General features: G+C 34.9%; 1 protein-coding gene across 1 annotated transcript; it reads left to right on the top strand.

Moving 5' to 3' along the window:
* Window positions 1–5,066: 5,066 nt before the first annotated feature.
* On the top strand, window positions 5,067–13,265 carry LOC149796039 (uncharacterized). Its single transcript, XM_089964166.1, has 3 exons — window positions 5,067–5,202; window positions 7,941–8,088; window positions 12,766–13,265. Exons 2-3 carry the CDS (start codon window positions 7,941–7,943, stop codon window positions 13,074–13,076), a joined length of 459 nt encoding a protein of 152 aa, XP_089820292.1. The 5' UTR covers window positions 5,067–5,202; the 3' UTR covers window positions 13,077–13,265.
* The last annotated feature ends 51,854 nt before the right edge of the window (window positions 13,266–65,119 follow it).

The following is a 65,119-nucleotide window of genomic DNA, read 5'->3' as shown; positions in this document are numbered from 1 at the left end:
GCATGATTGTAAGTATGCATGTATGTATCTGATATTGGGATATAAAGATTAAATAATACCATTTCATCACGTGGTACTTTGGCAGCTGTATACACTATATCTCACAAGCCATTAGTACACATAATACAGAATGTTTCCTTTGTGTACTTTATTTCTAGTGTATTTTAATTTTTGAAAATTCATCATTCATATATATATATATATATATATATATATATATATATATATATATATATATATATATATATATATATATATATATATATATATATCATCATCATCACCATCATCATCAGTCTCATGACCTAGTGTGGTCGTTGAGGCACTGTACTGCTGAACATCTGACCAGTTCCCGACACTTGTCTCGATCATGTGCCAATGCCTGTGTCTCCGCAAAACTTTTCCTGTCCATTCTGTGATGTTGTCAGTCCACTTTTTTCTCTGTCTACCTCTCCTTCTGCCACCTGGACGCTGCCCTGCAGGACTGTTGTGGATAGACTGTTGGCTCTAGTGACATGGCCATACCATTTCAGCTTTCTCTTTTTGACCGTGGTGAGGAGGTCCTCATATTGGCCTACTTCGCGCCTGATGGTGTTACGCACTTCTTCATTTGTGATGTGGTCCATGTAAGAGATGCCAAGGATGGTTCTGTAGCATCTCATTTCAAGTGATTGGATTCTTCGTTGTAATTCTGCTGTCAGGGTCCATGCCTCACATGAGTACAAAAAGACTGAGATGACTAGAGCTCGCAATAGTCTGATTTTAGTTTTCAGACAGATATTCTTGTCTCTCCAGATGGGTCTTAGCTTTGACATAGCTGCCATTGTTTGTGCTGCTCTTGACAAAATTTCTGCTCTTGATCCCTCTTCAGTGATTATAGAACCAAGATATCTGAACTGGCTCACTGTTTCCAGTTCATGTCCTCCGACTTCAATCTTGGCTGAGATTTGTTTGCCACTATTTGTCATCAGTTTTGTCTTCTCAGCACTTATCTCCATGTCAAATCTGGAAGATGTTTCATCCAGGTTCTTCACTAAAGTGGCTAGCTCGTCTTCACTGCCTGCCAGCCCATCAATGTCGTCTGCAAAGCGGAGGTTGGTGATGTTGCGCCCTCCAATGCTGACTGTCATACAGTGGTTTTCCAGGGCTTCGTTCATGATGCGCTCTAAGTAGAAGTTGAAAAGCGTGGGTGACAGGAGACAGCCTTGACGCACTCCCACTGTTGTCTGGAACCAGTCTCCCACAGCACCTTGGGCAATTACTGCACTGGTAGCATTGGCGTACAGCTGCTTGATGGTATTGGTTAACTTTTGACTCATGTTATACTTCTTCATTGTGGCCCACAATGCCTCATGCCACACTCTGTCAAAGGCCTTTTTGAAATCTATGAACACATGATGGATGTCTTGTTGGTGTTGTACTTTTCGCACAGAACCCTGAGATTGAATATTTGTTCTGTTGTGCTTCTTCCACTCCGGAACCCGGCCTGTTCTTCAGCGATTATTTCTTCACTGAATATATATATATATATATATATATATATATATATATATATATATATATATATATATATATATATATATATATATATATATATGTATATCGATTTTGCTGTATGTCATGTTTCCTAATCAAGTATAGCTTTTACCTGGTAACGGGCCGACTATACCATTAGGAATGCAGCATTTTGAATTCAAAGATTTGTTTCCCTTGCTTGTGCATTTGGGAACATGTATCACAGTTTTCTAGTCTAAATTAATTTGTAAATCGTTAAACATTTTCACCATTTTATACTAACTGTATAAGATTAAATTGTTATGTTTTAAAATTCCGTATTATATAAAGCTTTCGTACTTTATGAATATTTGGTTGCTATTATGTGAACACTGGTACCGACAAAACTATGGATGTTATAACTATCTTCGTTAGGATTCTATGGAGATCGGAAGGTAAAACTGAATCCTTAGTCAAACCCAACCTTTACACCAGTTCTATTTTTAAATATCATATAAGGTTACGGTAATGCCTAACCTCAAAATAGGTCAATGTGTCCATTTATTAATCTCGCGTTTAGCACCTTCCATATCGATCTTAGCTCATCTTTCACGTATCATTTATCTCCTCCCATCTATCTGAGCCAACCACCTACGTATCAGTTATTTCTTCCCATCTCTATCTGAGCCTACCTCTTACGTGTCATTTATCTCCTCCCATCTCTATCTGAGCCTACCTCTTACGTATCATTTATCTCCTCCCATCTCTATCTGAGCCTACCTCTTACGTATCATTTATCACCAGTGGTGTATTTGAAACGTTTAGAACATGGATGATTTTTCCATGGAAGAAAATGATAATTTATGAAGTCATTATTTCATTACTGCGATTAAGTTGATACATGCACACAGTGGTGAGCAAGACTGTTGTGTAATTGTAATTCATTCACGTACAACCTTCAACGTGCCATGAATATGCAATGTTCATATCAATAAAAATTGTCTAAATCTTGGTGCAAGTTCACATAAAAGTGAAAAAGAGATGGTACATTTACTTAGCCTTACAAATAACTTTAAAGAAAACTAAGGGAAAAGTGTAATGGTTTCCACTAAAGTCAGAAAGATGATTAACAGCTTCCTAAAAGGGAAGATGAAACATTAAATGCAGGTTTATGTATCTGGTGGCCTCCGATCTGGATGACTTCATCCTTACCCATTCCTGGTCAAACCCTTTTAAGGGTCTAGTGACCTCCGATCTGGATGACCTCATCCTAACCCATTTCTGGTCAACCCTTTTAAGGGTCTAGTGACCTCTGATCTGGATAATCTCACTCTTAACCATAATTGACGAAACAATTTTAAACATATGTTGACCTCTACTCTGATTGACCTCAACCTTACACATCCCTGATGAAACGCTTGCATGCATCTGTTGACGTCCGTTATGAGCGACGTCAACTTTAACGGTCCCTGATCAAACCCTTTTATGCATCTGTTGACGTCCGTTATGAGCTACGTCAACCTTACCATTCCCTGATCAAACCATTTTATGCATCTGTTGACGTCCGTTATGAGCTACGTCAACCTTACCATTCCCTGATCAAACCATTTTATGCATCTCTGGCAATTTGCAGTAAGTGATAAAGGTGCGAATTCTGTAGAAAACGAGACTTGTGACAGGTCGGATAATAAGGCCAGTGCCACAAATTCTAAAGACAACTGCGTTCTTTGATAAGAAATAAAACATTGTATCGCTTGTCCTTTTTTAAGTCTAATATGCTGTGACAAATTTTTTACTTCAGTTAGTAGCTATTATATTACCCTGAGTTGCAACGCAAGAAAAATGTCATTGATTAAAGAAAGCTGAAAGCAATCACCATCTTACTGTTCTGAATAATTGGGCCTTTACAATTACTGAATTTTGTCTAAAGAGATTGCTTCTTAAGAAATATATATAAAAATATAATATAATCTCCTTTTAATATTTTGTCCTCAAACAGTTTTCATGCTCATGTGACAAGTTATTGCTGAGGGATTGACTGTTACTATTTAAATTAAAGCACATCTTCCTCGTTCATATCCACATACACGATTATGATTGGTTACACCTGATTTTAAATGTATTTCTTGAGCCCGAGGATATCCGAACTTGCCAACTTTCAAGTTTAATATCCTGTTTCATGTCCTGTTTAGGAAGCAGTATTACTAGTATAGCGTAAGGCATTTAAAATTTAACATTAAAGGTAAAATGTTTCATGCAAGTGATCGTAGGAACTTGACAAAGCTATGTGAAAATATTAATAGAGAACATAAATACGATCGCTATTGGTCAACGTTTCTCTTATCTAGTCAGCACAAGTGAGTTACATCCCCTGAATAGTTCTCTTATTTTAATAACAGTACAACTAACCCTGGTTGGTACAGAAAAAGAGTCTAAATAAAAATCATTAAAAACACGCTTGTGTGAAGCCTGAAACAATTTTTAAAGCTGTTTTTTGAAGTGCAGAAACCAACAGAAAACTATCCTTCTGAAACAAATTAAATGCTACAATTATCCATATTACTTTCATAAAACTTATGAATTCTGATTGGATGAGATAGCTCAACATTAATAGAACATGTTTGGTTGTATAACAACGTATTGTGCTCCCAGGGGATAATTTTTAGACCACGGTATGACTTGCGTGGACCAATATTATTTTCAGTAAGACAACAATGTACTGTACTACACAAAAGTCCATAACTACATAGTCAATTCTTTGGGCTAACAAAACATACCAAATATGTCAACCTTGTGTCTAAATTGACTCCAATAATTACATATATATATATATATATATATATATATATATATATATATATATATATATATATATATATATATATATATATATATATATATATATATGTATGTATCTATGTATGTATGCATGTATGTACGTACGTACGTATATATATATATATATATATATATATATATATATATATATATATATATATATATATATATATATATCTATATATATATCTATATATATGTATATATGTATATATATATATATATATATATATATATATATATATATATATATATATATATATATATATATATATATATATGTATGTATATTCTACAACACATGTAATTAATGTGAGAAATAATAAGCCATTAACTGAAAAGGGGCAAAGGGGCATCTTTCGATTTTGATTCCAAAGTAGAAGAAAATATATAACGGGTTTGTTGCTAATCGTTTCTGTGAAGAGAGTCCTTCCGGAGATAAACATGCTGTCTAGTTTGTTATTGACCAGCTAATGTATTACATGAATCAGTATGTTGTATATTCGGCTCAGTGCACGGTTCACTGAATGTAAATTGTACCTCAATCATTCCACCTCTGAATTTAATTATTAGAAGATTAACTACGAACTATTAAACTTACACGCGGAATCTGCAATTTTTGCGGACATACGAATTGTTCCTCTGTGTAATGACGTGGTTCAATCAACCAGCCAATGTCAACATATTGCCTGATTATTTACGTGCAGAGGTTTGTCAATTTCCGTGTTCTTAACTTGAAATATCATACATGACTTCCCTGAGCAGTGCCCAGTATTGATTGCAAATTGAGAAGTGTTTGTCATAACAAATTTCAGTCTGTGAATTTCAGTTCTTAAATATTGCAGAGATAAAGCGAAGTTGCAACAGAGGGTGAGTATTCTATATTTTTCCATACAGATATTCATAGCATGGATGTGCAAACTTTTAGATATAAAAAATAAATGTTCAACGATAACTGTTCAATGTTGAACAAACCACAACATGTGATATTATGAAATTTGTATTCAGTGTAGTATTATTTTCTCTGTATAGAACTGAACTATTAAATTGATTACTTTATACAAATATAATTTTTAAAATTAGTTTCCTTTGATCACAATTCTTATCTAGGTAGTTCTTACTCTGTCTTGAATTAGCTTTGTCTTATTTAGCTTTTTCTGTGCAAATTCCTTTTTAATTATTTGGCTTGCTCTGAGTGAGTTTAAGTCTAGAGAAAGGTAAATCGAGCGCGCATTGTTCTCCAATACTATTAAACAGTTTCTATCTTTACCAATATAATACTTGCAAATTAATTCTATCTTATACTTTTTTAAAAACAAAATTATCCTTGCTAATTAACCCTACCTTACACTTTCTTATCAACATTACCCCTGCTAATTAATCACACCTTACACTTTCTTATCAACATTACCCCTGTTAATTAATTCCATCTTGTGCTTTCTTACCACCGTTATCCATGCGATATTAGTGTTAACTGACTTTAACTCCCATATCAATGATGTTAACTATCTAGTTTTGAATTTAATAATGTAACATTTTTTAAGAATATATTTGCTCGGTAATAATAAATCCAAAATCGCATCCATTGCAAAGTTGGCGAAAAAGTGTTGAAAAATATGGTCATATGTTTGAGCAATAAAAATATGACTACAATACATAGAAATAGCAGCAATATTCTAGTATTGTTCATATATCCTTTGTGATTGGCAGCGAATCGTAAAAAGCATCTAGAACAGTTTTGAGATTGCTACAGTGGGAGAGCATTGCCAGATTATTTCTCCATTTTTCGATGAATGTATATTGCATACAGAACATAATCCAATTATTCAAAGTTTCTTTGCATATGTGTTTCGGCCATTATAAGTATTATTATATTTTTAGAAAAACAGTATCCTAAACTAGACAAGATGGTAGTAATAAACAACTACAACACGTTTCTCACTTGATTCAATTTGTATTACTTTAATCATTGTAAACTCAAGGAGTACAAGTAACAGAAAGTGATTGTTGAATCATATACATTAAAGATGGAAGAGACTGGCAAAAACTGTAAACGCGAGGAAGGACAGGTCTGTACAGTGACAAACGTCGACTGTAATAATATATTTTTTATATTATTAAACCTAATATAAGTAGCCGTGTCAATGATAGTATTTTTGTTTTTGTTTTGTTTCATTGGGTATAATAAACAATGTATTGCCGTTGTTCGGGAAAATATGAAGATTTGTTCACCAACGACAAGTCATGTTCCACCAGGGATTTGCTTTTGTGCTTTGTGTCCTGCCTTTGGGTTAAAAAATATTCACATCTTCCATCTGAAAGGGCAATACATGCATTATCTCTGTTTTTGAAAAGCTACGTATACAATTTTGGCTAATTGTTTGTTGTTCTCTTATTATCAGATGTCAACCGTTCAATGCATGTATAGGCGGATGGCTCATTCGTTTTAATTATAATTACTGTAGGTAACAGTCATTAAAAACATTGTATATGCAGCAGGCAACGCTTTCTAGCTCAGGTTGTGATACAAAATTATGCAAGTTAACAATAACTGTAGTTACTTTTTCTCATATAGTTTGTGAGAAATCGCATTACGAGTTATTAATGGTACTACATTTAAAATATATCAATGCAAGGAACTGAAAACGAAAGTCTTTTTTCTTCCTTTTTACGCGGTATTCAGTAATTTTGCACCGTCATTTTCTCCGTTAACGCCTAAAATATGCATTCAACACACCCCTCCCCCCAAAACCAAGCCCTCGTAATGTAAATTATTGGCACCCTGAGAAGAATAGTTAGAAGTTGGTATGATCCTATATGGTTCGTACTCTGCAAACATCATTATTTTGATATCTTAATAAACGAAAATAGCTTTGGGGAAAAAGAAAAAATTATATACAAGTGAACAAGATGTTCGAAATAAATGAATGAAATAGTAAACGGCTAGTAATCTCTGCTGTTACTAATAATACTTAACCAACTTCTCTAAACAGCTCAGAACAATTTCTCTAAATTTAGTATACAATATTCTGGCAAAACTTCATCTCAGATTTTTACAAATCATGTCGACCCTCCACTCGGAATATTCGCTATTACTAAAAAATCGTGTAAAGGATGCAATATAAATTCACCATACTTGAAAGAAAACACCTTGAATATGAAGCCTTTTAGGTTTTTATTCATAATGAGGATTAATTATCAAATACGGCTGCAACTACTATATAACTAGAGCACATATAACAGAAAGCATTCTTGCATCAGCTCAGGTTTGTACAAACGATGCCGACCAAACACCCAACACAGCCGCTGTTAGTAAAACGGCAAGCCTTTAGACTTTTTCTTGTAAACCACTCAAAGGAAGCCGATCAAATTCTCTTCAAAGCCGCTTTATAAGGACGAATTTTGATGGCAACGTCTCTCATTAGCCTGTTATACAGCTGTCAGACATATGAATAATCTCAGGCCCAGCCTGGCCTCTTGCTTGCTGTTAATTTTAAGAATTCAACGAAGACAGCTGCAACAATGATTTGAACCTTTAGTTTAAAATATTAATATGTTTCCTAAATTCTGCATCACTTAGTTGTAGTGGATGTTATTTACTTTCGAAGATGAAGGGGATGTACATTGCTGCCTTGGCTGTCGTGTTATGCTGCCATGTTCTTCTTGTCCAGTCAAGCGAATCGCAAAGAAGACCGCAGCATGGGAATAATAAAGGGAAGAACTCTGCAAAAAAGAATAAACCATCTGCTAAAATGGGTAAGTAGCTGATGTTAATCTTTCCTGGTTGGTGGGAAAGACTTGTGTGATCGTTCTAGAGTAAATACATTAAAAATGCAGCAATATGATGACCTGATAAAAAAGAAGACGGTCCGAGTGCACATATTACCTTTTTATTTAGTTGTCGTGTAAAGAGGGGACACCGTGTACAGGTTAAACTCATAAAGGTATAGCTAAAGCTATACGTTTGTGATTTATTAATAATAAATAGCATTTCTTTCTCCATCAAGTTGAAAAGAAGCGCATTATTGTCCATATGAGATAGGCATTTTTTGCGTGCATGCCATTGGGCGATTAAGGCGGTATGTAAGACAAGAAAAAATGAATAATGAAATGAAGAAAGCGGAGTTAGGTCCAAAGATAAAGCTTGACACATTGTATTTGTTGCTAATGATTTTGGCTGTAAAGTGATTACATATGAACCTCGAATTACACTGGACAACAAATTTTTACAAAAGTCATGTTACTGAAATAAAATTAGTCAATTCTTATCAATTTTTATGTGCTGAACACGAATATGACAGTCAAATTGCAAAATTGGCTCTAGTTTTTTTGTAATCTGCAAGAAATTAATGTTTACATAACGAAATGCATTCCAATAGTAAAAGGTCAACTGTAATAGCCTACCTATAAAAAATCAAGTCATTGACTACATCTTAGATTTCTTCGCCTGTCTCTTGTACAGCTGTTCGGGAGCATCTCTGAGGAGTGTCCAGCAGTAGTCAGCCAGCATTGTAGTGGACCATTTTCCCTGGTATCTTTGTTCCATTGTTGCGATATCTTGATGAAAACGTTCGCCGTGTTCATCACTAACAATACCACAGTTGCTAGGAAAGAAATCCAAATGGGAATGAAGGAGGTGAATCTTTAGAGACATATTGCAGCCAAGTTTCTTATACTTCATCAACTTGTCTTCTACTAGTTCCTTATAGTTTTCTGCCCTAACATTTCCGAGGAAGTTTGTAGAAACTAGGCGAAAAGCATTCCATGCTTGTTTCGCGTCACCTTCCAGCAAGTTGTTGAACCGGTCATCTTTGAAAAGCTCTCGAATCTGAGGACCCACAAAAACTCCCTCTTTAATCTTTGCTTCGCTGAGTCGAGGGAATTTTTCATGCAGGTATCGGAATGCTGGCAAAGTCCGGTCAATGGCTTTCACGAAGTTCTTCATCAAACCTAGTTTGATGTGAAGGGGTGGTAGCAAGATTTTCTGAGCCTCAACCAGAGCTGGGTGTTGGATATTCTTCTCTCCAATAGCTACATTCTGCCTGTGAGTCCATTCCTTCCTCATGTAGTGCATTTCCCTTGCTCGGCTATCCCACTCGCATAAGAAACACATGTATTTTGTATATCCTTGCTGCAGTCCCATTAAAAGGGCAACTACCTTCAAATCACCACAGAGGTGCCAGCTGTACTTGTTATACTCAATGGAATTCAGCAGCTGCCTTAAGTTATCGTATGTCTCTTTCATGTGGACAGCATACGCTACTGGAATAGATGGAAGAATGTTTCCATTGTGCAAAAGCACAGCCTTGAGACTCAGTTTCGAAGAGTCCACAAATAGTCTCCATTCTTGTGGGTCATGAGTGATTTTTAAAGCATTCATGAGGCCCTCAATATCGGAACAGAATATCAGATTACTTTCCTTTCTGAAGAAAGGCTCCAATTGCTGGTGGCGCTTTCGATATGCAGTAATTGTGACATCTTCTTCTAGAAGATTCCATTGTTGGAGTCTTGATCCTAGCAATTCTGCCTTGTTCTTTGATAAGTCCAAATCACGAATCAGGTCATTTAGTTCTTCCTGTGTTATTCTGTGTGGGGTTGATGATGCACCACAGTGAAAATCTGGATCACTGCATGCTGATGGACCAGGAGAAGAACAGGTCGACTCACCTTTGTCTTCGTCAGATGAATCAAGAGAATATTCTGCTGGAGGTTCTGGAATAGGAAGTCCCTCACCATGTGGAACTGGTCTCAATGCAGACGGAATGTTTGGGTAGACTATTCTCGACTTCTTTCGCTTCGTTATTCCGCCGGAAAGAGGAGGAACCAAGCAGAAGTAACAGTCATTTAGGTGGTTGCTTGGCTCTCTCCACACCATTGGGACTGCAAACGGCATTGATGACCTTTTGCAATTCAACCACTGTGAAAGCTGTGTTGTACATGTAGCACAGCATATATGCGGAGCCCAAGGCTTGTCTTGGTCACCAACCTTGCATCCGAAGTAAAGATGATATGCCTTCTTCACTTGAGAATTGATACTTTTCTTCTGGTTGGCAAATGTCACTTCCCCACAAATATAGCAAAAATTGTCCGCGGTATTAACACACTTTCGAGGCATTACTGTTCTTTATTGTACGTAAATGGATAAAATAATAAGTTTTATGTAACAGTAGCTTGAACTGTCTCGCACAACGTCTAAAATATTTTAAATGCTGAACCTATCTGATTGGGCTTTATATAGTACACTGCTTACGTCAGCTTCAGCAGCCGCCTGGCATTAGTATAATAGGCCTACACATGTATAGTACACTGCTGACGTCAACTTACTTCAGCAGCCGCATGGCATTAGTATTGCATTGCATCAGAAAATGATGCAATCAACTGTGGATGATGTGAGCATGATGGTATTATGCAATGTTACATCATTATTCCGGATGTTGCTGCAGTCCTACTGGAGAAATTTACACAGTGAAACATAGAAAATGAGGTATATGAATATCTTCAAAACGAGAGCCAATACAAATTTTTCACGGTTATATTCGTGTTCGGCACACCAAAATACTACAGATTAGGGCCTTTTCAAGTCAGTAATGATTTCACTGTTGACCAGTGTTATAGCTTGAGCAATAGTCCTATCTGTGTACGTAACACTGAGGATATTTCAACCATATTCAATTAAAATACTAAACTTAAAGGATCGCTCCGTTGGCCGAGTGGTTAGAGCGTCAGTCTCAGATGAAGGGTTCAAAACCCGCGCGAATCATTCCAAATCCTGATAAAAATGGTACTAACAAATGATACCTGATTAATATCTTTTCATACATTTTTCGTTTAATAAAGTGAATTATAAATAATCATAAACATCCAACTAAAACTTATGTGGTTTCAGTTTCTTTAAATCTGTTTAAAAGGGAGTTAAGCAGCTTCGCTATATTTGGCTTTTTATGTTAGATGCCAGTGTATGATTTTGATTAATTTTGCGTTGTTTTTGGATTCACTGAACTAAGTATCCTGATACGGAATGGTGCATTTTATTTTGTGATGACTAATATTCTTTGACAGTAGTTAAACGAAAGGCAGAATAAGCACTATAATGACCCTTGGCTTCTGGTGAATACCATGAAATATGCTCTCTTTTTTCTTCTTCAAATTCCTTGGGTACTTTAATATGTTACACACTGGATATTACCCTGCGTTTATATATATATATATATATATATATATATATATATATATATATATATATATATATATATATATATATATATATATGGTATCTAGCTAATCAAGCTAATACCATTTCCAATGACTATGTTTTGTGATGATTTTTCTTTGTTGACCAAGAGACTATGAATCTTATAGTGCAACAGGTTGAGGAGGCTAAGGGGAATGGGCAAGTTGAGTCCCTTATAGGGGACATGCTCATGTGTGTGTTTATGTTTTCAGAAAGTGATAAAACCCTCTTCTTAGTAATCGAATCTTAGAATTGGCATTTTATATTCCAGTATTGATTTGTGTATTACATGTTTCATCAAGTAAAAATACGTTGGGATGTAGGTGACTATAAAGGAAGTAAAACTACGCTGGGATGTAGGTGACTATAAAGAAAGTAAAGCTACGCTGGGATGTAGGTGACTATAAAGAAAGTAAAGCTACGCTGGGATGTAGGTGACTGTAAAGAAAGTAAAGCTACGTTGGGATGTAGGTGACTATATAGAAAGTAAAGCTACGCTGGGATGTAAGTGACTATATAGAAAGTAAAGCGACGCTGGGATGTAGGTGACTATAAAGAAAGTAAAGCTACGCTGCTATGTTGGTGACTATAAAGAAAGTAAAGCGACGTTGGGATGTAGGTGATTATAAAGAAAGTAAAGCTACGCTGGGATGTAGGTGACTATAACGAAATTAAAACTACGCTGAGATGTAAGTGACTATAAAGAAATTGAAACTACGATTTGATGTAGATGACTATAACGAAAGTAAAAATATGTTGGGACTTGTCAGTGCCAACTAGTAGCAAATGTATTTTTGAAGGGAGAGACAGCAACTATATTAAACAAGTTAATAGCAGATATTTGTGAAAATCAGAGTTTAATATTTGCGCTGCGGCTGTTTAATTTATGCTCTCTTTACCTACTGTTATATGGGCATTAACGATCTGAAGATCGTAAAGTGGGCGTGGCTACCTCTGAATCTGACTTGAATTTCAAAGCAACGCATGAAAATCATCCCATATGAACGCATGCAATAAAGATGAAATAAAAATAGATAACACTGAATATTAATAGAAAAAGGATCCCATTTTATCGCGGTATAACGTTGGCTTGTTTTCACGACAACATTGGATATGTCAAAGGGAAACCTGACATTATGAATTCTCTCCATGCTCCACATAGATTATTATTATTATTATTATTATTATTATTATTATTATAGATGTAGCGGGTGACTCTGTTGCTGCGTCTCCGGATGTACCAACGCATGCCACCGACAACACAGATGTCAATCCTTTTGTAATGTCTGGGTTATTTGAAGATCAGGGAAGTGTAGGAGACCCTTCTGCTGTTATGCAATCACCATTGCTTAAACCAGGTAAAGGGAAAGGCAGCAAGACCAAAGGAGGCAAGAATAAGGGCGGAAATTTGAAACCTATGAAAGCGAACGAAAAAGGTGGAGCAAACTCGAAAAACAAAGGGCAAAAAGGGGCAAGAAAACCAAACAAAACTGGGAAAGGAAAAAGCAACTAAAACACGTGTTGGAACACCCGTCAAATAGGATCAACAATCATGGATAATTAGTTATGAAATCTCTTCATTTACTGAACGGAAGAAACTTGGGCAAAATACAAATTTAAATATTATGAAAAATGCGGCTGATATAAGCTAACATGTCGCCATTTATAAAATCAATAAACCCGATGGGCTAAAAGAGTTGAATTTCTATTTTCCATGTATTTATGATTCCATCATAATCCTTTTAAAAAGTTGAAACTAGTTTCTCATCCCCCCTCCAATAATCCTCAAAACAACAAAATCTGAATTTGCTATTTCTTGTGAAGTAATGTACTACCTGATGGCATATGCACATGTCAATCATATATATATATATATATATATATATATATATATATATATATATATATATATATATATATATATGCATTTAAAGATAACATGGATTTGAACGTGTTGGTATAAAACAATTTTATATATCAAATCTTTTGGTATATCCAATTGTGATCCGCCCATGGCGCATTAATATGCATATACTCGTCTATCGCTTCTAAGCTGTCTAGATCAGTGTTGAATTTCCACTTATTATATGCTCATTGTTTTTGTTTTTCTCCGTTAACTTTACAATGTCAGAATCGTGCAGTATTTTTCCATAGCGCACGGCTTCATTCTGCACCACATGCTTGTCTAAAAATATTATCGTGTGTTAGGAACTACTTTTGATTGTAAGCAGACCATGTACTTGATGTAGCAGGAGACGGTCTTTTTTTACTCATTAATTTGTTTGTCGACGAACTAACAAGCTGTTTGGTCAATTTGAAAGGAGAGATGATTAAATTGACGATGAGTATGAGTTCAATGAGTAACAAAAAAGAGACTTTCAACTATGCAAACGAATGAACGTGATTTCTACGGTGTTCACAAGAAAGGTGAGACATGTAGTATTGAAAATTCCATTCTGATCATTTAAACAATTATTTAGGAGAAACGTTCATAACCGTTTGCAAATCGAATGCCTGAGAGTATGACCCATACTCTCGAGAGTCTATGAAGATATAATAGAGTACTCTCAAGGGTCTATGAAGATAACATAGAGTACTCTCGATGGTCTATGAAGATATCATAGAGTACTCTCAAGGGTCTATGAACATAGCATAGAGTACTCTCGATGGTCTATGAACATAGCATATAAAAGCATATTAAGCCCAATGGCTATACCATCTCATTCAGAGACGTCTCATTTTAAAACTCAGCCAAAACATACCATTAAAAAAAAATCTAACCGATGAAAGCGGGTTTGGAAGAAAACAAAGAGCCATAGAGCCACCAAGCCAAGACGTCGAATAAGTCTTTTATTCCGCAGGCTTAATGGGCTGTCACGCTGCAGCTGCTTGAAATTTGCCCCCTGTTACATATTTTGAGATAATGTCTGGATTCTTAGTAGGGATAACAGTCATACAGGCCATACAAATAGATGGGGTCCTTCCAACAAAGAGCATGCAAGCGAGAACACATTAAGTATGTAATCTATAACTGGAACAAAAAATGACAATAAATATACATACCGTGACTGGATCTTGAATTTCCTCAAAATGTACATTCTTAGTTATTTTTATTAATCAGAATTACATGGGTTCCAAAAAGTGCTCCACAGCGCTCAATTGTGCTGCTATTTAGACTACATTTCCATCACAAATCCAAAACAAATTGAGTTTTCTATCTCATAACAAACAAACATTTAATCCTGCGTCTTCTTGAGTGTTCCAATTATTGGAATTTCCCATTTTGCCCCTTATGATTCAAAACTATCACTGATGGAACAGAAACACGTGTGCAGTTTTATCAAATCCAGTAACTCCAGTGACTTCTCTACAGAATTGGTCCATCTAATAAATCCCAAAACAAGATCCCTTCATTTCAGACCAAATTACAAATCTGTTTGAAGATGCATTCATTCACAATATTACAAAAACTTTTAATTTTAAGTAGAAGAAGATTTATTATTAAAATGAATGACGGAACGCGCGGCGATACGTTAACAAGTCAAAAGGTCGCTGGGCGTTGCAATGTGCGCATTAATGATGTTACTGTGTATTGCAGCTCACGGTTGTGATTTTACTTTGGAATCCAGCATAAATTCAATTACTTTGTTCCTTCTGTTGTGTTCTTTTCAATGACACTCTTTTAATATATATATATATATATATATATATATATATATATATATATATATATATATATATATATATATATATATATATATATAAACTGATCTTCGTCAGGGGTCAACAAGCAAATTACATGTACACAACAAGCACTTAACAGATAATGGCCGAAACATTATAAACTCTAATACGTCAGTATCACTAGGGACAATTTACAACAAGAGCTATAACAATACAAACTGGTGTAAATAGATGAGCGGGTTCATGCGTCTATCATATAGCGAAACGGTATGTTGTTTATTACACACACACACGTACTTACACACACACACACACACACACACACACGCGTAAACACAAGCGCGCGTGTGCTTATGTGTGTAATAACCAAAATTTTCAGTTTTAAGCTATCAGATATATTAATTTGTAGCAATACAATTCTCGAGTATATTCAATCAGGCAAAACTTACTCGAAGACTTATAGAAACGTAAAATCTTCACATTTAAATTTTTAAGAGATAACATATGAAAGTAATGAATTCACAAAACATATATACGACATAATATTTTTTGAAATGACTAAGTTGATTTGAAGATACATTTTCATTTTTCATTATTCGAGCCCACCTTTTATATGACACCAAAAGATGATTTGTTGTCCGGCAAGAAGAGAAATTATCGGAAGGCTGACTTATCTAATCAGAATTAAATATTTACAAAATTTGATCCAATATTGTACCGAACCATTAGAACGGACACACTAACACACAGCACCTGAAACTTACCAATGCCAACATTATCAACCATCGAGTCTCCTAATTGCTCATTGTTGCGACCGCAACAACAAAAAATTGACATCAGAAAAAAACCCAGCACCTTGCTTACATATAATGTAAACTGTTGCATTACTTGCACCAAAACTTTTAAGACGTTGATCTTTTGCCACGATCCTCGCTCATAGAAATCATAATGGCGTTTGCATCAGACAGATAGTATGTCCTCGACTGTTTGATTATTGATCTGATTTCGCACCGTCTTAAGTGCGCTCCAGCCATTATTTGTCAAAGCTACATTTGTATTTGCTGCAAATCAGTGAATCAACAGTCTTTTGCAAATATCCCCTAACTTCACGAAAACTTTATGAAGCAGCAAGTAAATGTCCACATCTGTCTTATCAATAATTCTTGTAATAGCTTTACTTGATGAGAGTCCTTGTCCAAGTACTCCACATATTCGTATTCTTTAGTAGACTCATCGGTACGACATATACGTATTCTTTAGTAGACTCATCGGTACGACATATACGTATTCTTTAGTAGATTCATCGATACGACATATTCGTATTCTTTAGTAGACTCATCGATACGACATATTCGTCATCTTTACCAGACTCTTTGATACGACATATTCGTATTCTTTAGTAGACTGATCGATACGACATATTTGTATTCTTTAGTAGACTGATCATACGAGACTCATCAAAGAGCTTGAAATATCGGGGGTATATCTTAAAAACAGTAATACATCATCACTATATTGCACAAAAATTGTTTTTAGACCAGAGTCCATAATGACATTTGACAAGTTGGGCAATGTTTTAGTTTAGACAGTAATCTTACATCAATCTGATTCATAATTCCTTGACTGAGCTTCGACAAAATAATTTGGCTTCAGTTGTCATTACACGCTCAACTTCTTTAGTAAACAATGCCTCTAACAGCCTCTTTGACTTCTGTTGGCGAAGGCAACATTTTCTCATGCATCCTTTTACCAACCTGTAGTTGATGCTTTACCCTTTGCAAAACACGAGGTCAGAGGGTCAAGTTTCTTGCTTTGCCTGGCAACACTGCATCTATCCTACTAAAAATTGATCCCATAAGTCCTCCTATGATTTTCTTGTGCTAAATTAGTGTTAGCTTTATTATACTTACAGGTTACTGCATTTGTATGGGAAAATATAAAAGGAGTGTTTTCGGATGGATACTGTACTACCTTTTTGATTGCAGTATATCCAACCGACATAACGAGTTCATACTTTCCCATACAAATGCAATGTTTAGGTTCGAATAAACAGTAACATAAAAAAGAGTGAAAACAACAAGCTTTGAAAAATATAATAAGTTATTTTTCTGGAACAATTCTGTAAAAATGAAGAAATATGAACTTACGGTTTTAAGAATCAAATCCAGACATAATCCAAGAATAATCCACGAATAAAATTCCCAACCAAGAATCCAACATGGAAGACGATGACGTATACTGTAACCTGTAGTGTGTTGAAGTCTGCAGTTCCTTGTAGAAACAATAAAGAGCTGTCTTTTATTCAAGAATTTCGTATGAGCACACGTATTTTCCAGGAACAAAGGATTCTTCCCTTTGAATCCAAATAATTTGAAATAACTCCAAACGACAGATCAGACACATTCCAGTGTAAAGAAAAAAACCCAACTAAGAATATTTCTCCTAAACAAAGGTTTATCGTATTCTAAAGCAGAGTTTCGAAACTCTCCAAGTTGCGAAGTCGAAAGGGGGTCATGTAATCATGTTTATATAACGTACTCCCAACGTCACCTGACGAAAACCAATCATTTTACTCTAAGAAATAAAAAAAAAACCAATTGTTTACATCTTAAATCACGTAGTCCCATCATAACATCGACAACAACCAATCATTTTAAAATTAAAATAACAATATAACTTTTTTACGTTGCAGCTACTAATTTTGAATCAAGGTCAGGATCTAGTTTAGTGTTTATTATACCCGACAAATGTATTGCTTTCAATACATGACCGTGACCTTGACCTCTTAGAAATAAGAGCATTTGGAATAGGTCTGTCTTGATTCTGATGCCTATTTTTCAATTTGTAGCAATCAGAAAAACGTGTCCTTTTTTCTTGCAATAGGTACATGTAGGAAGAGACAAGGATCTTGAATCAAGCTTATCTGAAGTATGATATTTAGACGTTGTGCCAGTTTGAGTTTTTGAAGGGCTTGTATTAGGCGTAAAGAATTTTCTGCCAGAAGACTGTTGAGTAGAAGTCTTATTTACAAATGGTACGCGATGAGTTAAAGAATACTCATCAGCATCACGAGCAATATTTTCCAAGGTTTCAATCTGACGCTCGTCAAGATAAGACTTAATGTCACTATGGACACAGTTTTTGAAATCTCCAAGAAATACAAGCTGTGTGAGACTTTCATAATCTCGTTCAACTTTCTTGGCTAAGCACCATCAAACAAACAACTGCTCTTTTTCTCTAGCAAATTCGACATGAGTTTGTTCAGCTTCTTTTCTATAGTTTCTAAATTTTTGCCGATAAGCTTCATGGATTAACTCATGACCACTTAGGATGCATTCTTTAACCACATCATAGTTACAACTTTGGCGAACTGACAGTGAATTGTAAATATCACTAGCCTTACCAGTGAGTACACATTATAATAGCTGAGTCCAATGCTCCATTGGTCACTTCAAGTTTTCAGCAACTTTTTCAAAACCAGTAAAGTATTTTTCTACCTTTTTTGCTCTGAAAGGAGACACTAATCTAATATTCTTTGAAAGATCAAAACTTCAATTTGGATTTGAAATATGAATGTGCTTTTCACTTGTCAGTTCCGTTTCTTTCATTCTACATTGATATTCCCTCTATCATTTCTCTTTCTTCAACTGTAAATGCATTTGCTCTTTGTGTAACTGTAATAGTTCTTTTTGTAACTGCGTTTGTCTTTCTTTCTCTCTTTCCTGTTTCTCTCTCCTCTTTCTCATATTGTAACTGCATTTGATTTTCTTGTAACTGCATTTGCCTTCCTTTATCTTTTTCTTCTGCTTGCAAATGATTTGTTTTTCTTCTGTCTGAAGCTCCAACTTCCTCAACTCCAATTCCATCTTATATTTTAATTCTAATTCCTTTACTTTTATGTCAGAGTCTGATACAGGTTTACTGATCGAAACCATAGCACTTTTATCCAAAACATTCTTTTCGACCAAATACTGAACCAAAATATTTCTTATTTCCTGTTTTTTTTTAAGGAAGCCTTTACCTCAGAAAGATCGTATTTTCTGGCAAGTTGAATTAATTCATCTTTTTTTTTAAAAGATCTAATTGTTCCTAGGTAGGAGTTGAAAAAGGATTTCACTTTTGATGACATTTTAGAAGAAGCTTGCCGATTTCACTAAAAATTTCAAACATTAGGGAATTTCAAATTTAAAAAATATTCAAAATTATATCGGACGAGCCCCCAATGCTTATGTTACGTGTTTAGGCTTAAAAAAAACACAGTAACACAAGAAAGAGTGAATACAGCAAGCTTTGAAAAATTACAATAATTTATTTTCCTGAAAAGATTCTGTAAAAATGAAAAAATATGAACTTATGGGTTTTAAGAACCAACTCCAAAAATATTCCAAGAATAATAATCTCCAGCGAATAAATTTACATTAGAATAGCATGTAATGAAAAATAAAAAAAAAATTAAAACTGACTAACAAACAAATAAATCGAAATAAATATATATTAAATCAGAAATAATTAAATCAAATATACACAACAAAGGAATATAAACTACATCAAACTAATGAAGCATGACGCCCTGCTGAATGCATCTGCGGACATGCGCAACGAAGAAATGTTGAGTAAAGCAAATGAACTTGAGTTGAACAGGTTTCTGAATTAATCAACTAAAAACAGTCTCTGATTATGTAAATAGCAGACTGGTACTAAATTCAAGGTCAAAAGGATGAGTAAGATTTCACTCCCACGTTACGTTCTAGTAAGGATAGCTCTATCCATATATGGAGTGCTTATCCATTCCTCTATCGCTACAGTTACATAGCACTATCACTTTGATTTAAATTTGCTGCAGACATCGAATTGAAATCATCCTATAATGGAGCGTTTGTTATTAATTGGTTACTTACTTCACGTCATGTGCCATTGGCTGAAATAGTGCAGATTACTTGTATCTGTAGTACTTTCTGCTATTTACTGTATTATTTCTCCATCTTCACAGACGATTTTTCCACAAAAAAAAAAACATTCATTTTTCTGGGATATGGGTGTTAGTTTCGATACTGCTTACACGTAATCGTCGTCCACAATAACAACCGCAGTTTGTCGATGATGTATACCTTTTTTAAAAACTACAAAATGTCGTCGACGCTTTTCAAAATCTGAAAGCTTGACTTCAATTACCTATGCATATCAAAACATTTGACAGTATTTTATCGGCCAGAACATTTTGTTTTTACAAGGAATACAATTTTCATTTTTGCTTGTTAATTTTGGTATAAATTGTTTGCTTTATTGTATTTGTAAAAAAATGAAAACGTGTAACCTCTTCCTTCAATATTTTGGACAATTGTTAACATTCTTTTTACAATGTGGAAATTTGGGGTGAACATTTCTTTTTAATCTTCACAAAATTACGTTTTATTTAAAAATGCTATTATTTCTTTTAGCCTCGACCATATTTTTTAATTTTTCAGATTTTTCTAGTTACCGCTAAAAACCATGAGTCTCGGAACTTTAGTATTTGCTTTCAGTATTGTATTTGTTTCAAAAAAAATTTCTAGATACTTTAAATTTTCCGCTAAAGCCCAAAATAACTGCAGAATTTTAGTATACTTTTCTTCCGGATCCCCAGTATACGCTAAGTCCGTAGGAGTTTCAAACTTTAAGTGCTACTTCTTGTCTAGGCCAAAATCTTTTACATTATTCTATCTCCACTAACGTACGTGACAGTTTCTTAATTTTAATACTAAATTTAGTATAAGCCACAAAAAATCTAATGTTCTCGATTTTGTCAGTCTTGACAGTTTCGGAATTTCAGTACAACTCCTATTTGCGTCCATTTTAACATTATTATAAGCTGGTACCCTCGATTATAACTACGTATCACATCAATACAATGCATGTAAATTTGCTAAGACTGCCACGGAGATGGCATATGTGCCACTAGAGGTCAACAACTTCTAACAATGTAACAGTGTAGCTCAGTTACTATTCAACAACATCTAACAGTGTTGTTACCATTTACCATCACTGCTAAATTCCCGTCTGACATTCAAATGTCGCCTAACTTTAACCAATGGACGTTTCCAGTGGATCCTCATGTGCAGTCTAATGTAAACCTACGGCGTAACGTTAAGATCCCGTATGACATGCAAAAGGCGCATATAAACATTTTGGCGCTGCATTAGTGGTATACATGTTTTTCAAACGGTTTCTATTTTAAACAAGTGGCTTATTTCTTCTGCTTATTTCCTACCAAAGATGGAGTGTAAATTCACAAAAAGGAGAACAGTCTGATCGAGCAACTAATTCAGTTAACGTTTTACACAAGTAACATGTCTTAAACATACAAAAGAACAGACGCTTTTATTGCTAAAAACCTAGGAGAATAGGCTGAAAGAGTGATATGTCAGGTTGGGAAGTACGTCCCGGCAAATAATCAAATTTATTACCTTGTTTATATATATATATATATATATATATATATATATATATATATATATATATATATATATATATATATATATATATATATATATATATATATATATATATATATTCATTCTTGTTTAGTCTTATTTCCTTATCCGGTGAAGTACATATTGGGTTGAAATGCCCAGAGCAATGAAAGCTACCTGGAAAACATATTTAGAGATCAACGCCATTTTGAATTAAATAAAACGTTCAGCATTTCTTAAGCACGAGAGCAAAAGAAGAAAAATAAAATGTAAGTATTTAGTTTATTCATAATTTTTTTAATTTTGAGTGCATCTGTTAACGTTCATCAATATCCAACAAATGAATTATATTTAACTTTAATATGTTTCTTGTCTGCTTTAGAGGGTCACGTGACACCAGAGAGGATACTTATTTGCCTTATTGATTCTTGAACATAGCTGATCTCATTCCTAAGCATATTTGTTACAAAATACACGTTAGAAAATTATTTGTCTATTATCATTTACTTGTAAAAAGTAAGTTCGCTTACAAACAAAAGTATAGCATTAGTGACTTAAGACTTGGTCAAAAAGGTATCATATCTATACTATTATATATTGACACAATCTTACTTTTCGTTTTTGTGTATAAATAGTGTATCGATAGCATAATATTCACTATGGAGTACTATTGAAGGCAATAACATTTCGACACAGAATACACTGGACAACAAATTTTTACAAAAGTCATGTTACTGAAATAAAATTAGTCAATTCTTATCAATTTTTATGTGCTGAACACGAATATGACAGTCAAATTGCAAAATTGGCTCTAGTTTTTTTGTAATCTGCAAGAAATTAATGTTTACATAACGAAATGCATTCCAATAGTAAAAGGTCAACTGTAATAGCCTACCTATAAAAAATCAAGTCATTGACTACATCTTAGATTTCTTCGCCTGTCTCTTGTACAGCTGTTCGGGAGCATCTCTGAGGAGTGTCCAGCAGTAGTCAGCCAGCATTGTAGTGGACCATTTTCCCTGGTATCTTTGTTCCACTGTTGCGATATCTTGATGAAAACGTTCGCCGTGTTCATCACTAACAATACCACAGTTGCTAGGAAAGAAATCCAAATGGGAATGAAGGAAGTGAATCTTTAGAGACATATTGCAGCCAAGTTTCTTATACTTCATCAACATGTCTTCTACTAGTTCCTTATAGTTTTCTGCCCTAACATTTCCGAGGAAGTTTGTAGAAACTAGGCGAAAAGCATTCCATGCTTGTTTCGCGTCACCTTCCAGCAAGTTGTTGAACCGGTCATCTTTGAAAAGCTCTCGAATCTGAGGACCCACAAAAACTCCCTCTTTAATCTTTGCTTCGCTGAGTCGAGGGAATTTTTCATGCAGGTATCGGAATGCTGGCAAAGTCCGGTCAATGGCTTTCACGAAGTTCTTCATCAAACCTAGTTTGATGTGAAGGGGTGGTAGCAAGATTTTCTGAGCCTCAACCAGAGCTGGGTGTTGGATATTATTCTCTCCAATGGCTACATTCTGCCTGTGAGTCCATTCCTTCCTCATGTAGTGCATTTCCCTTGCTCGGCTATCCCACTCGCATAAGAAACACATGTATTTTGTATATCCTTGCTGCAGTCCCATTAAAAGGGCAACTACCTTCAAATCACCACAGAGGTGCCTGCTGTACTTGTTATACTCAATGGAATTCAGTAGCTGCCTTAAGTTATCGTATGTCTCTTTCATGTGGACAGCATACGCTACTGGAATAGATGGAAGAATGTTTCCATTGTGCAAAAGCACAGCCTTGAGACTCAGTTTCGAAGAGTCCACAAATAGTCTCCATTCTTGTGGGTCATGAGTGATTTTTAAAACATTCATGAGGCCCTCAATATCGGAACAGAATATCAGATTACTTTCCTTTCTGAAGAAAGGTTCCAATTGCTGGTGGCGCTTTCGATATGCAGTAATTGTGACATCTTCTTCTAGAAGATTCCATTGTTGGAGTCTTGATCCTAGCAATTCTGCCTTGTTCTTTGATAAGTCCAAATCACGAATCAGGTCATTTAGTTCTTCCTGTGTTATTCTGTGTGGGGTTGATGATGCACCACAGTGAAAATCTGGATCACTGCATGCTGATGGACCAGGAGAAGAACAGGTCGACTCACCTTTGTCTTCGTCAGATGAATCAAGAGAATATTCTGCTGGAGGTTCTGGAATAGGAAGTCCCTCACCATGTGGAACTGGTCTCAATGCAGACGGAATGTTTGGGTAGACTATTCTCGACTTCTTTCGCTTCGTTATTCCGCCGGAAAGAGGAGGAACCAAGCAGAAGTAACAGTCATTTAGGTGGTTGCTTGGCTCTCTCCACACCATTGGGACTGCAAACGGCATTGATGACCTTTTGCAATTCAACCACTGTGAAAGCTGTGTTGTACATGTAGCACAGAATATATGCGGAGCCCAAGGCTTGTCTTGGTCACCAACCTTGCATCCGAAGTAAAGATGATATGCCTTCTTCACTTGAGAATTGATACTTTTCTTCTGGTTGGCAAATGTCACTTCCCCACAAATATAGCAAAAATTGTCCGCGGTGTTAACACACTTTCGAGGCATTACTGTTCTTTATTGTACGTAAATGGATAAAATAATAAGTTTTATGTAACAGTAGCTTGAACTGTCTCGCACAACGTCTAAAATATTTTAAATGCTGAACCTATCTGATTGGGCTTTATATAGTACACTGCTTACGTCAGCTTCAGCAGCCGCCTGGCATTAGTATAATAGGCCTACACATGTATAGTACACTGCTGACGTCAACTTACTTCAGCAGCCGCATGGCATTAGTATTGCATTGCATCAGAAAATGATGCAATCAACTGTGGATGATGTGAGCATGATGGTATTATGCAATGTTACATCATTATTCCGGATGTTGCTGCAGTCCTACTGGAGAAATTTACACAGTGAAACATAGAAAATGAGGTATATGAATATCTTCAAAACGAGAGCCAATACAAATTTTTCACGGTTATATTCGTGTTCGGCACACCAAAATACTACAGATTAGGGCCTTTTCAAGTCAGTAATGATTTCACTGTTGACCAGTGATATCACAACTTCTGTTAATACCTTGGATCTTTGTAAATATATAGGCATGCGCTGCATAAATTGGCTGATTTATTTGACATCGAATGCCCTCTCTCTCCCTCTCTCTCTCTCTCTCTGTCTCTCTCTCGTTAGAACGAATGAAAAATAAAGTTTACATTTCTCCGTTTTACTTCTTAGGAAGAAGAAAAACTGTTTTGCAGTAACTATGACCATGCTCCTTGTGTGCCACTGTCCGATGGTTCAAACGACTACCAATTCAGACCACGACGAACCAGGTAGTTATACAATGAAAATGTGTCAGGCAATTGCAAGCACATGCCAAAGTTTTACCTTAAAATACGCCTCTTTAGCTACTCTTCTAGTTTTTAAATAGTTTACTATTATCAGATATAAGAAAATATGGCTGTAACATGCAATTCGTATTGCACCTGTCATTTAAATTTAACGATGATCTTAATGTTGATACGTGTAGAATAAACACTGCTGTACCTGAACGAACTTAGGAAAGTTCTGTCACTCAGGCCTTATAAACAACAACCATCCCTAGACATCTCACTATTTAAATAGCAATTAACGTTGTGAATTTCACTCATGATTGCAACTACAAAATATTCTTGGAATTATATAACAGCAGAAAGAAGAATAAGTAATAACAGTGAATATATACATATTAAACAGTTATTCTAATTAACAAACAGTTACTCTAAGTAATAAACAGTTACTCTAATTAATAAACAGTTACCGTAAGGCACGACCCAGACAATCAAGAAACAACAAAAGAGGAATGGTTAGATATAACCGTTTTGGATGCTGTATTTACATAAAAGTTTATTTTAAAAGAACTAAAAATATAAAATAATATAGTTCAAATTTATGCATTTAAAACAATAATGATTTTGAAGACATACGAGTAAAAATATCCTCTCTCATCAGCTAATATACAAGAAAACACTATGAAACTTTTTCCAGACGAAACTTTCTAATATGATAATATTTTCGGATTTAGGCAATCCAAATAACTGCTGAGGCTTGTGATGTGATGTGATGTGATGTGATGTGATTTGGATTTTTAACGTAGCTTTAACAATTTTCCAGTCATATCGCTACGATGTCTGCAATGTGGCAGTTTATAGTGATGTCTAGCACTGGGGCATCATGCCGCAGACATGTAGCATGATGTCCCACCCAGTCACATTATCCTGACACCGGGCCGACCAGTCCTAACACTAACTCTCTTAATGCTGAGCGCCAAGCGAAGCAGCTGTTAGTACCATTTTTGTAAGTCTTTGGTATGACTCGGCCGGGGATCGAACCCACGACCTCCCGCATCCGAGGCGGACGCTCTAACCACTAGGCCACCGGAGCGGTTTGCTGAGGCTTGTCTTTTAATATTATTGCAAGTCTCAAAATCATAAAACTTTTCTTTCAACGGTGAATAATTAGAGAAATATAAACAGGAAGTGTTGGACTTTACAGGGTTGATAGTGGTAAATGAAACATCTAGTTTTCAGATATTTGCGATTGAATGAAGTAAAGTCATTGATGATCTTATAAAGGTAGTAAGCAAACATGTTATGTAGGTAACGGTCAGCATGAAGTAAGGTCATTGATGATCTTACAAAGGTAGTAAGCAAACATGGTATGTAGGTACCGGTCAGAATGAAGTAAAGTCATCGATGACCTTATAAAGGTAGTAAGCAAACATGGTATGTAGGTACCGGTCAGAATGAAGTAAAGTCATCGATGATCTTATAAAGGTAGTAAGCAAACATGTTATGTAGGTACCGGTCAGCATGAAGTAAAGTCATTGATGATCTTATAAAGGTAGTAAGCAAACATGGTATGTAGGTACCGGTCAGCATGAAGTAAAGTCATTGATGATCTTATAAAGGTAGTAAGCAAACATGTTATGTAGGTACCGGTCAGAATGAAGTAAAGTCATCGATGATCTTACAAAGGTAGTAAGCAAACATGGTATGTAGGTACCGGTCAGAATGAAGTAAAGTCATCGATGACCTTATAAAGGTAGTAAGCAAACATGGTATGTAGGTACCGGTCAGAATGAAGTAAAGTCATCGATGACCTTATAAAGTTAGTAAGCAAACATGGTATGTAGGTACCGGTCAGAATGAAGTAAAGTCATCGATGATCTTATAAAGGTAGTAAGCAAACATGGTATGTAGGTACCGGTCAGCATGAAGTAAAGTCATTGATGATCTTACAAAGGTAGTAAGCAAACATGGTATGTAGGTACCGGTCAGCATGAAGTAAAGTCATTGATGATCTTATAAAGGTAGTAAGCAAGCATGTTATGTAGGTACCGGTCCAGAATTAAGTAAAGTCATTAATGATCTTATAAAGGTAGTAAGCAAACATGGTATGTAGGTACCGGTCAGCATGAAGTAAAGTCATTGATGATCTTATAAAGGTAGTAAGCAAACATGTTATGTAGGTACCGGTCAGAATGAAGTAAAGTCATTGATGATCTTATAAAGGTAGTAAGCAAACATGGTATGTAGGTACCGGTCAGAATGAAGTAAAGTCATCGATGACCTTATAAAGGTAGTAAGCAAACATGCTATGTAGGTACCGGTCAGAATGAAGTAAAGTCATTGATGATCTTATAAAGGTAGTAAGCAAACATGGTATGTAGGTACCGGTCAGCATGAAGTAAAGTCATCGATGATCTTATAAAGGTAGTAAGCAAACATGGTATGTAGGTACCGGTCAGCATGAAGTAAAGTCATTGATGATCTTACAAAGGTAGTAAGCAAACATGTCATGTAGGTACCGGTCAGCATGAAGTAAGGTCATTGATGATCTTATAAAGGTAGTAAGCAAACATGGTATGTAGGTACCGGTCAGCATGAAGTAAAGTCATTGATGATCTTATAAAGGTAGTAAGCAAACATGGTATGTAGGTACCGGTCAGCATGAAGTAAAGTCATTGATGATCTTACAAAGGTAGTAAGCAAACATGCTATGTAGGTACCGGTCAGAATGAAGTAAAGTCATTGATGATCTTATAAAGGTAGTAAGCAAGCATGTTATGTAGGTACCGGTCCAGAATTAAGTAAAGTCATTAATGATCTTATAAAGGTAGTAAGCAAACATGGTATGTAGGTACCGGTCAGCATGAAGTAAAGTCATTGATGATCTTATAAAGGTAGTAAGCAAACATGTTATGTAGGTACCGGTCAGCATGAAGTAAAGTCATTGATGATCTTATAAAGGTAGTAAGCAAACATGGTATGTAGGTACCGGTCAGAATGAAGTAAAGTCATCGATGACCTTATAAAGGTAGTAAGCAAACATGCTATGTAGGTACCGGTCAGAATGAAGTAAAGTCATCGATGACCTTATAAAGGTAGTAAGCAAACATGCTATGTAGGTACCGATCAGAATGAAGTAAAGTCATTCATGATCTTATAAAGGTAGTAAGCAAACATGGTATGTAGGTACCGGTCAGCATGAAGTAAAGTCATTGATGACCTTATAAAGGTAGTAAGCAAACATGGTATGTAGGTACCGGTCAGCATGAAGTAAAGTCATTGATGATCTTATAAAGGTAGTAAGCAAACATGGTATGTAGGTACCGGTCAGCATGAAGTAAAGTCATTGATGATCTTATAAAGGTAGTAAGCAAACATGGTATGTAGGTACCGGTCAGCATGAAGTAAAGTCATTGATGATCTTATAAAGGTAGTAAGCAAACATGGTATGTAGGTACCGGTCAGAATGAAGTAAAGTCATCGATGATCTTATAAAGGTAGTAAGCAAACATGGTATGTAGGTACCGGTCAGCATGAAGTAAGGTCATTGATGATCTTATAAAGGTAGTAAGCAAACATGGTATGTAGGTACCGGTCAGCATGAAGTAAGGTCATTGATGATCTTATAAAGGTAGTAAGCAAACATGGTATGTAGGTACCGGTCAGAATGAAGTAAAGTCATCGATGATCTTATAAAGGTAGTAAGCAAACATGGTATGTAGGTACCGGTCAGCATGAAGTAAAGTCATTGATGATCTTATAAAGGTAGTAAGCAAACATGGTATGTAGGTACCGGTCAGAATGAAGTAAAGTCATCGATGATCTTATAAAGGTAGTAAGCAAACATGGTATGTAGGTACCGGTCAGAATGAAGTAAAGTCATCGATGATCTTATAAAGGTAGTAAGCAAACATGGTATGTAGGTACCGGTCAGCATGAAGTAAAGTCATTGATGATCTTATAAAGGTAGTAAGCAAACATGGTATGTAGGTACCGGTCAGCATGAAGTAAAGTCATTGATGATCTTATAAAGGTAGTAAGCAAACATGGTATGTAGGTACCGGTCAGAATGAAGTAAAGTCATCGATGATCTTATAAAGGTAGTAAGCAAACATGGTATGTAGGTACCGGTCAGCATGAAGTAAAGTCATTGATGATCTTATAAAGGTAGTAAGCAAACATGGTATGTAGGTACCGGTCAGCATGAAGTAAAGTCATTGATGATCTTACAAAGGTAGTAAGCAAACACGGTATGTAGGTACCGGTCAGAATGAAGTAAAGTCATTGATGATCTTATAAAGGTAGTAAGCAAACATGGTATGTAGGTACCGGTCAGCATGAAGTAAGGTCATTGATGATCTTATAAAGGTAGTAAGCAAACATGGTATGTAGGTACCGGTCAGAATGAAGTAAAGTCATCGATGATCTTATAAAGGTAGTAAGCAAACATGGTATGTAGGTACCGGTCAGCATGAAGTAAAGTCATTGATGATCTTATAAAGGTAGTAAGCAAACATGGTATGTAGGTACCGGTCAGAATGAAGTAAAGTCATCGATGATCTTATAAAGGTAGTAAGCAAACATGGTATGTAGGTACCGGTCAGAATGAAGTAAAGTCATCGATGATCTTATAAAGGTAGTAAGCAAACATGGTATGTAGGTACCGGTCAGCATGAAGTAAAGTCATTGATGATCTTATAAAGGTAGTAAGCAAACATGGTATGTAGGTACCGGTCAGCATGAAGTAAAGTCATTGATGATCTTATAAAGGTAGTAAGCAAACATGGTATGTAGGTACCGGTCAGAATGAAGTAAAGTCATCGATGATCTTATAAAGGTAGTAAGCAAACATGGTATGTAGGTACCGGTCAGCATGAAGTAAAGTCATTGATGATCTTATAAAGGTAGTAAGCAAACATGGTATGTAGGTACCGGTCAGCATGAAGTAAAGTCATTGATGATCTTACAAAGGTAGTAAGCAAACACGGTATGTAGGTACCGGTCAGAATGAAGTAAAGTCATTGATGATCTTATAAAGGTAGTAAGCAAACATGGTATGTAGGTACCGGTCAGCATGAAGTAAGGTCATTGATGATCTTATAAAGGTAGTAAGCAAACATGGTATGTAGGTACCGGTCAGAATGAAGTAAAGTCATCGATGATCTTATAAAGGTAGTAAGCAAACATGGTATGTAGGTACCGGTCAGCATGAAGTAAAGTCATTGATGATCTTATAAAGGTAGTAAGCAAACATGGTATGTAGGTACCGGTCAGAATGAAGTAAAGTCATCGATGATCTTATAAAGGTAGTAAGCAAACATGGTATGTAGGTACCGGCCAGAATGAAGTAAAGTCATCGATGATCTTATAAAGGTAGTAAGCAAACATGGTATGTAGGTACCGGTCAGCATGAAGTAAAGTCATTGATGATCTTATAAAGGTAGTAAGCAAACATGGTATGTAGGTACCGGTCAGCATGAAGTAAAGTCATTGATGATCTTATAAAGGTAGTAAGCAAACATGGTATGTAGGTACCGGTCAGAATGAAGTAAAGTCATCGATGATCTTATAAAGGTAGTAAGCAAACATGGTATGTAGGTACCGGTCAGCATGAAGTAAAGTCATTGATGATCTTATAAAGGTAGTAAGCAAACATGGTATGTAGGTACCGGTCAGCATGAAGTAAAGTCATTGATGATCTTACAAAGGTAGTAAGCAAACATGGTATGTAGGTACCGGTCAGCATGAAGTAAAGTCATTGATGATCTTATAAAGGTAGTAAGCAAACATGTTATGTAGGTACCGGTCCAGAATGAAGTAAAGTCACTGATGATCTTACAAAGGTAGTAAGCAAACATGTTATGTAGGTACCGGTCAGCATGAAGTAAAGTCATCGATGATCTTATAAAGGTAGTAAGCAAACATGGTATGTAGGTACCGGTCAGCATGAAGTAAAGTCATTGATGATCTTATAAAGGTAGTAAGCAAACATGGTATGTAGGTACCGGTCAGAATGAAGTAAAGTCATCGATGATCTTATAAAGGTAGTAAGCAAACATGGTATGTAGGTACCGGTCAGAATGAAGTAAAGTCATCGATGATCTTATAAAGGTAGTAAGCAAACATGGTATGTAGGTACCGGTCAGCATGAAGTAAAGTCATTGATGATCTTATAAAGGTAGTAAGCAAACATGGTATGTAGGTACCGGTCAGCATGAAGTAAAGTCACTGATGATCTTATAAAGGTAGTAAGCAAACATGGTATGTAGGTACCGGTCAGAATGAAGTAAAGTCATCGATGATCTTATAAAGGTAGTAAGCAAACATGGTATGTAGGTACCGGTCAGCATGAAGTAAAGTCATTGATGATCTTATAAAGGTAGTAAGCAAACATGGTATGTAGGTACCGGTCAGCATGAAGTAAAGTCATTGATGATCTTACAAAGGTAGTAAGCAAACATGGTATATAGGTACCGGTCAGCATGAAGTAAAGTCATTGATGATCTTATAAAGGTAGTAAGCAAACATGTTATGTAGGTACCGGTCCAGAATGAAGTAAAGTCACTGATGATCTTACAAAGGTAGTAAGCAAACATGTTATGTAGGTACCGGTCAGCATGAAGTAAAGTCATTAATGATCTTATAAAGGTAGTAAGCAAACATGGTATGTAGGTACCGGTCCAGCATATGCTCGTCATGAAACACACACACACACACACACACACGCACGCACGCACGCACACACACACACACACACACACGCATACATTTTTTTATATGAAGAAATCACGTATCTGATTTTTCAATTGAAATGGAGCTTCTAGGTTGTTGTTGTTGTTGTTGTTGTTGTGGGGTTTAACGCCATTTTTCAGCACGATAGGCTATACATGGCGGCCAGTATTAATGGTGGAGGAAGAACCCGGAAAACCCCGGAAAGAACCACCGACCCACGAGAAGCTACTGGCAAGCTTTCTCACATGCCCACATTGGCTGAATCTTAGACTCGAACCGCCGCAGACAGAGGTGAGATGGCAGTGATCCGTAACGAAGAACGCTTTAGACCACTCGGCCACTCGGGGCCCCCGCTTCTAGGTTGAATATATATATATATATATATATATATATATATATATATATATATATATATATATATATATATATATATATATATATATATATATATATATATATATATAACCAGAAGAACTGAAATTTAATGTATAACACTCTAACTACACGGACAAGAATGCTCTTTTACCAGACGTAACAAGTAAAGGCATTTTTCCTGCATAGCAAATTGTCTGGAAACATAACTATTTTTGAAGAAATTTATTGAATTGACATCAATACAATCTAACAGGTTAGAGAGTTTGAAATCGTTCCAAGCAAATATCGAATTTGTGTCACGAGTGCTAAATTTCATCTTGCATGTCGAGCTCTATATTTCAAGTCCTGATATTCGATCTTGTTCCAATGTTTTAGGAGTCGAACGCATAGCTGAGTGTGATAGGGTGCTAGTGGATTAAACATAAGAGATAAACACCTTAACTCCCGGTACGGGTTTTACTCCACCTTGCAATATATATCTGGATATATGTAGATATTACCTACCCATCTCTCATCATCTCTCATTTTAGCTGACGTCCTGTCTAGCGGAGTCATTGATTTCAGCAAGATAAAAACCGTGGCTCAATTACAAGAGGTAATAAGTGACCCAGAAAATTATGGAGTAGACGGAGACGCAATAAAAACCTCGCCGATGCATTTACATGAAAATGGACAACTAATTGTTGATGAAATGCTCAATTTATTGAAGGACATTGAAGAAAAGAGAGAACCATCGGAGACAAATATGATGAGGATCTCGAACCTGACTGAAAAGGGGACCTCTAAATATGATTCAGAGGGTAGTGGAAGACAAGTCACAGTTGCTGGGGAAGCAATCATTCCTTTTGTGGCTAATAATTCACCACTGGCTTCATTGGTCGATAAGAAAGGCAAAAACAATCCGCAAAAGAAAAACCGAAATTATAAGATCGCCCCCATGGCTGATGATAAAGAAGGAGATGAACAATTTGAATTAAAAAAGTCATTTTTTTACAATAATGAAGACGATGCGAATTCTGAACCAGTGTACACCGAAATAGAAAAAATAAAGGAGGGTGTAAAAAGTCCAGTAAAGAGAGGAAGAAATAGACAGAGGTTACCCCAGGAACAGGACAATTTAAGGCCAGGTTTTAATGTATCAGACGGAGACAGACATCATCCTAGAAGATCGGACACGAGTACAAAACGTGACAGATCCAATACAGTATTTGACACGCATCCGGATAAGAACCATATCCTGCCTGTAAAGGTTCTATTCGGGGTTGGTGGTTTCATTCGCGGACTTTTGGATTTCTGAATAAAGTATAACGGTTTAATGATAAATACTGGTCACAAAAGCTTGAATTTATTTAAAAAGACAATAACGTTGAAACAACAAGAACTTGGGAATATACATGTACATGAGGTAGACATACAAATTATTTTAAGTCTAGCATGGTTTAGTATCCATAAAAGAGTTGACGTTGTGGCCATGCTTTTTCTTACTAATCTGTCCTGCCTACTTTGTGTGAGTCTTGATTTTTTATTCGTGGAAGATGTTTTGGTTTTTGAAATAATTTAAATAGTTTATTGATAAAACAAGGGTTTTCTAAGCTGGAATTTAGTAAAAGGAGAGAAAATTTGACTTTGAAATATTATTTTATTTTATAAAGTTTCTTATCTCACGAGGATGCCTTTACTTTCTTGCTTTTAGTTTTCACACCAGGTTTAAGAGGAGTTCTAGTTCAGTAGCTGTACACAACGTTTATCTTTCCTCCATATTCAATAGTTTGTAATTTCGCTTAAACTTTCCATACTAAATATTTATCAAACTTGTTGGGGAATAACAAATGTTTTTATTTTGATTATCAAACCAGTTTTTCAAAATTGTGTTTGAACAAAGAACATTTTGCTTTCGATCCTTAAACCAACCGGCTCACATATGCGAAAATTGCAAATGTTGTCTTCTGATTTCTTTGTGTGAAATCATACAGATAACTCTTGAATCAAATAATATAGATAACACTTCCACCTTGTATCAAATCAAATAATCATTCCAACTTCAATCAAACTATGCAGATAATCCTTACACCGTGCATCAAATCCTTTGAATGTATAGCAAATCATGAAGATAATCCAAGTATCAAATCATACAGGTAAAGCTTCCACCTTGAATTAAATCAAACAGATAATCATTCCAACTTCAATCAAACTATGCAGATAATCCTTACACCGTGCATCAAATCCTTTGAATGTATAGCAAATCATACAGATAATCCTTGTAACAAATCATACAGATAATCCTTGTAACAAATCATACAGATAATCCTTGTAACAAATCATACAGATAATCCTTGTAGCAAATCATACAGATAATCCTTCCATCAGATATTAAATTATATTGATAATCCTTTCACTTTATCTCAAACCATATAGTTAATCCTTTTATCAAATCATACAGATAATCCTTGTATCAAAATCATATAGATAATCCTTCCAATTATTAAAATAAGTGTCAAATAAAGATTTCAAATGAAATTAAAAACCCGTCGACCATACCCACGAACATACACACACATACATACACACACGTACGTACGTACATACACACACACACACACACATACGTACGTACGTACATACATACATACATACATACACACACACACACACATACATACATACATACATACATACACACACACACACACATACATACATACATACATACATACATACATACATACATACATACATACATACATACATACATACATACATACATATACAATTTAAATGAATACTAAACCTGTATCTCTGTTTCCGGCATGATTCATTTTACATATACATTTTTTACTTGTTTTCTGACTAAAGGAGGAAGCCAGCCAGATCAAATGCCTTGAGCAGGAAAAGCTGTGTCGTGTAAGTTTTAACCTGTTTACATTTATCGTTTTCCTTTCAATAAATGTTTCACATTTCCGTGTTTTTTCAGGACAGAAGTAAAGTGACCAGAATAGTAGTTTTTAGGATTTCGTTAAAAATGATTACATACAAAACGTTAACTTAAAAACTGACATTGTACAAAGGTCACTAGTAAATAGCAACAAACGGAATTAATGTTTTGCATAATTAACAAAAATTATACAAATATACAAATAAAGGTATATACATAGCATGGTGAGGGGACGCATATTACTGTTTTCTTGTATGTGTGATTCATTATAATTGTGCAATAGAGGGAACATAATTAAAAACTTCTTGGAATTAAGTTCTTTTTTCTCCAGCATGAAAAACTTATCTGTTTTTGTCCACATTTATAATTTTGCTTATGTTTCAAATTGTCTTAAAAAATTAAAGCAATTCACTTATTACGTACACGGTATCTTGTGCGTTAAGTTTGAAAAACCAAACTATTGAAGACGTTTTAATTTAAACAGAAAATGGCTTTGTTTCCATTCATCCCAACGGGGACGTTAGTGAATTGCACCATTTTGAAGAGCTCGCACAGAAAGCGTTAAGTTTTCACTCAAATTCATTGAGTGCATTGCTATATTTTTTATTTTTTTTTTTATTTTTTTTTTCCAGAATGAAAAGACAATATATTGCTTTGAACTTAACCGTGCTGCTGTGGTGTCACCTTCCATTGGTCTTCTCAGAGGTGCCCAACAGTAATCGACTAACAAATTTGTCGTCAGATCAAAAATATCAGAGAATTATGCAAATACAATAGAAACATAAACATGCTTGTTTTTTTAATTGTGAAAGCCTTTCGCGTCTGTATTTCAAACTTCAGTGTAGTCATTAATTATTCATTTTAAAATGTATCTGCCAATGAGATATTAGTGGGTTTGATACAAGTTGCAGCTTCTTTCTCAAGATCCGTTTAGATACAAATATATTGATAAACATTTGAGTTTAAATTCAATAAGCGTGACCGATCTGAATAGCAAACTCAATATCAACAATACGCATGCGTACGGCATATGAAATATGCATTCTTTGGTTAGAAGGCAAAAAAATTAATAAAGATAATTTTTATAACCTGTTTCGTTTCAGTTTTTTTCGCACTGCATTTTAATGAAAGGAAACCTGTTTACTTATATTTGCTGTACGTCAAATTTTTACCGTACAGCTGTTATTCTGATTCAATATTGTGTGAGTGTTAAGTTGTAAAATTCTACAGCTTTTTTAATCGGAATATCGTTTTAGAAACCAAAATGAAAAATGACGATGATAATGAATGTAGTTTGCTACTTTTCCTCTCGTATGATTAAATCCTAACTATCATTGTACATACTTTGACATTAGAACTTCGTAATTACCTGATTTGCTACACTGAAATGATTTCATTTTCGTTAACTTGAGTAAATCATTCATTTTCTGCAGGCAGTCATAAATTAAAATGGTAAAGAGCGAATGATGTTGAACAATACAAAGTTTTACTGCATTATTCAACCTCGTAATAGCATCTCCAATCGCTTAACGTGTTACCAACGTACTACCTAGCATGATGGATACCACGTACTACATGGCCTTACATACAATATGATAGTTTGTGGGAACATAAACTGATAATAATATTGACCAAAAGGTACAAAACATATAATATCCTTGATAGCTCAAAAATTATTTAATGGTCTTAGCTTACATTTGGAGAACTAATTAATAAATAAAACAGTAAATTTATAAACGTGCAATTAGTAAAGATTTTATTATGCAAATGACAGCTTAGCTTAAACCAAATATTGGAATTTCAAAGTAAATTGAGTTTTATACTTTGTGTAACGACGTACAGTTTTGTTTTCTTATTTGTTTGTCTGAAACCGATGAACTTTTCATAGTTTGTATATACAAATAACGATATGCCTTCTAAAACTCATCCTTACAGGCGTCTTACATTTCAGCTTCACCGGAATGTGTTCTTTCTGCTGCAAGACCTATTGACAGCACGACATGGGGAATCAAAGCCCAGAGGAAAACATCCAGTGACAGCCGTTTAAGTCGGGATGTGAAGGGAGATCATTTTTAAAAAAGGCGAGGCGAGATTCCGCATCTTAATCATGAGATGCCGATTGTGACAATGCCCTCAATCAACGACGAAGAACAAGGACGGGTAGATGTTTCAAAAGATTCGTCCTTTCTTAAGACTGATGTAGATCACATAAGTGTAGACGAGACTAGTATTGTGACGGAGAAGGAGGAAATACCCAACGATGAAGTAACATTACAGAAGACAAATAGCAATCCACCCTCAAATTATTAGTACAGGACTGCACAAGACAAACGCTAATACATTTATTAAGACAAGAACGGAAAAACCAAAAGAAAATGGAAATTCATTTCAGAATTGGAACACGATATCATCCAATGATATTGGAAAACCAGCCCCAAAACCGAACATGGGGCAGGTGAAAAGGAATCCAGGATCCAAGCCCAACGCGGGTCCACAAAGGGCAAATAGAAATCAAAGCCCTAAGCCCATCACAACGACACAAAATGCAAATAGAAACCCAGGCCCAAACGCAAGATCGGGATATTATAACCCCACATTAGGAACGAGGATCTACTTCTACCTGTGAAATCTACTTCTACCTGTGAAGATGTTCAAACATATCGGTAATTGTTTCGGTGGACTTCTTGTTTTGTGAAGAACAGTTAAGTTCCTACCAAAATAAATAAAATGAATTTGCTTGAATTAAATAATTATAGCCTTGATGATAAAACGTGTTCCATCAAATTAGCAAACCTAAACTGGATTCATTTGCAAAGAAGAATTCTGCATTTACTTTTCTGTGTTTTGAGTGTTTTGGGTACTTTATTACCACTTAATTCACGGATAAAGTAAACATCTATCTATTTATCTATATATCTGTCTGTCTGTCGGTCTATCTATCTATCTATCTGTCGGTCTATCTATCTATCTATCTATCTATCGGTCTGTCGGTCTGTCTATTAATCTGTCTGTCGGTCTGTCGGTCTATCTCTCTATCTATCTATCTATCTATCTATCTATCTATCTATCTATCTATCTATCGGTTTGTCGGTCTGTCGGTCTATCTATCTATCTATATATCTATCTATCTGTCGGTCTATCTGTCTATCTATCTGTCTACCTATCTATCTATCTATCGGTCTGTCTGTCGGTCTGTCGGTCTATCTATCTATCCTGAAACTTGCTGTAATGGAAGCTTCTATATCAAGAGTACCTGCATAATAAAAACATATAAAACCCATTTTTTCAAATTTCTTGTAGTTTGTTTAACTTTTAAACAAAATGCACCTTTCTGAAGAGGACATAATTACGAAGTCTTTTGAGATCCCTGATAGCTTCACTGCGCTTCCTTCTACATAATAACTTGATAGCAAAACGAAATATTCAACAAATTAGTCCTTTACCTATATCACTCGCTGTCATTCACTAATCTTTTACAAACACGATTCTCAAAGTTAATATTTTTTCGTATGTATGTATGTATGTATGTATGTGTATGCATGTATGTATGTATGTGTGTGTGTGTGTTTGTGTGTTTTTGTGTGTGTGTATGCATGTATGCATGTATGGACTGACTAACTAACAGACTGACGGACTTTATTTTTTCGTCAGCAGAAATTACATCATGTTAATCAAATTCATGATAACAAATGATCAAGAAACAAGTCAGAGAATCAAAATGACAAACCAAAAAAGAGTAGTAGCGAATTACTGAATGTTTTCTTTTTGCTGTGTTTTCTTTGTACTGAATGTTTTCTTATTACTGTAAGTTTTCTTATTACTGTGTGTTTTCATTTTACTGAATGTTTTCTTTTTACTGCGTGTTTTCTTTTTACTGAATGTTTTCTTTTTACTGTGTGTTTTACTGAATGTTTTTTTATTTACCGTGTGTTTTCTTTTTAATGAATGTTTTCTTTTTATTGAATGTTTTCTTTTTACTGCATACTTGATTTCTTATCGCTGTATTTTTTATTTCTATATGTTTTCTTATTACAGTGTGTTTTCTTCATACTGTCTAAGTCTTTTCTTATTATTGTAGAAGTGTTTGTTATTACTGTATGTGTTTTATTATTATTGTGTTTTCTTATTACTGTATGGTATTTGTCTTATTACTATATAAGAGTCTTCTTAGTAAGACGGTATATTCACATATGTGAAACTTAGGCATGTTTTAAATTTTCATTCAGTCATCATTAACCGTGCTCTTAATTAGCGATGACAATCTGTATAGCAGATTCCGTACACGCGTGAATTGAGTCAGACGATCATTTGAGAGTTTTGAATTATATCCACTGTTCTATAATAACTTTGAAAGACAATCACCAGCAAAGGGTTAGTTACTCGCCATTAGGACTGACTGTAGGGTTCTTTCTCTCTGACGCGCGGAGGTTTATTTTTGTTGTTGTTTGGTTTTGGTATTTAATGGTACATAAGCACATGAGAGGTTATATTAGGCTTAGATAACTGGAGCAAAGTATCTTGCCTAGAAACATGGCAGCGGCTGAATCGGCATGGGTTAGGCAAGAATACGATCTGAATTTCACCACTTCTGGTCTCGTGTCAGACACAATTTCTCAGTCAGTTAATCTTGACTGTGTCTCTAAGTACTGCATATATACTGCACATTTCTATTTTATTCGACTGATGTTCTCCGGCTTCAACATATTCACATCACAATTTGGCACCACCTGTAAATTATTTTTTTTTTGGACCTATGTATTTTTGTAAATTTCTTTGTTGTACAATAGGTACTTATGTACTTACGGTACGTACTGCATTCCAATAAAAACAATGAGCTCATCGCTGTGGTTGGAAATACTATGGAGGCACAACTGATACATAGTTTTTTTTTATTATTTTAGTTTAATTGTACTGATCATTTTTAAAAAGTCGTACTTTATATACAAATATAATAGTTAGGCACATAACAAATACACCAAGTTGAAATGTATAATTTTGTTGCATATTGCTGTCATCCGCAGTAGGTGCTTAACAGAAAATAAAAGGAAAAGATCCATTGATATAAAGAGTAATTGGCATAGAACGTATGCACGGACAATGTCGCTCAGCTGATGCACATATTCCATAACTGATACGGACACATTTTCACTGTTTCACCCCAATGAGCAGTTCCTTTATTCAAACAATGGTTAGATTTCAAAGAGGAATGGGGTGGGGGAGAGAAGGAAATGCTACAGAATGTGATCATTCATATATAAATGATATGGATGGATCCCAAAAAGGCACGGGGTGAGTGGAGACGCTTATTCATATAAAGAATGATATGATTGGTCAGCATTATCTTTAAGGATAAATATCAAAAGTCCACAAGACGTTGTTGAGACTGAATATCGCAACGAATTTCAATATAAACGAGAGAGAGAGAGAGAGAGAGAGAGAGAGAGGACGTAACTCTATCAGATTGTTTGGAATTTGTTCGAGTAACAGCCCTTAAGACAGTATTATTATCCCAATATATGACAGAAAATCAATTATAACTTGGTTTTTATTCCCTAGTTTCTTCTTTCTGGTTATATGGAAGAACTAAGGTGCAGTCAATATTACAAAAAAGAGACACAGACTATATACTACCTCATGAAGATAGAAATAACCAAATGAAAGATTTTTAGGAATTCAATTTGATGCATACACTTTCTCAAGTGAACGCATTACTCATTTTTGTAAAAATGTGTCAACAAATTATATCAATTGTACAGGCAGACAAAACTGCTTACCTTTTTGATGTACACTGGTATTATGTGTCTTAGTAAAAAATATAAAAAAATAAAATAAAATTTTACTAATATTTCCCAAGCACTTGACAGATATAATTTTACAGAGACTACAACAGAGAAAACTACTGTCTTTACGAATGAAAGGTTACTCGATCATGTTAGTTTTAATACTTTCTTATGTCACTTGTTAAGGCTCGAATAAACAGTAACACAAGAAAAAGTGAAACAACAAGCCTTTAAAAATACAGTAATTTATTTCCCTGAAAAAGTCTGTAAAACTGAAAAAAATGAAGATAAAAAAATGAACTTACGGTTTTGTAGAATCAAATCCAGAAATGGTCCAAATATAATCCGAGAATATAATTTTAGTAGTCCTAATAACAATATGTTCTACTGATTTCACGTTCGGATCCTGACGAAGAATCCAAGATGGAAGACGATGACGTATGCTACAATCTGTAGTGTTGAAGTCTGCAGTTCCTTGTAGAAATAAGAATTATCACTCCGGTTTCTGATAGCTGAATACACTTTTATAAAAAAAACTGTCCTTGTTCCACAATATTACATGAACACACGTATTTTGAAAAAATAACAGAATTAATCATTTTGAATCCAAGTAATTTGAAATAACTCCAAACCAAATAATTTGAAATAACTCCAAACAGCACAACATACACTAGTTTAACAGCCCAACTTCTACTGATTAATTCTCAAAAACATGGGTTATATGGGCGTTCTAAAACATAAACACGGATCACGTGATCATCTTCTATAAGTTTATAAAAGCAAATAATTGTTACAGACCACGTTTACCCAGTGCGACCCTGACAAAAACCAATCGTTTTACTCTAAACATTAAAAATATATATTTTTTTATGTATCTTAAAGACAAGGTCCCATTATACGTTGGAAATAACCAATCATTTTAGAATAAAATAGAACTTGTTTAGGTAGGTTGCTACAAATTCTGAAACAAGGTCAGGATTTAGATCAACAACTGATGTTTATAAAGTCAAGGTCAAGCTATTTTTAAAAATGTATCATCTCTAGTGAATAATGTACATTACAATATCATGTAATGAATTTTTTTTGACAAACAATTAAATTGAAATAAATATATATCAAATTAGATATAATTAAATCAGATATACATAACAACTCCCTCTTTCATATGATGCTATTGATATATTATCACTAAAACTGATACTAAGGAATTGGCGGGTCTAGTTGGAACTCACCCCAAAACTCTTAAAGTGTTGAACATATCAGCCTCTGTGTCGTGGTAAGATTTAATTAACTGTAGTATGACTTTAGGTATATTTCCAGAGTCACTGAGATTAGCAAAAGTATTCATAGTTCATTAAAGAATAGCCCATCGAACAACTGACTTATATCGGTTCTGTTCTTTCATAAAGTAATGAAAAACACAACAAACATCTTTTTGGATATCTTAACAAGTATCAAACTCCTCCACAAATCAGAATCAGATTTCCGACCAAAACATTCATGTCAAGCCGCATTGATTTGTATATTAGGTTTTATCTCCAATGATTGTACGTTACCTATATCTGTATTTTGAAACATACCTTAGTCCACAATCAAGTTAATTGTGCACATGAACAGTGACAGTTATTTTTCAGAATACATAATATTTCTCTATACGCATATATTATTCAGATCATTATCAATGGAAGTAAGCAGGTTTACTTCTATATGAATGTTGGATATTAGTTTTTTACTTGGAAATTCTTAAACTTGTTGACACTTTTAATGCTTGAGAGAGGAGACTGACCTAAATCCTGGCACACTTATTGTATCTTACCTTTCTATATCATGTTGTTTACATAAAAATTAATCATTCTTGACCTAACATCCTTGAATCAATCTTTTTTTTGTGTGTTTTAATTTGGGTGGAATTATTTATTCAAATTATTATTAACTGGAACTACAGATTGTTCAATAATATCATTGAAATAGAACATAAATTTGGAATTTAGTGAATTCAGACAAGGACATTTTGTATTATATTATTGTGATACATCAGCAGACTTTAGCACATCACCATATTCCAGGCCATTATCACATTAATACATCTGAGAATAGTGGTACATTAACACATTCAAAATTAGAATGTATTTAGAATACAACTGGAATTCAATTGGAAATTCATACATTTGGGCTTGTGACAGAACTTTTAGGACAAATTTGGGATTTAATTCGCAAGATTGTAAACTCCTTTTAAATTTTCATCATTTATTCTGGAGAAGTAACTTATTTGTTGAATTTTACAAAACTTGATGGCTCTCGCTCTTTTTTGTTACTTCAATTAAGACCATAGAATCGTACTAGGTGTAAATACGCATACGATTCAAGTCATATTTTAAGGGGTGTTCCTCAATAGGACACACGGTACTAATTATATGGAAGAACTGTGAACCGGTGTAGAAATGGGTGAACAAATAATAGAGTATTTACAGGTTTGGTGGTCCATAATTGGTTAATAATGAAAATTAAAATTTTAGTAAAATTATCTTTTGAGAGCTCATCTTATCTGTACATTAAAAACATAGAGACAAAATTCTATTGATGCAATTTTAGTATTATTATAGGCTTGACTTAGGAGTACTCAATAATGAAAGTAGCACCTGATTCATTTGGTACAGAATCAATAACACGTGTTTCATGCACATTTAGATTACAAAAATGCCGCGGGTCATATGGTGTTCTCCACACATAAGCTTGCACCAAGGATAGTTGTGCATGGAGCCATGGAAGTCTGATCATCAGCACCCAGAAATTTTAAGTTATTGAATTTTGAATATGATGGTGTTTCCATGTATTTACTATGGGAGTTGAATTAGTACCGTGACTCCTCAAGGCTCTGTATTAAGGCATCTTCCTTTTCAAATATTTATCAACTACTTAGCGTTATATCCCGTGCACTCTAGCACTGTTCTTTTCAATAACGATTCTACACGGTATACATCTGGTATATCTCTTGACTCCATTGCAAATAATCTTCAAATTGAGAACAACAAAATGCAAGTTTGGTGTCAACAAAACAAAATACATGTTAATGCAGCAGGAACAATCCGAACAAGACCGTACCCATGCAATAATATGAATTTACTTCTAGCTCAAAGTGTCTAAGATATGACTAGTGTTAAAATTAAAATCTGCTTGGTATATACATTGATCAACACCTCAGCTAAATTGTACAAACTGATCATAAATTTGCAATGGTCGTCAAAAGAATAACTCTCTTACAATTAGACCGCTTAGGTGGCCTAACGGGCGTTCGCCTCGAATGCGGGATGTCGCGGGTTCGAACCCTGGCCGAGTCATGCCAAAGATTTATAAAAATGGTACTAGCAGCTGCCTCGCTTGGCGCTCAGCATTAAGAGGTTAGTTGTTATGACTGGTCGGCCTGGTGTCAGGATAATGAGACTGGGTAGGACATGACGCTACATGTCTGCGGCATGATGCCCTTGAACAGATATCACTGTAAACTGCCACACTGCACACATTGCAGTAATACAGCTTGAATATTGTCAAAAATCCAAGTCACACAGAAAGACACACTCTTAAAATTATAGTCAATATTTTCTACCTTCCCCTATGCTTACCGGGGCCCCGAGTGGCCGAGTGGTCTAAAGCGCTCACCGTTACGGATCACTGCCATCTCACCTCTGTCTGCGTGGGTTCGAGTCTCGGATTCGGCCAATGTGGATATGTGAGAAAGCTTGCCAGTAGCTTCTCGAGGGTCGGTGGTTCTTTCCGGGGATTTCCCGGTTTCTTCCTCCACCATTAATACTGGCCGCCATGTATAGCCTATTGTGTGCTGAAAAATGGCGTTAAACCCTACAACAACAACAACAACTATGCTTACCATTTTTGTCGGAATATATGCTAACCACTAACAGACTATGGCTGTACCATATAAGGAATATATGCTACCACTGACAGACTATAGCTGTACCATATAAGGAATATATGCTACCACTGACAGACTATAGCTGTACCATATAAGGAATATATGCTACCACTGACAGACTATAGCTGTACCATATAAGGAATATATGCTACCACTGACAGACTATAGCTGCACCATATAAGGAATATATGCTACCACTGACAGAGCTGCACCATATAAGTAATATATACTACCACTGACAGACTATAGCTGCACCATATAAGGAATATATGCTACCACTGACGGAATATGTCTGTACCATATAAGGAAACACATCTAATTATAATCTATAAAGAAACTGACAAAATGTTTTAAGGATCACCCGAATCATTCTGAAAGTTCCTATTACGACTCCCTCAAATATTATGGATTCATGTCTTCAATGACCACTTATACAAACATGAATTCTTTTAAAGGAATCGTTACATATAAGTCTTTAACCGATCTTTATCCAGATTATATCTCGAACCTAACTGAACCAAGCTCATAAAAACTGATTGTAATGTCCAATTAACAACTAACAACGAACTACCAATTCTGTGGTCATAAAGGAAACTATTCAAAAGCTCTTTTAATGTCTCGGAAATTACCTCTTTGAATTCCTTACCCTTATGTATACCTAATTCAATTTCAATGCCTCGTTTAAAACGAATAATACATTAACCCCACCCACTAAAATTTATGAATTTTTCATTGTATCCATAATTGATAATCTGTGTATATTTTATTCCATGAATATATTACTATTGATATCTCTATATGATATTTATGTTACCTTAGATATTTGTGTATGATGTATATGTTACTTTTGATATCTGTGTATGATATATATGTTAGTTTTGATATATGTGTCTGATGTATATGTTACTTCAGATATCTGTGTATGGTGTATATGTTACTTTTGATATATGTGAATGATGTATATGTTATGTTTGATATCTGTGTGTGATGTATATGTTACGTCTGATATGTTTTGGATGAAGTATATATTACGTTTGATATGCTGTGTATAATATATATGTTACTTTTGATATCTGTGTATGGTGTGTATGTTACTTTGATATATGTGTCTGATGCATATGTTACTTTTGATATCTGTGCATGATGTATATGTTACTTTTGATATATGTGCATGATGTATATGGTATGTTTGATATCTGTGTGTGATGTATATATTATGTTTGATATGCTGTGTATAATATATAAGTTACTTTTGATAAATGTGTATGGTGTATATGTTATTTTTCATATATGTGTCTGATGTATATGTTACTTTTGATATATATGTACGATGTATATGTTATTTTGATATCTGTATATGGCGTGTATGTTACATTGAATATATGGGTCTGATTTATATGTTACATTTGATATCTGCGTAGATGTATATGTTACTTATGATATATGTGCATGATGTATATGTTACTTTTTTATCTGTGTCTGATGTATATGCTGCTTTTGATGACTGTGTATGATGTATATGTTATTTATGATATCTGTATATGATGTATATGTTACTTTTGATATCTGTCTCTAATGCATGTCATTTTTTATATCTGTTAAGATGTATATGTTTCTCTTGATATCTATGTATGATGTAGTTGTTGTTGTTGTTGTTGTGGGGTTTAGCGCCATTTTGCAGCACATGATAGGCTATACATGGCGGCCAGTATTAATGGTGGAGGAAGAACCAGAGAAAACCCCGGAAAGAACCACCCACCCACGAGAAGCTACTGGCAAGCTTTCTCACATACCCACATTGGCTGAATCTTAGACTCGAACCGCCGCAGACAGAGGTGAGATGGCAGTGATCCGTAACGAAGAGCGCTTTAGACCACTCGGCCATATGTATGATGTATATGTTACTTTTGATATATGTGTATGATATATATGTTACCTATGATATCTGTGTATGATGTATATGTTACTGTTGATATCTTCGTCTGATGTACTTGTTACTTTTGATATCAGTTATGATGTATATGTTACTCTTGATATCTATGTATGATGTATATATTACTTTTGAAAACTGTGCATAGTGTATATGTTACTTTTGATATAGGTTATGATGTATATGTACCTTTTGTTATCTGTGTATGATGTATATGTTACTTCTGATATCTGAATGGGCATATATGTTACATTTGCTATCCGTGTATGATGAATATGTTTTTATATATCAGTGTATGATGTATATAATACTTCTGATGTTTGTCGGATCTATATGTTCCTTTGATATCTGTGTACGATGTATACGTTACTTTTGACATCTGTGTCTAATGTATATGTCACTTTTTATCTCTGTGTCTGGTGTATATTTTACTTTTGATATATATATGTATGATGTATATGTTGCTTTTAATATCTGTGTCTGATGCATATGTTACTTTTGATATCTGTGTCTGATGTATATGTTACTTTTGATATCTGTGTCTAATTTATATGTTACTTTTGATATCTGTGTCTGATGTATATGTTACTTTTGATATCTGTGTCTGATGTATATGTTACTTTTGATATCTGTGTCTAATTTATATGTTACTTCTGATATCTGTGTCTGATGTATATGCTACTTTTGAAATCTTTGTGTGATATATATGATAATTTTAATATCTGTGATGATTTATATGTTACTTTTGATATCTATGTCTGACGTATATGCTATTTTTATATCTGTGTATGGTGTATATGTTACTTTTGATACATGTGTCTGATGTATATGTTACTTTTGCTATCTGTGTCTGATGTGTATGTTACTTTTGATACCTGTGTCTGATGGATATGTTACTTTTGATATCTGTGCCTAATGAATATGTTACTTTTGAAATCTATGTATGATGCATAGGTTAATTTCGATATTTGTGTATGGTGTATATGTTGCTTTTGATATCTGTGTCTGGTGTATATGTTACTTTTGATATCTGTGTCGTGTATATATGTTACTTTTGATACCTATATTTGACGTATATGTTACATTTTATATCTGTATCTGAAATATATTAATTTTTATATCTGTGTCTGATGTATATGTTACTAATGGTATCTAAGCATGATATGTTACTTTTGATATCTGTTTATGATGTATCTGTTAATTTTTATATCTGTGTCTAATGTGTATGTTACTTATGATATCTGTGCATGATATGTTACTTTTAATATCTGTGTCTGATGTATATCTTACGTTTGATATATAATTATGATGTATATGTTACTTTCGATATCTGTTTCTGCTCTAGATGTTACTTTTGATATCTGTGTATGGTGTATATACTACTTTTGATATATGTGTATTGTGTATATGTTACTTTTGATATCTGTTTCTGATATATGTTACCTTCGATATCTGTTTCTGATGTATATGTTACTTTTGATACATGTGTCTGATATGTATGTTAGTTCTGATATCTGTGTATGAGATATAACTTACTTTTGATATCTGTGTCTGATGTATATGTTACTTTTGATATCTGTGTATGAAATGTATATTACTTTTGATATATGTGAATGATGTACATGATACTTTTTATATCTATATATAATGTACTGTTCTTAAATGCTCCTGTTGTCCTCTATACTCAAATTTTTAAATCTATTTTAAATTTCTGAGTACGTTTGAGAGGTTGTTTGAGTGAGTGTAAGCTACTATTTTGTAACATGAACTTTTGCAAAAAATGAGGACCATGATGGATGAGTCTTTAATTACCAAATGTGTTATCCTCGTTAAATAAAGATTACTACCGTCTTCCTGCAATGCACACCTGTCCTCTACAGTCTGCACATCTTCTAAGCACATATTTAACGATGATAATATGATATGTATTATGTATGTCTCTGTTGTGTGACTAACTTTTGCCCATGATTGTAGGTTGTAGGTTAAGCTAATGAACATTTGTCAACTGTATGTTCAGATAGTTATCATTTGCTCATGGTTACAGGTTGTAGTTTAAGATAATGGTAATTTGTAAATATGATAACATGCCCTTTTGACCGTAGAATGTTCTGAAAGCGAACTTATAACTCCACGTACTGGTCGTTCTATTTTGTCGCAGGTTTATAAGAATGTTGACATCAAAAGTATTTAAATCAAATCTTAAGAACAGTTATGGAGTTATTTACTGCCTTATTCAGATTTACGTCAAGGCGAATTATTAAAATCTTTCATTGGAATAACTAAAGTGCTTCTTGACTGGATTAAAACTGTCTTGGAATTATTGTAAATTCATTCAGAGTCAGTCTTAATAATATCATAGTTACACATCGACACATTCAAAACTATTGGAATCTATGTTGAACATTCTATATTTTGCACGTGTGAAAGAACATTTTGGATTATTCGGGATTTAATATTCATAGTACTGTAAGTTCTTCTTGAATGATCAATTTGTAACTTAGAGAATTAAATATTTTGTTGATTTTAATAAACTGGTTGGTTTTACTTCTTTCTGTTACTTAGTTTAAGACCATAGAGTTTTGTAACATATGGTTTCCCATCATTATTCAAGATTCAAAATGACCGCCATAGCTTAAAATGTTTGAGTCAGTTGCTCTGGATTGTTTTGCATCGTTTTTCATGCCACACGTGTTTATTGACTGTGTTCATTTACATTGGTGATTTCTCATGCATTGGCTGTTCTGTTCTAAAGTGTTTCATCATTTACTTATTTTATAAGGAGGGGGAGGACTGTTATGTTTTTTTTTTCTCCGTCGTTTTGCCCAACTTGTATTACAACCGTCTTTGGTTTCGAACATGACGTCATCACTAGTCTGACTAGACTTATAGGGATCTAATACACTCTCAGTTTGCCATCGATACATCCTGCTTCTTTGAGCTAAGAAAAAGAGATAGTCATAATATTTTCAAAATCACCTCTAATATCTAATCAATTCCGGAGTACTTATGGTCAAAACAAGTCAATAAATTTTTTAAGGGAAATCCAATTCTACGTTGATGACAAAAATACACACACTATTGTCCACACAAGGAAATCTGTCTATTTTTAAAATCTCCCATTGTCGAATTTAGTTGATACAAAATAACTTCTCATAAAGTCTTATTACAGAGGAAGTAACACATAAAAATCAAAATATTGCTCATTTTGGCCATTGGCAAAATATACGCTACCCAAGGATGCATGGAAGATGCCTGTCGTCTGTGTTGAAACCATGGGTTTGAACACATTTAGGTTTGGTTTTCGACGAGGAAGTTCGTTATTAACACACACCACATGAGCCAATAAAACAAACTGTGCACGAACAATTAGTCAGAAAGGTAATGAAGTACTCATGTGTTCATTTTTGGCTTCTGCTTTGTCACGGGAAATATTACATCGTCAGTTCACACGTGACGTTTTCCTTGAAACTCTTTGTGAAATAAGTCGATTAACCGGTGGTCTCCGTGTTCTGTTGCAGGACAGCTTCGATGCCTCCTGTCTCCAGAGAAGTCAACCACTTTTTCAAAGTGTTCTCTTCGGAAACGATTGTCTATGACTATTCCAGATACTCAGACAACTTCACTTATGAACTCATCACAAAATATGTATTGTATTGTTTCTAACTAGGATGATCCATAACTGTACCATGGCTAAGCCATTAATTTCTGCTCCCAATTCACAAGCGATTCAATAAATCAAAAAGTTTTTCTTGTTCTGATCACCTTGACATCACGACTGTATTTAACATTCTTGTTCACATGCGGTCTGTAACTGTTGTGGTTGTTTCTATGGATATTAAACACAGTCCTTGCTTATTGCCATGGGTTCGTGTTCCATCTTTTGCTTCTTTTGTAATCTTAATCACTTCTACAGAGCTGTTGACTTCTTAAATATTGTTGATTCTGCATAAAAGATAACGTTTACTTATTCACAAAATCTACTGCAAACTTAAGTCGCGATAGGTTTGGCCAAAATTAGTTATAACCAGGGAATGAGAAACGCACTTTCGTCGGTGGAATTTATATAAACAAATTACATCGATGTTTCTAAGGCTGCAAAAAGCAATACCTCGATAAAAATATCGCTGTGTTCCCCGCCACCACCACGTGCAGTAACATCATTGGGACCAATTGAGAGACCTAAACATCACTTTTTAAAGGTGTCAGTTCTGGCTCATATTTATCCATCTTAGGAGTATTTCATCGCCGGTGGTTGGAATGGATATAGTAATAAACAAGCACCAACCCGATAATTTTTCATAACAAGTGATATGAAAGGTGATAATGCTAAAATATTTTTTACATATGCACCATCAGTATCACTAGTCGCGTAAGATGAAATTCAATGAGAAGGACTCATCATCTTTCCAGTCGTCTACTTAATCGTTTTGAATGTTTGTGGTTAATTTATCATTTTATCTAAGTAGTGTATTCTGAACAGCAATGTGATTAAAATGTTGCAGAATGTGTAGATGAGGTGTTGGATCAACTGACAAAGGATGCCAAAATCAACGATAACTTTTTCAAACTTGACGATGCATATTAGTATTGTTTTGGAATCACCCTGGTGCGTTACCACCAGATTGAAAACAGATTTGAATCATTGCTATAGCACTCTAAATCGCCCTGTCGATGACTACACTGCCAGGCGTGAAAACACCTTAGGACTATTTCTACAATGAAAATGTGAAATTTAACGGCAAAAAGATATTCTGATTACATTTCCAGTTGATAATATTGCACCTAGATTGACTCAGCTAGAAAGGGAAAGATCTACACCGTTATTCAACAAGGACGCATTCGTCCATGTAACAGTTCTTGGGGAAAGCAATCGTTTTTCAGACGGGAGCAATAAGTATGACATGGTGCAATGTCCAGAGAAAGCACAATCACCGGAGACATAAATATTCCCAAGGCAGTTACTTTCTGTGATTATATACCAGTTGTACTAGTCAAAAATGAATACTTGGTGCGAGGTCCGCGTGAGTCTTGCACGCGAACAAGGCCTACCTATCAAACATTTGTACTTCACGATGACAATATTAGTAAAAGAAATGTGGTGTTTCCTCAACATTACTGACGCAACAAAATAATCGAAGTAGAACAACACGTGCGAGATAATTCTGCACAAAAAAAACACTCGCAAAATATAAACTTTTGTTTCTTGCTGATTGTTTGCGAAACTACCGCCGTGACCACTATTGGCCTTGGTGTTGCTGAAATTGCAACTTTAGTAATTATCATTTATAGACCAGTCAGATTTGGTGTATCAAAATATCGCGAGTAACCGGTTGAGCTGGAGGCGCTGAAAAATAATTTCGTTACGGCTGCATTCGCGAATACGTGTCTATTCAGAAAATCTAGTTGCAGCACAAATTAGTCTGGATGCAATCGGTAAACTATACTCGTTGTCTATCGAAGATACAGCATTTTCCACGGTGGAGTTCGAGACCATGTTGATTGAAATGCAACACCAACGATGTTTCCAAGCACGTCTACGGAATAGGGGTGATAGCAATCTAAAACAGGTAACTGGCTCACATTTAATAAAATTAGAATTAATCTAGCTGACAGCAGCTTCATTGGAATCATTGGGGCGCTTTGTGTGAACATTGCTTGAGGGTTAATGCGGGTTGCAATAAAAAATGCATGCACGTGTAAACGATCTCAGTGGAAAAAGTCATGGGAAATATAGAAGGGCTTTAGTGGTTGGGAACAAGAATTGGCCTAGCGGCCTCATACCACTATTATCCTACTACGTTAAGTCAAGTTCTTTAAAGCTATTTTATATAAAACTTTTCATCACATATCTCCATGATATATACGTGAGCTCCTTATTCCAGATTCTCATATCTTTGCGAACGATCCGTGGTCTACTTCAAACTCTACTCTTCATTTTTCCTAAAATAAAACGACTCTGTACTAAGTATCTTTTAAATATTCCGCATCAGATTTATACTTAGCTTGATTCCTGCCACTGCTTTCCCACGTCGCAAACCTAACAGTATAACGTGTATGCTTGAATCTAATGTGTATGGGGATGAGTGCATATTGTATAGTTACATGTGTGTGCATGCATATTGCATAGCTACATGTGTTTCTATGCATCCTGTATAATTACATGTATGTATGTATGTTACATACGACATGCCTGTGTATGTATATTGCATAGTTAATGTGTATATGATTGTATAGTTTTTACGTGTGTGCCATACACTGTAAAAGTAAGATTAGTATTTACATACGTTGAAATTATATTATTTGATGACTACATGAAAGATTGGTTGATTCTGAGCCAACATAATTATCCAGAGTAAACAAAATTATTATTATTATTATTATTATTATTATTATTATTATTATTTTATAATAATATGGGTCGGTGGGTGGGTGGGTGCACGTGTACTGCTTTTAGGTGGATATATCCTATCTATTACACTGGTCCACACCAAAATGCTTCCTAAATAAATGTAGTGAAACTTTGCTAAATCTGGGTCACTGAGAACGAAAATGATGCCTAAAATTGTTGATTGACTCTAGTTTTAAAGATATGATACTGGGTCAGTATATAAATACTTGACATGGGAATGGCGGAGGATAAGTGAGTTATAAAGGGAAGGGGTCTCAGTTTAAACCAGAAATGACTAAAATACACCTTTGACTGGATCTATGAATAAATCTATGACGGGGTTTGGACAGTACTTGCTTTTTAGGCAAAACAATGTATGATGCAATCTGAAGCTGGTATTGCGTCATAATAATATCAATTGCATCATGTTATTCCGATAAGTCATAGATGATGCAGTCATACCTAACCTAACATCACTCTGCTGAACTAATTGCCAAATATCAGTTCTAGAAATAATAGTGTCGTGCTGTCTTATTCGTCAGTGTTTGATCGTGCAAAGGGACATATTTACGTTGAGTCAAAGTGAGCAGACATGCCTCGAACTTGTGTGAACAATGCAGACAACTTCTGCTATGTTTGTGGTGATGTGACGTTTGCATTACAAAAGCCCAGTATGACTACTATTGTTAGGAATACCTATCACCTTTAATTTGGCTTCATAATTTGAGATCAGTACAAGAGGTGGGCCCCACACATATGCTGCAATACTTGTTCAAAACATCTTTGCCAGTGGTTGAACAGGAAGACTATATCTATGCCTTTTGCAGTGCTAATGATTTGGAGAAAGCCAACAGATCATATCAGCGGTTTTTACTTCATCATAATGCCTCCAGTTAGGAAAGGTGTGTCAAAGAAGTAAAACTGTATGATAAACTATCTTAAAATTCCATCAGCTATACGCACAATACCCGACGGAGAACGACTGCCGGTTCCTGATGCACCAGAATCATTCTCACCTGAGACAGACGAGGATGAGGGAGAGGAGGACGATGAAAAGTCTAGTCCTGAATCATCAATGTCACATGACCCATGTTTTCTCTCATTCTCCTCCTCTGAACCACATATCATAACACAAGATGACCTGAAGTACCTTTTCAGGGATGGGTAACTATCTTAGAGTAAGGCAGAACTGCTGGGCTCCAGACTAAAGCAGCAGAATCTCCTGGCAGGTGATGTTAGTGTTTCCATGTTCCGTGACCGACAAAAGGATCTTGTCCCATTTTTCTTCATGGAAGGTGATCTTGTAGCCTGCAACAACAACGATGGTGTGATGGCAGCCCTCAATATCGTTCATGATCTTGATGAGTGGTGACTGTTTATTGATTCGTCAAAGACGAGTCTAAAATCTGCTTTGCTGCATAATGGCAACGTTTTGCCATCTATTCCAGTTGATCATGCAGTCCATAGGAAGGAAATCTATGAAAACATGAAACAATTTTGGAGGTGCATAAACTATGACCAACAACAGTGGCCTTTTTTGTGGCCTAGTAGACACTGAATAAGGACTAAACTATGTACTTATATATACACAGTAGTTTCGTTGCCTTTTGTTTCATAATAAATTTCATTTATAAAACCTTTTCGCTGTCTTTTTTTAAAGTGCTACATAAACAAGACATGTGAAACATTGTGACGAAAAGCAACAATAAATACATATAATTAAAATTCTACAATCTACACAATATACATATATGTAAAATGTAAAACATTAAATATCTTGAAAACAGTAGCCAATCAATTGTGCTTGATTGTCAAATTGAATTCTGCACTTCAAAATCCATAATAAACAGCACATTTAATCTGTGAAGCAGACGACTTCTAAAAAGTTATAGACTAGTGTTACAAGTAAACAGCACATTGTCCTTTAGAATAGGGCAATATTCTACTTGCATGAATTACTGCAACTTGTCTTTGAGCCTGAGACAATATTCTTCTTCCATGAATTGCTGTATCAAAAAAGTTTTTCAGGCTGGTGCAATGCTCTTTTTGAATAAATTCTGCAACTCGTTTTTAAATCTGAGAAAATAATTTTCTTTTAAGAATTACTTGTTATGTAAATGAATTTGCATGATTTGTTGTTTATTTCCTATTGCATTATATGCTGTTTATAATGTGAAATTGTATGCTGGACTTGCCCTTGTCCGAAATTAAATTCTTTTTCTACCTGGCCTGAATTATTGATGTTTTGTTGTTGTAGTAAACATGTTTATCTCAATCTGATTCTTGAACTTTGGAAATTCCCGATGGATTGCCGTGTCAACCTGTAGTTAGCTTCACATTCTAAATTATAATTCACACAGCAACTAACTACTTATTTTATAAACATTTAGAACTTTCCTGATTGACATTTTCCATTAAGTAATAGTTTTAGTAGAAAATGATAATTGTAACCTGAGGCCAAGTAGAGTAGTATATGACTTCTCACCAGAAAAAAGGATATTCAGTTGTGATTTAAGATCTTGGCAGAATGAATTAAATTATGTTGTGCCCAGTAATTCATTGGTGCTGGAATTTATTTCTTCAAATTGTTTAATTTAAGTGATTTTTCTATGGAAATACAGAGTTATCATAACATAAAAGAAAACAATATTCTTGCACAGAGATATTCACTGGGATTTATATTGATTTAAAACTGGAATTATAGTCCTGTGATACAACGAATGCTTATGGTACAACACCATGATACAAGCCATCACAGGCATATCAACACCAACAGCATTGGATTTAATTTGGATTTCCACTAAAATTTACTGAGAAGTTTTATTAGGACTTGTGTCTGTAATTCTATGATTATTTTAGGATTTAATTTGATATAACATAAGTTGTTTTTCACTTTCTATTCTTGGGAAATAAATTATTCGTTGAAGTTTAGAAAGCTTGTCGCTTTTAACTCTTTTGTGATACCATATATTTGTAACATACTGTAACTTCTGCCGTGGAAACAAAATTGTATTCGGTCCTACAATGATTATAGCTCGTGTTCTTTGCAGTAAATGTATGACATCATATATTAGCAGCCCAAATCAGTTCCCGGAAGCCTGTATCAGGTTAGGATTGTGTAAAACTTACAGGTAAATTTTAAAATTTGCCTTGATGAACTTTTCATAAGGTAAACGATTTTGAAGCCATACATTGATGACTTTATCTTATTCTTCTTCAGTAACAGTGTTCGATGACATTTTGTAACCTGGGTAGTTTTATATCCAGATTTTTGTTAGAAGTCCGTGAAGTATAGACGGAAAGATAGGAAACATGACATAGGATTATACGTTTATACCATGTAACATAGGATTATAATATTCATACTATTTGACATAGGACTTGTATATTTATACTATATAATATAAGACTTATACTTTGCAACATAGGATTTATCGGTTTGCAATATGCGACATAGGACATATTGGTTTATACTATGTGGTATATTACCTGTATGTTTGTACTATGTGACATATGATTTATATGTTTATAATATGTGACATAGGGCTTATATGTTAATAACATGTGGCATATGACTTATATGATTATACTATTTGACATAGAATTTTGTCACGTTTGCTTATTAGTTGAATTTCACTTTTTTGTATATTCAATCATTTAACCATCGGCATTGCTGACTGAGGGCTCGGAGCTTAACATATATCTTTCACTGATTTAACTTCCAACCAAAATCGAGCCTGGGTGGGATTTCTATAATAATTTAAATAAAATATTTTAGGCACCCCACCCCACAACCACCACAGTGACGGCATAACAACCCGTCACATGACATACTTACATGTTAATGCTATGCAATGTTTGACCGGAGTATTTATTCATTTAATATTGTGGACAAGAAAGGCTAACAGTCTTACCTTGAGTTGCAATTAAATTGTGAGATGAAAACAAAAATCGGAACTGTACAAGGTAAATCAACTGTTGTTTCCATAACTTCTCCTTTTTATATTTTTTCTTTTTTTATACTTAATCACGAACGGCGCAGACTTTATCAATAGTGGAAGATAAATATGCTTTAGTGCGCTTAACCAATCTATAAAGAAGAGCTCATTCTGCCTAATCAAAAAATGCTGAATGTTTGGAAAAATAAATTTCTCTAGTGATCATTATTTCTTATTATCTCTGTAGAAAATACTGTAAAATCCGAAGAACGTGAGATTACTGATGCAATCATAATAAAATTTAAACTAAATCGTCGTTCAGTAAAGTTGCGGGAATGATCCAAATTTAATCATTAATATATAGATTTAGCAAAGGAGCAAGAAAAAATAATAAAAAGAATCGTTAATTTACACGACACATAAAATGTACATGTATAAGGAGGAAAGGGAATCCTTGTATTGAGGAAATGTATAAATTTCAAAATGCTTAGAGCGGTGAACGCTACCTGTATATATTGCAGTGGGTTGAGAAATATTTCCATCTGAGTGTACTGCTCCAAATCCAAAGGGTGAGTGAGTCTGCAACTAAAAGGGAGAGCTTTACGTTTCAAAAAGTAGGTACGGCTATAATCCACCTAAATTATCAGGATTATGTTAAAGAGATTAATTGATTACATGTAAAAGAAACTGCTCTTCATGTTTTATGTCGCTAAAATCCGGCATAAGCAGCTTAAAATGTAATATGGACATAACATTTACATGTATCTTGTAAATTTTTTTTGGGGTAGGGTATGACTTTGTGATCTTGATTCCTTTAATAAGAATACACTTGTTGCACAATAGATTTAGTAAGCTGTCATGATAAACGACATATTTGTATTTGCTATACCTGCTGTAGTTCTAACATTTTTGTCTCATATTTATTTATGTTTCAAGAATCGATCAAGTAGTAAAACACGTGATGAGATGTGATTTAAGCGGAACTGAAACACTTCAACAAACGTTATTATAATGCAAGAATGAAAGGTATTGCTGTAAGAATCACATACATTAAACATTGATTGCTACATATTCTAATACGTATATATTGCTAACAAGATTTTTCACAACTATGTGTGTGTGTGTGTGTGTGAGAGAGAGAGAGAGAGAGAGAGAGAGAGAGCATTAATATATACCAGGATGGTTAAACATTGCATCTTATTCTTGCATTCGATGATACGTTCAGTCTTTATGTGGGCTGCCTTGGTAAAGAGGAAATTCACTAGATTCTATCAATTTCTTTTCTACGGTACACATTGATTAATAATTATTTGTTTTAGGATGAAAAAGATACATATAGCAGTCGTTGCTGCCTTTGTATGCTGTCAGGTTCTATGTGTTCAATCGGCAGACCCTTTCAAAAAGCACCCTACGCTTAATAATATAGACAATGGTAAGTGTAAAGTAATTTGGTCAGTTCTATTGATTGGATATGATATGGGATGGTATTTTGTATTTGTGCGTATTTGTAGGTATTTTGTTTATCTTAAATATTTTTGTGAGCTATGGCGGGTGTGAGGTTTTTGTTATTCTTTCCATGTTCACTGAGAGATTTAATCAGTGATTCAACAGTTAGCTTCTTCTCAGTGGTATATTAAAATCAAATGCGTAATTAATGAGGTAGATTTGCTTGCTAAAGACACGTAATATGCGCGTCAAAAGAGAAGATTTCTAACCGTTCAATGTATGATTGAACAATCTCTTGCTCATTTCGAAAGAACAGTATGTAAACTGTTTCTGAGCGTGAAATGGAAACGAAAGCTTACTGTGTACTGTTATCACTTTTGCAATTAACTGTTAAATCATAATAAACCATTAAGATCTTTATCAAAAAAGTTCAAAGTCATGTGGTTGATCCTTGCTTGATATAAAGGTCAGTTTTACCGAGTTTTGTTTTACACAAAAGGGAAGAGCTAATCATAAACCGCCAGTTCATTAAGACGAGAACATTGGAACTGCAATATTGGAAAATTTAGTGATGACTGTTGCAATTAAAGTTTAGGTCTGTTTAGATAAGTCAGTTTTGCAACTATTTGTCTTCTTTCAGGACAAGGATTTAAGATGATGTTGAACCGTATAAATAGGATTGAAAAGGCCATGTTGAACAAAGGAATTGATGCCTTGACAAGTAAGATGGTCAACTGTCTGTTATGATCACAACTGAAAATATTTCATTAAAAATATTTTAGTCTTTTGACACAAAATTTTGATAATAACTCTTTCGTGAAGAAGTTTTACAAATTTCAGCTCCAGGGAAAAAGGTATTAACGGAGTTTAATGATCCGCTTGAGAGTGTTGATTGCGGAAGTCGTTAGAGTGGGAGCGAAACGTATTAGAGTTATAATGGATGTATGACATTTGATTATTCGACGACGGATGACAATGTGCTGATTATCACAGCGATTGGTCACCGTAGCCTTTGATCATTACGTCGTTTAAACTTCTCGATGATAACAAAATATTTTGTTTAATCTATATATTTAATACGTTTGGTTAGCCGGGAATTTATTGCGTAATAGATGTATTTATTCTGATAGACATTCATGATTTTTTCGAACTATATACCTACTAATACGTTTTTATGGTCACAATTGCATGACGTTCAGTTAATACAGCGATATTAGGAACCTGGAAGGATCGATAAACATCTGATAAATATTAATTTCAAATTCTGGCGACGTAAGGAAACTCTAAATGGACAGACAATATGGTGCTGCACCAGATATCGTCGATTGATCTGTAGAGCCATGCTTATCACAGATAATCAGGAAAAAAGTGTTCGGAGCAGAAGAACCCGAACATACTCACGTCGGTAACGTCGCCAAATCGCTCGCACGCTAAACTGTCGGAGAGATCAGAAGGAAAAGGTTGAAGTAAATATTACTCACAGAGTAATTTAAGGGGATATTGCATTATTTATATCAAACCGCGAATGTATGACACAACCTAAACTTTTGACAATCAAACATGCTATTCAGTGTCACTGAGGTAAAATGCAAACGGACGAGGATGTAGGAGCACATGATGCCGACAAATCCAACGGAGTAAACATCTGACATCCAACAAACATTCACTGGGTTACTCCTTTTCGACTTTGGGGCCAGAAACAAATCAATCATTATCATCGGATACATCGAATTGACTAATGAATTCATTGCGACGAAAGTATGGTTGGCTGATGGAATGTTTAAAGCTGTTCCCTCATTGAACATCTAACTATATACGGTTAGTTGCCAGTCCTTAAATGGCTGTAATCCTGCTAATGTACTGTCTCTTAATGAAGAAAACTTGGTGCACTTAATCTAGTGAGGTACACCAGGCCAAGGAAAGGTATAGGATGTTGCGTGACAGAGTTGCTCGTGTATCGATTCCTACGGAGGGACGGACGTTTTCAGCTTGCCCCTTGCAAGCACTTATGGACACACGGTACTAATTATACGGAAAAACTGTGAACCAGTCTAGAAATGGGTGGAGAAATAATAGAGTATTTACAGGTTTGGTGGTCCATAATTGGTTAATAATGAAATTAAAATTATAGGAAAAATATCTTTTGAGAGCTTATCCTATTTGTAATGTAAATAAAATATTGACAAATTTCTACTGATGCAATTTTAGCATTTTTACAGGCTTGACTCAGGAGTACCCAATACTGAAAGAGCACCTGATTCATTTGGTGCAGAATCAATAACACATGTTTCATGCACATGTATGTAAACAAAATGCCGCGGGTCATGTGGTTTTCTTCACACACAAGCTTGCACCAAGGTTACATGTGCATGAAGAATTATAGGTCTCATTATCAGCACCCAGAAATTTAAGTTATTGAATTTTGAATATGATAGTGTTTCCATATGTTTACCATTGGAGTTGAATTAGTACAGTGAGTCCTATATTTGTTGCACGCCAAACTCCGTAACCCTTCTCTAGTATGTTTAACAGTATCGCTTAATAATAAATATTTTCCTACTCATATTTCATCTAGCTCAATCTTTTAATTTGCTAAATATTTAACGCTTATTAAATGCTTAGATTGATTATCAAACTCTTTGAACTCTTTATCACGGTGGGCAAACGTAGCGATGATCAAACGTGGTAATTAGCATACATTGTGGTGATTACTCTGCTATCACATGTTGTGGTAATCATCAGTGTCTGATTACATGAATGCTTGTCAAATGTCTGGTTATCATTATAATATATATTAAATAACTAATTGGAATGTAATTAAATGAACAGATGGGCCAGAAAAGTAAACAGCCTAAAACCAATTCTGTGTTCAAAACAAGAGCTTACTGAAATTATGTATCTGGATGCACAAATCATAAGAGATGGAAAAATGTTATTTTCCCTTTCACAGCAATCAAAGGTAATATATGGTTGCCCCTTGGTTGATATTCTGGTCAAGTTTGCTGGTTATTGTATTATTAACCATTAATACACTTATCAATGGTAATACAGAAAAATTGGGGCTGCGATAGTAGAAAGTTTGGTGATGGCTATTAGAGTTTATAATGATGTTATACAGGCCATCAATATAAATATTTAATTCTGTTTAGATATGTCAGTTTTAATATGCTTTCCTCTTCCAGGCCAAAAAATGATGGTTATGTTGGACCGTGTAAAAGTCCGGGTTGAACATGACCTACAGAACGGAGGGATCAATGCCTCGAGAGGTAAAATGGTCAACATTCTTTAATTGTCAGAAATGAAAATAAGTTTTCAAAAATGGTAAACTCTTCCCACAAATACAAGCAAATTGTAAATTATTGTTTTTTTTAAAGTGATTTACTAATTCTTGCTCAAAGAAGGAAATTATCACCGGATAAAACTAAACCATTCAGCATTCTTGATGATGGAAGTTCTAAACACTGGGAATAAAATGCATCAGAGTTAACATCTGTAAGAGATTACGATATTGGAATGCAATTAAATGTTAAATACGGCCACAGAAGTGAGTAGTATAATTATCTGCTTGACAGTGTTGATTACTGAAGATCTATAGGTTGGAAGGAAAATGTCTTAGAGTTCTAATGGATCTACGACATTCGCTTTTTCGACGACAGGTCACAAACTACTGATCACCACAACGATTGATCACCGCAACCTTTCATCATTACGACGTTTTAACTTAGCACCACTCGATGGTCATGAAACAATACTTTGTTTAATCAATATATTTACTATGTTTGGTTCGTCGGGAATTTATTGCGTAATAGATGTATTTATTCTGATAGACATTCATGATTTTTTCGAACTATATACCTATTAATACATTTTTATGGTCACAATTGCATAACGTTTAGTTAAGAAAGCCGTATTACGAAAATCGAAGGATCGATAAACATTGATAGTAGTAATTTCGAATTCTGGCGACATAAGGAAACTTTAAACGGACAGGAAATATGATGCTGATTCTGATATCGTCGATTCGTCTGTGAAGCCATGTTTATCACAGATAATCAACAAAAAGTGATCAATAGAGAACATCCTAATATCGTCGATTCGTCTGTGAAGCCATGCTTATCAAAGATAATCAACAAAAAGCGATCGATAGAGAACATCCTGATCATACGTACGCCGGGAACTTCGCCATAGCTCTCGCACGCTAAACTATCAGAGATATTTTTTTTAAAAGATGACTGAAGTCAGTTCTATTCAAAATGCTAATCAAAAGACCATTACATCATTTATGCCACACGTCATTTTGATGAATCTACCAAAACTTCTGAGAATCAAACATGCTATTCAGTGTCACAGAGGTAAATTGCAAACGGATGAGGATGTAGGAGTACATGATACCGCCAAGCTAACGGAGTAAATATTTGATACCGAACAGAAATTAGATGAGTTCCTCCTTTTCCACTGTGGTGCCAGACACAATCGCATCATTATCATAGGATGCGACGAACTGATTGCTGGATTTGCTTGGGTGGAAGGATGGTTGGATGATGGAAACGTTTAAAGCTGTTCCCTCATTGTATTTCCAACTATACACGGTTAATTGCCAGTCCGTAAATGGCTGTAATCCAGCTGCCACGTACTGCATTTTGAGGAACAAACTTTGATCCACTTAGGCTGTATCTAGTGAGGTACAACAGGCGCAGAAAAGTTGTTTGTGTATTGCATCCTACGTAAAAAAGGAAGGATTGATCTTGTTCGTTGCAACGACTCATCTGTTGCACGCCAAACTCCGTAATTCTTTCCTAGTTATTCTGACGTTATCGCTTAACAATAAATATTTTCCTACTCATATTTCATTTAGCTCATTCTATAATGTGCTATATATTTCACGCTTAGTAAATGCTTAAAAACATTATCAAACTCTCTAAATTTATACATTTTATCACTGTGGGCAATAGTAGCGATGATCAAACATGGTAAGTAACAAACATTGTGGTGATTAAACTGCTATCACATGTTGTGGTAATCGTTAGTAAAGGCTGTTTAAATGTCTGGTTATCGTTATAATATGTATTAAATCACGTGTTGGAATGTAATGAAATGCACGAATGGGCCAGAAAAGTAAGCAGCCAAACGTCAAACATCTGTCAAATCAAGAGCATACCGAAACTTAGGATATAGATTACAAATCATAGAACATGACAAAACGTTTCTTTCCCCTTTTAAAACAGCAGCAGTAATATAAGGTAGTCCTTTGGTTGATATCTTGGTCAATATTGCCGATTATTGTATTATTAACCATTAATAACCTTATGGACAGTAAGGCAGGAAAATTGGAGCTGCGATATTCGAATGTTGGGTAATGACTATTAGAGTTCATAACGATGGTATACTGGACATCAATGTAAATATTTAATTATGTTTAGCTAAGTCAGTTTTGATTTGTTTTTCTTCTTCCAGGCCGATATCTTACGGTCATGTTGGATCGTCTTAAAGCCCGTGTTGAGCAGGCCTTACAAAACGGAGGGATTGATGTCTCGCAAGGTAAAATGGTCAACATTCTTGTACAGTCAGAAATGAAAATACGTTTTCAAAATGGTATGACTTTTCATAAATACAAGTAAATTGTACATTATTGTTCATTGAAGTGATTTACAAGTTCTTGCTCAAAGAATGAAAATATCACTGGATAAAACTGAACCCTTTAACAGTCTTGATGACGGAAGTTCTAAATACTGGGAGTAAAATGCCTCGGAGTTAATATCTGTATGATATAACAATATTGGGATACAATTCAATTTTAAATACGGACAGAGAGGTAAGCAGCCCGAAGTGAAATCTCAGTCTAAAACAAGAGCTTCAAGAATAAAGGATATATTATACTTTAACACGTTATGCATGAGTATAGAAAATGTTGATAATTTGACTGAAATGGAAAACGAAAGTGGGAAGAATGGTGAAAACTATGTGTAGGATTAATTGTACATATTTTAAAAGAATTAATCTCGCTTGGACTATTGTTGGACTGCATTTTGTTTTCTTCTTCTTCAGCCTTGCCAATTTTGGATCGCATAAACAGCATTAGAGAAAAAGTTCCTCCGGCTGTGCCTGTTAAAGCAGGTAAGACAACTAGATTCCTTGTATTAAAAACAATAGTAAATCCAAATTTGCAGTGCTTCATGGCTTAATGGATGGACTGATGGTGTTACTTTGCAGAGGAGGTTAAGAGGTTGTCACATGCCCGCTACGGAATTATTAATAACCCTTAAGAAGGACAAACAGTTATAAGGTTAAATAGCTCCAAGCCGCCAGTCAGCAAAGCCGACGGTCTAGGTGTATAAAATATAAAACTAATACGGTGAAAGGTATAACAATTTAATAAACTATACATCGATATTCACAATTACAGAAACATTTTTCAATGTAATTGCTTCCAAGTAATACAAGACCGATTCAAACTGCCCCTTATTTCATCACGCGAATTTAAAGGTGAGAGTGCTTATTCCTGTGTCACTTCTATGTTATTCATCTGTAACTTCCGCCTTATATTCCTTTGTCGGTAATTCCGGTACCATTGTTTCCATTCTCCCGGCTCTCCTTTTCGGTT

This window comes from Sinohyriopsis cumingii, chromosome 7, assembly GCF_028554795.1.
Source record: "Sinohyriopsis cumingii isolate HCF-2022 chromosome 7, ASM2855479v2, whole genome shotgun sequence".
In the NCBI taxonomy this organism is placed as follows: Eukaryota; Metazoa; Mollusca; class Bivalvia; order Unionida; family Unionidae; genus Sinohyriopsis; species Sinohyriopsis cumingii.
The sequence above is the reverse complement of the archived record's forward strand: the minus strand, read 5'-3'. Positions and strand labels throughout refer to the sequence as shown.

What these genes read in the sequence shown, in the direction of transcription:
- LOC149796039 (XM_089964166.1), top strand. Translation starts at nt 7,941, where the DNA reads ATGAAGGGGATGTACATTGCTGCCTTGGCTGTCGTGTTATGCTGCCAT. An exon ending in TAAACCATCTGCTAAAATGG is followed by an intron (nt 8,089 to 12,765) that starts GTAAGTAGCTGA and finishes TTATTATTATAG; the next exon opens with ATGTAGCGGGTGACTCTGTT.